We start from the raw sequence: 71,872 nt of genomic DNA, 5'->3' as shown, positions 1-71,872 counted from the left end.
GCCGGCGTCTATAAACGTCCGAGCGGAAAGCCGACGAGGCCCGTCGTTAAAAATCGAGAGCCGCGCCGACCGGCTATAAATAACCGCGCCGTCGAGCACCGACGTTAAAGATCGAGAGACGAGCCGGCGTCTATAAACGTCCAAGCGGAAGACCGACGAGCCCCGTCGTTAAAAATCGAGAGCCGCGCCGACCGGCTATAAATAACCGCGCCGTCGAGCACCGACGTTAAATATCGAAAGACGAGCCGGCGTCTATAAACGTCCGAGCGGAAAGCCGACGAGCCCCGTCGTTAAAAATCGAGAGCCGCGCCGACCGGCTATAAATAACCGCGCCGTCGAGCACCGACGTTAAAGATCGAGAGACGAGCCGGCGTCTATAAACGTCCGAACGGAAGACCGACGAGCCCCGTCGTTAAAAATCGAGAGCCGCGCCGACCGGCTAAAAATAACCGCGCCGTCGAGCACCAACGTTAAAGATCGAGAGACGAGCCGGCGTCTATAAACGTCCGAGCGGAAGACCGACGAGCCCCGTCGTTAAAAATCGAGAACCGCGCCGACCGGCTATAAATAACCGCGCCGTCGAGATCCGACGTTAAAGATCGAGAGTCAAACCCGCGACTGTGAGCTTACTGGACGAAACTAAGGACGCCAAATAACGAGCGTTCGCAAGTACTAAATTGATTAAGTCCGATCGGCCATCAATTTGCCAATACTTCGCATTCACTGAATGCAAACAGCATAGCCAAGCGCTGAACGATTTCGAGGAAAACAAGTCAACTGATTAACCCGATCGGTCGTCTAATGTGGAACACATGGAGCTTAACTGATTCTACGAATAAGCACCAAACAGACAAAAAACGACGATGAAGGGCAAGCAAAAATAGACAAAAGAAGACAATTACGCCGATCGGCAGACAATAAATATTCCTCCGATGGGAATCGAAGGGTAGTCTTGACGGTCGGGTGGCCGGCCGGCACTTCCTCAGCCGCAGTCACCTGGCCCGAGGACTCCCCTATGGTTGATGTTTTGCCCAACCGTCGTAAGCGACGACGAGTCCGAGGAGGAGAGCCAGAGGGCTGTGCGGTGGGCGAGGCCACTGAGGTCCCGATCTGCGACGGCGTGCGATCTGGCGAAGCGACGGTGGAAGGCTGGGGTCTCTTCGACGTTTCCGCCGAACTTCCCGTGGTGAATCCCCGGCCTGGGGGACTCCCAGCTCGGCTGGGGCAGAGGAAACAGGATCCGCCTCAACCTCTGTTGAAGCGGATGGAGTAACTTCTGTTTCGGGGGCGGACTGCGTCCCCCCCTCTCCTGTAGCTGCCGGGCGTGTTAGGACCAAAAGTAGCTAGAGGGGGGGGGGGGGGTGAATAGCTCGTCGCGTTCGCTCGGTGCTCGGCGTTGCTTGTTCCTTCAAAGATGTGCAGCGGAAAATACAGAAACAAACACACAACGCTAACACGGTTAGTTTTACTTGGTATCCACCTCACAAGAGGTGACTAATCCAAGGATCCACACCAACACACACACCCTCCACTAAATAAAACTCTCCTTTATGGTAACTACCAAGGGCGGAGAAGCCCTACAAGACTCAATACAAGAAGAGAGGGAAAGGATACAAGAAATACAAGCTTACAAGCTTACAATGAGTACAAAACCCTAACCCTAGCTTCTCTTCTTGGCTTTGATCCGCCTCTTGACTTGGAGAGCTTCCAAGATCCTTCAAGAAGCGATCCGAGCTTTGTGAGGGAGGAGTTGGCGAGCTCGAGTGAATCGAGAAGTTCTTGCAGCCCATCGAACGCTGCGCAGCTATAAACGACGCTAACGGTCGGATCCCGATCGATTCGAATGTTCCCATCGATCGGGAGGCTTTGGATCGATCCACGGATCGATCCGGGCGCTCCAGGATAAGCGCTGGATCGATCCACGGATCGATCCGGCGCTTATCGCGCGGAGCGTCCCAATCGATCCATCGATCGATTGACCTCAATCGATCCACGGATCGATCCGTGGCTCGTCTTCAGTCCGGATCGATCCACCGATCGATCGGAGCTGGATCGATCCATCGATCGATCCAAGACTTGGTTTTGTCCAAAACCAAGTCCTAAACCTCCAAACCAACATCCGGTCAACCTTGACCTGTTAGTATGTCATGCCTAGCATCTAGTCACCCTTGACCTGCTAGGACTCCCTTACCAAGTGTCCGGTCAATCCCTTGACCCACTTGGACTTTTCTCTTGCCAAGTATCCGGTCAATCCCTTTGACCTACTTGGACTTTTCTTTCATGTCAAGTATCCAACAATCCTTTGACCTACTTGGACTTCCACACCTGATGTCCGATCATCCTTGATCCATCTGGATTTTCCTGCCCGGCTTCACTCACCGTGACTTTCACCTAGCTTCACTTACTAGGGTTTTCCATCCGCCTAGCTTCACTCACTAGGACTTTCACCTAGCTTCACTCACTAGGGTTTTCACCGGCTTCACTCACCAGGATTTCCCAGCTTCACTCACTAGGACTTTCACCGGCTTCACTCACCAGGATTTCCATCCGCCTAGCTTCACTCACTAGACTTCCTTCGCCTGGCTTCACTCACCGGGACTTTTCTTCCGCCGCTTCACTCACCGGACTTTCATTTTGCCTAACATCCCGCTTAGGACTTCCGATCAAGTATCCAATCAACCTTGACCTACTTGACTGTTCTTAAATCAATATCTTATTGTCAAACATCTAAACCCAAACCAAGACTCAGCTTGGTTACCCAGGTCAACCTTGACCTGAGGGATATTGCACCAACAATCTCCCCTTTTTGATGTTTGACAATACCACAATAACACTTACAATCCCATATGTAAGTTAGGCTAATCCCATAGCCTCCTTCTTCATGCCACTAGGTAATGAAAGCATAAATTAAGCTCTTCATTCTCCCCCTAAGAGGGCAAACTCCCTCTAGGTAATGAAAGCCTAACTTACTCCCTTTCATGAGTCCTTTCATTCTCCCCCTATGACCTTCCCATAGGTAATGAAGGACTAAGCTTAACCATACATTCTCCCCCTATTGGCACACATCAACCCATCGTTGGACACACATCAACCTATGCTCCAATTCTGGGCACACTTCAACAAATCCATTTGTTGAAGACTCTCCCCCTGAAGAGTTGCTCATCGTTGTTCACAACATCACTCGTTGTGATCAACACGATAATGAAGGTCTCATACCCTTCATTTATCCTTAACTTCTCCCTCAATGTAGACAACTACCCAACCTTGAGCATTATCTACCACTTGAGTGTCCACTTGAAATAATGAGGATATCCACTCCCCATTTTTCCCATTTCAAGTTTAAATGCTCAACCTTGAGCAAGTCCACAATAGAAGGTTAACCACCTTCCAAGGTTCATGAAAAATAATTTTCATGTCTTTAAAGAGTCCCTCCCCCTAAAGACATGGTGGTAACTTCTGTCATTGCACCAATAATGACTTGGAATCCCTAAAACATTAGGAAACCCAAATTTAGAAGTTTTGAGGTTCAAATATTCCAAATTTGAAACAACCTCAACCTAAACTTCTACTTAGTCGTCGTTAACCAATCCATCCTTGTTTTCAACATGAAAACACCCTTTGTATGTATACAAATGTATTTAAGGGGTTTGGAATGGTTACCTAGACTCAAAGAGGTTCAAAGATGCTGAGATCAGGCCTTCCCAGCCAAAATCAGCAACTTGGATCGAGAGGGGTTCAATCGATTGAACCTTTCTCAATCGATCCAATCGATCATGACTCTGGATCGATCGGCTGATCGATCCAGCGAGCTTCTGCTCGCGGGAATTGCCGCTTGAATCGATCCATGGATCGATTCATGGAACCCAATCGATCCATGGAACGATCGGAGCTCGATAGTTGCTGAAATTCCATTTCAGTCAACTTCAAAACCTAGAAAATTCTACAAAAATCCAAAAATTATGAAATTTCGTGTAGACATTATTTAGGGCATACTTAATCATGGAAAAATAGCTTTCTATAAAAATACATCATATTTTCAAAGATTTACACAAACTTGAAAACTTACAAAAACTTTAATGTTTTTCTTCAAGTTTGTGTCTAACTATTCAATGGTGATTACTATCAAAAGATAGCCTTCACCAAGGTTTTCCAAAAACATTTTAAAAACATTTTCAAAACCAATATCCCATCATGTTCCTTGGGCATAATGCACATGACTTGTACATTAGCTTTCCCAATGATGGGAAAACACATAACTATGTGTTTTGATGAATTTAAAACTCAAAGGAATGCACTAAATCAACATCTTGAGCTTTGTTCATCATCCTAACATCTCACTTGTATATAATATGCACTAAAACACATACAAGTCACCTTAGAGGTCTTTGTGAGATGTAAAATTTGGTTTTGCTCTATTCTAGGGATCATGCATATCTATCTAGGCATTTTAGAGATATTAGACATCCACCCAGGATGTCACTTGTCAATAAGTGTCGTTAGATGCCACTTGTCCTTAATTACAAGGAATTAAACTTAATGCATGATTATGTTATGGCATACATCAAAAGAAAATAATTTTCAAAAGAAAATATTCTATTGCTACATGATGTATGAATGTCATGACATGGTATTTTTTGGATTTTTCATAATAAAACATGAATGTAAAAATAGACATGATGTCATGGCATATGATGGGCAAACAATCATGGCAAGGTTTAGCATAAATAAAATATACCTAGATTAACTATCTAAGTATCCTTAAAGTCTTAGCTAAACTTACACCTTAAACCTAGATTGCCCTAAAGTGCTTCAAGAAAATGCCAAAGCCTAAGTTTGCATTTCTTATTCCCTTGATTAATTTATGCCAATTAAAATAAACATGTCCTCAAATGTTGACATATTCCATTTTTCCTCAAGAGTAGCACTTTTAAATTTAAGGCCCGGATTGCCTTAAATTGCCTAAGAACATACCAAAAACCCAACTTGATAGTTCTTATTAATTTTCCAATATGTGCCATTTAAAATTAAAATCAATTCTTCCACCATTAGGCACATTTTACTCTTTCAAGGAGTAATCAATAATTCCATTTCATTTTCAAAGGTTAACAAAACCTTGAAAATGCTCCTTGAGTGTCAATTTCCTCAAAGTTGGGTTAACTACCCTTCTAATCGGAGTTGACACTCTCTAACCCATCTATGGGGTAGAGAAGATGCTCCTAGGAACCCAACACCTATTGGTGCTCCTTGGATGCTCTAGGTACTCACTAGGGATAACTTCCCTAGATACCTTCCTAGTGACCTTGTTGGGCCTCTTAGAAGCCTTGGTCACATTTTCTAGGTCAACCCTAGGATAACCTCCTTGTGACCTTGTTTGTGACTTTCTTAGACTTCTTAGAAGTCTTAGTCACATTTATTGCAAAAATACTCTTAGGGATGACTTCCCTAGTATTTTTGGCTTGACCACTAGACCTAGGGTTTGTTCCATAACTATATGGAACTCTATGGTAAGAGGGCACATCCTTCTTAGCCTTTGGTTTGTATCCCAAACCTCTATGGCCATTGGATGGCGTTTGTACCCCTAAACCTAGGTTATGCTCATTTTGCCCTAATAGGATATTTTCCATCCTTTTTAGGGTCTTTTCAATTTTATCAAGTCTTGACCTCAAGACTTGATTTTCCATCACTAAGTCCTTAGTTTTTGGTTTTCCATTAAGTTCATGAGCATTTTTGTTTCTAGGCTTGTATCTTACATCCTTAGAGTTATCGCCTAGGTTTTTACCTACATTCCTAGCCTTTGGGATAGTAGTTTTGGCATGTAGGGCCACATGCTTTTCCTTAAAGCCCTCATGCTTCCTATTCTTATGGTAAATCGCATTAAGATGATAAAAATTTAACCTAGCATGCTTTTTACCATTTTGCAAGGGAATAGGCTCAATGAATGTTACCTTCTTCTTTACCTTGGAGGCTCCCCCTTGACTAGTGCCTCCTTGAGCCTTGACCATCTTCTTCCCCTTGGGGCATTGACTTCGGTAATGCCCTTTTTGTTGACACAAGAAGCACACAATGTGCTCCTTGCTCTTCTTTGTCCCGGGGGTGGTCTCCTTGAGCTTCTCCTTGCCCTTTTGTGCCATTTGACCCTTCTTCTTGGCCAAGTTGGGACACTTGCTCTTATAGTGCCCATGTTCCCTACACTCAAAACATATTATATGATTTTTATTATTAATTGAAATATTTATACCTTTGCTTGCAGGGGTGGCATCTTTTTCTTTGGATCCGGAGGTAGAAGCTTCCTCTTGATCGGACCTTGATTCTCCTCCATTTGATTTTTCTTGACTTGTGGAGGTAGAAGCTTCTTCCTCCTCTTCTTCTCTTGACTCGGATGTAGAAGCTTCTTCTTCTTCTTGATCCGGTGTCACCAAGGATTTCTCCCCCTCAATCCTAGAGGTGGAGGCTTCATCATCTTGAATATGAAACAAGGAGTATGCTCCCTCCTTGTTCCCTTCGTTGCATTCCCTTGAGGATGAAGCTTCTTGGATCTCCTCTTCTTCGGAGGTTGAGCATCTCTCAACCTCGGAGTCCTCCTCTTGGTCTTGATCCAATGAGTCGCCCTCTTTGGATTCTCCTTGATTTGATACAGTGGAGGGGATCTCATGAATTCTTGCCAATTTGCTCCAAACCTCCTTGGCATCTTCAAACTCTCCAATTTGTTCCAAGATGTTGCTTGGCAATAAATTGACCAAAAGCTTGGTCACTTTGTCATTGGCCTCACATCTTTGAATTTGGTCTTTGCTCCACTTGCTCCTTTTGAGTACTTTGCCCTTGGAATTTGTGGGAGCTTCAAAACCTTCCATGAGAGCAAACCATTGCTCTATCTCCATCATAAGAAAATTTTCGATTCTTGATTTCCAAGAATCGAAGCTTGTAGATGAATATGGTGGAGCCACCCTTGTGTCAAATCCAAGTCCATCTTGGAATTGCATCTTGAAGTTGAGCTTGATAAAATCTTGAACTTGAAGAATTTGCTCCAACTTCTTCACCCTCTAGCTTTTCTTGTATGCTTGACCCTTCCGGCGATGATTCCGGTGAAGAGCGGCCTTGCTCTGATGCCACTTGTTAGGACCAAAAGTAGCTAGAGGGGGGGGGGGTGAATAGCTCGTCGCGTTCGCTCGGTGCTCGGCGTTGCTTGTTCCTTCAAAGATGTGCAGCGGAAAATACAGAAACAAACACACAACGCTAACACGGTTGGTTTTAATTGGTATCCACCTCACAAGAGGTGACTAATCCAAGGATCCACACCAACACACACACCCTCCACTAAATAAAACTCTCCTTTATGGTAACTACCAAGGGCGGAGAAGCCCTACAAGACTCAATACAAGAAGAGAGGGAAAGGATACAAGAAATACAAGCTTACAAGCTTACAATGAGTATAAAACCCTAACCCTAGCTTCTCTTCTTGGCTTTGATCCGCCTCTTGACTTGGAGAGCTTCCAAGATCCTTCAAGAATGGCGATCCGAGCTTATGTTGTGGAGGAGTTGGCAGAGCTCGAGTGAATCGGAGAAGTTCTTGCGCAGCCATCGAACGCCTGCAGCTATAAACGACGCTAATCGGTCGGATCCCGATCGATTCGAATGTTCCCAATCGATCGGGAGGCTTTGGATCGATCCACGGATCGATCCGGGCGCTCCCGGAAGCCGCTGGATCGATCCACGGATCGATCCAGCGCTTATCGCACGATGCGTCCCAATCGATCCATCGATCGATTGGGACCTGATCGATCCACGGATCGATCCGACCTGTCGATTGGAACAGTCGGATCGATCCACCGATCGATCCGAGCTGGATCGATCCATCGATCGATCCAAAGACTTGGTTTTGTCCAAAACCAAGTCCTAAACCTCCCAAACCAACATCCGGTCAACCTTGACCTGTTGGTATGTCATGCCTAGCATCTAGTCACTCCCTTGACCTGCTAGGACTCCCTTACCAAGTGTCCGGTCAATCCCTTTGACCCACTTGGACTTTTCTCTGTGCCAAGTATCCGGTCAATCCCTTTGACCTACTTGGACTTTTCTTTCATGTCAAGTATCCAATCAATCCTTGACCTACTTGACTTCACCACCGGATGTCCGTCTGCCTAGCTTCACTCACTAGGACTTCCTTCTGCCTGGCTTCACTCACCAGGACTTTCACCTAGCTTCACTCACTAGGGTTTTCCATCTGCCTAGCTTCACTCACTAGGACTTTCACCTAGCTTCACTCACTAGGGTTTTCACCTGGCTTCACTCACCAGGATTTCCCTCTGCCTAGCTTCACTCACTAGGACTTTCACCTGGCTTCACTCACCAGGATTTCCATCTGCCTAGCTTCACTCACTAGGACTTCCTTCTGCCTGGCTTCACTCACCAGGACTTTTCTTCTGCCTGGCTTCACTCACCAGAACTTTCATTTTGCCTAACATCCCAGTTAGGACTTCCCAGTCAAGTATCCAGTCAACCTTGACCTACTTGACTCTTCTTCAATCAATATCTTATTGTCAAACATCTAAACCCAAACCAAGACTCAGCTTGGTTACCCAGGTCAACCTTGACCTGAGGGATATTGCACCAACAGGGCGGCTGGGGATTAGACCCCGCTCGGCGAGTTCTTTTTTGGTAGCCGCCTCAATTTCCACGGCTTTCAACTTCAGATGATCAGTAGCCTTGGAGCGCCACATGACTTCAGCTGCAGTAGAAAAAATTAAAATCAGTTCGACAAAAAAAGGCGAAGCGAGTAAAGAGTCCTTACTCAAGCGGTAGGGAAGATTGGCCCGAACGGGAGACAATCCAAAAATGTACAACACCCCCTTGAGAAGCAACTGGTCGATTTTGTACCGCTGACCGGACAACCAGTTTGCCGCATGAAGGTAGACTGGATTGCTTCTGAATTTGCCGAGCTCCGGCTGGGTCGGCACGGCGGTCTGCCATTTAGTTCGGAATGCTGGGCGCTCGGGAAAAACTCCTTCCAGTGCTTGTTGGAGGTCGGCATATTATCAAAAAATTTGAAGCCTATTCTACTTTGGAAAATAAAGGTGCCCAACTCGGATTGTTTGGGGTAGAAGAAGAAGTGGAATATTTTGGGGTCAAGTGGGATACTATGCAGCCTAAAGAGGACGACCACCCCACTCAGCAGCCTAAAGGAATTCGGCACAAGTTGGCCGAGCGGGATGCGGAAATAATTACAAACTTCCAAAATAAATGGATGGGTAGGAAATCTAAGGCCGCCCTGGAATTGGTCTAGAAAAAAGCAAATGGTACCGATCGGCGGGTTATGGGGCCGATCGGTCGGGTCGGCTATAACTATTTCATGGTCGTCCGGGATCCCGTACGTCCGAACAAGACGCCGAGCGCCCTCCTCGTCAAATTTACTTTCCATACTCATATACCATGGACCGTGAACATAGGTAGCGGGTTCGGAAGAGCTCGCCATCTCGAAGAGACAAAAGGATAGCAACGAAAGAGAGGTGAAACGATTAGGAAAGACCTGGTAAGCGAGGAAAGAAGGCTCACTAAGAAGGAGATGGGCGGAGAAGATCGTTGGTGAGAGGATAGCCGTCGAAAAACGGGAACTGAATCGCCGGAGGCCGCAGCAACAGAGGAGTCAGAAGGACAAAGCACGAGCAAAGATGCGGCAGAGGAGGAGGGCTAAGGCTTTATACGGCCGAAGTCGATTGGCCTCCATCGTCCGATCCAGGTCACGAGAAACAAGGACGTCATCGGGCCGTCCATTTCAAAACAATCAGCGTCCCATCGTACGGATCATCACCGCCACGCGAGAAGAGCCACGTGGCGCTCTGTCACCAGGTGCAATTAATGCGCCCATACCGCGCATGCTTCGACTTAATGAAAAGGATTTGCGTGATTTTCGAGAAGATTTAGACAAGCAAACATCTACGTGAAGTGCCAAGACATTCAAAACGAAGAGCCGAGCGGCTGAATTTGGCATAAGGGCCGAACGGCTCAAGGGATATTATAAGCGACGGTAAGGCGACGACCGCCCGCTCGGACACATAGTCCAGTCAGTCGGACTCACTGCCTCCTTCGACTAGACTTGAAGGGGAGGCAAGTGATCCGGCGGTGAGAATGGGGGACCCACTTCCTGAAGGGTCCCAGCCTGAGGACAGATGGAGGGCTGACTAAGCGGGTAAGGGCCGCGTCGAGCAGTTGAGCAGGTCCAAGCGGAGCCAGGGGCCAAGCGGGTGTCTGCCCGGCTGGAACCGAAGGGCCGAGCGGGTGTCTGCCCGGCTGGAACCGAAGGGCCGAGCGGGTGGTCCGTTCGGCCAGGATAAGGGCGAGGATACAAAGGTTAGCCGAACGGCCTATTCGTTCGGCTCGGGATATGGGATGTCAGCAAAGGCATGCCTAATGATTATGTCGTACACAAGATTTCACGATAGAGGATCTAGCCGTCACATCATGGAGAGGTTGATACAGTAGCGGTATGGCCTTATGGATGCCCTTCTGACAGACCCATACCTGGGCATGGTCGAAAGCAGGTGATTGCTTTGATTGGCGTGCCCAGGCTCCTTCGAGAGGTCTATATAAGGTCTCCATTTCTTCACCGGAGGTACACGAGTCTTCTATTTCTAAGCCACTTTCTTTGTTATTCCCTCGCCGGAGGGCCGTCGCCGGGACACCCCTCCCGGCTCGGTTTTGTTGCAGGTTCGCCGGAGCACTCGAGAATCTAGCAGGGAGCGCCACATCCCCAGTGTTCGTTGACCCCTGGTTCGGACAGGATCATTTACCATGATATAATTTTCATAAAATAATTACTTAAAATTTTTTAGATACTATTTTAGAAAACATAAATCATAGTTTTAATTTCCTTCTTACATTATTTGTTGATGGTGTGGTTTCTTAATTCCTGTTTAAAGCTTGTATTTTAGTTTGAAATATAATTCAACTTGAGTTATTAATTAATTAATTAATTATATATGTATTAAAAAAAATCAAATTTAGAGAGAAAAAATAAAATAATTATAATTTACTATATGACTAGAAAATATTTGCAATATTAAATTGATACAACTTAAGAGAGAAAAATATTTTTAAATTTAATTTAATTTCCATATAGTCGTACGCATAAACTTTTAAGTAAACTATAGATGAATCTATTTTTTTACTTTTAAATTAATATTTTATTGAAACGTTAATAATTTAAAAGTATTTCAGCATCAAATGGGCCTGGAGATAAATCCAGCCCGAAAACTTTTAAGGCCTTGTCGGGACTTTAATAGAGACGTATAAATGCGAACCGGCTTATTTATAGACCAAAAATAACTCTTGTCGACTAGATCGGACAATCGTACCAATTGTATATATATAACAGTTATTACTATGATTATAAATAGCAAGGAAATATTTTATTTTTATTAATAAAATCTTACTAATTTTATCGTAGTATTAAATGTTCAAGATGGGAAGCGACCCAATTTATCAACACTCGAGATCCTCTTGACTTTATTTTACGATTTCGACCACAAAAGATGAGTTCGAATTTTCTGTCCTTAAATTTTTCTGTTTCTGTTTCCGTGTCTCTTTATCGATCAGACGGATCAGATTATATCTCAATGATACTTTGCACATCAGAAGATACTGCACAAATCTTAAGGATGTCATGATATCTTGAGATATAATCTGATCCGTCCGATTAACAAGGGCCACGAGGACATAGGGTCCGAACTGACAAAAGATAATTAATTTCTTTGAATAGATCCTATCTGTTTAATAATGGGATTTATTCAAAACGATCAATGAATGGAATGATCCATCCTCTATATTTATTTCACGATTCAAAAGATCTATCCTCATTTATAGATAAAATAAATAATATTCTAACATATATTTATTCAAATATCTATAAATTGCTCACTTATTGTATGTCCGATACGGACATTCACAGTAGATATGCATTTTAATTTTTTATAAGCATTTAAAGTGTCAAATATTTGATTGATTAACATTAAATTTTAAAAACAGGCAGCGCTTAAATAACATGATAGCAACATTTAAACAACTAAATTAAGTCTTAATCATTGCGATACTGTTATGTTATTATACTAATCAAAGTATGATCTGTAGTCCACCGGATAAGCATTGGAGTTGAACTCTTAATCCAGTTCAATTATCTAAAATTAATTCCAATATAATGGACACCAGTTCTAATTTTACTGGTCCATTTCTGTGGTGCATGTGCAACTCCACTTGCATCAATTTAATTCAAAAGTTAAATTAAATTAAAATAGAAGCTGCCATATTTTCGAATGTCCATCTCATTGGTGGCCCCACCTCATAGGTACCTCACAATTACACGGCATGAGAAATGAGAATAAAGACAAAAGAATCACAATTTTGATTTTATTTTATTTTCATGGCTTTAACATTTACATTAGCTAGAGGGAATATATTTTTTTTAAATAATTCCAATCTCAAATATCATTCATCGGAAGGAGATCAATCCTTTAGTCTTCAATCTCTGATCTCTTTCTAATTCCTTCTCTAATTTATATATCAAATCGTGATCAAAATTTGATCAAAATTAATTATAATTTTATCTGAGTTCATCTTCCCATCTACGTTATAGTTTAGATTAAGTTAGGTGGCCAGAGATTGTTCACAGTGGACAGGCAACCCTTGGCCAGCGTGACTTCACCTTCCCATCTATGTTATAGTTTAGATTAAGTTAGGCGGCCAGAGGCTGTTCGCAGTGGACGGGCAACCCTTGGCCAGCGTTATACAGTCAGTTTAACCGCCGACGGTCTCCGACTGCCTGAATCGATCTAAACTATAACTTAAATAGGAAGATGAGCTCAGACTTAGGAGAGATCACACTCAATTTTGGCTAGATTTCGATCGCGATCCAACGAAAATTATAGAAGAGACTAGGAGAAGATTAAGGATTACAGATTAAAGGATTTGAGAAATCATCGGATATTGTGACAAAAGACGAATGCTGCACTCGACCCAAGTCACAAGGGAGATAAATCGCAGTATCCGAGCGAGCATGTGACCAACAGGATGTAATACGGGGATAGAAAATTTATTCCCCAGCTGTCCCAAGGATCGACCCTGTGATCTCATTTTCACAACTTCCGCCACATACCGACCAGGATGACCCACAGGATCGAGAAATCATTGGATATGAAAATATGTCAGGTGTTTTTTTAATTTTTTTAATAAAAAATATATTTAATGTTTAATTTAGAATATTTGAAAGTGAGATATTTAATAGATGAATTTTATAAATATTTGATTTATTAGAGATTTAATTTTGGGATTTGAGATATTTTAGGAATAAAATATTTGATTGATAAATAGCTATAGGTACTTAAAAAAATTTAATATGATTGTAGATTTTATTATTAGTATTATTGTAGTAACTTTTAAATGTACTATTTTTATTATTTTCCTTATTGTTATTTAGTATGTGGTATGAAAAAATAAAAAAGGAAATTGAAAGGAAAAAAAAAGGAAAAAGATAAAGTAAAAGAGGGGCTCTAGGAACCGTCCATCGCAAGGGCTGACGCACGGATCGTGAAGTTTGACGTGGTGATGGTGGCTGCCGCAAGTCTGGACGTCAACTGCCGTTCCCGACCCGCATATTTAGCTGTACTCCGCGACCGCCCGCACGGCGCACAGCAGGCGCGCGGCCGGGTGCTTCCTTTTTCTCCTCCGCTGCCGTGGTTCTCCTCCACCTCCGTCTCGGATCCAGGAGGGGCCACTCCGTCGAGGCCAGAAGAGAGCCGAAGCGCCTTCCCGGTGTTCCCGTCTCCGCCCTCCGTTGCTGCCATGGCCGAGCTGGCCCAGGCGGAGTTGTGCTCTCCGGGGCCCGCCGCGACGGCGACCTCTACGGGGAAGAGCGTCCAGGTGTGGCGTGCGTTGGTGAGCTGGATGGCCATCCTGTTCCGCCTCCTCCTCCAGATCCTGCGAGGGACGCCCTCGTGGGCTCAGCTCCTCTCCTTCGTTGGCCTCCGCCAACCCCTCCTCTTCTCTCCGTCCGCCGCATCCACGGGTTATAAGCCTCTCGCAGTGGATCGACCTAGCGATGCCCAGCCCCTCCGGGTTGGAAACTCGCTGGAGTCCCTCAATAGGCTCACGGTATGACTTCGTTTTCGATCGGGGTACTAGGTTGTGACTATTTGGTTTGAATATTGGATATTTTGAAGTAGATTTGTCAAGATCTATCTTCTATTTAAGTTTCTTCAGATATTGCTAAGAAATACGGTTGCAATTTCATCGTTTGGCTCGTTATCGCCTTGCCATTCAGTGATTTTTTGGGGATAAAACCAAAGATGAATTTCTGATTTTCTGTTTTTTCTTGAATTCATTTCTAAGTGTCCAAATGATCTCTACTGATGTGCTTGAAATTTTTTACGAAGGCGATCTTGCCAAAAAGACTTGTTGAATTAGGGCTGGAGGAGCAAGGTAAGTAGTAGATCAAGTGAATTGATAGCCTAGGATCTTCAGGTAAAGGTCTTTGCAATTGCTAGACTTCTATGAACCGACAAGTTTATGAAGTCTAAATACATACCAAGTTTTGTATGCTCAATATTCCCTGAACTCGAGGACATAATGTTCACAATACTCATCATCCCTTGATTCTGCATATCAATCAATGATCCATATTGTGGCAACTTGATTTAGTCTCACAAGAGGACTGGGTTTGATGTATTGATTCATAAGTCTAGGCTAGTCCTTTATGATTAAATACGTTGAAGATTTTGTTAATGGTGTTGAACGTTAATTTATTATGTTAGTCAAGAGATTGTGATATCATACCAACATGACTTTTAAGATTCATAAGCGAATCTAATAAAAAATCTTCTTAAGTGGTAGTCACGGTATGGTCTAACATCCTGAGCTAGATTTTGAATGTTAGCAAGTATACAGACATTGAACGATGATGACTGCAACATCTTGGGTGGAATCCCAAGAGGGAAGCGTGGGCTGTTAACTTCATGTGTTTACTTCTGACACTCATATATTGTGTACAATCACTACCAATCATGAGATGTATTATGCTCAGCTTTATGAACATGAATTCTCTGTGCCAATTGTTGTGTTTGTTATAGGTAATTAATTTTTTTCATGGTCAAAATGTGCTTGTTTATGTTTATCTAAGAACTACAAAAATTATATTGGAAGTACATATAAATGCCACCAAACTTGCAAAGTCACTCATTGACTTTATTCAAAAGTTGAAATATGCAAAACTCTCCATACATTGGGAAACATTGATAGGCCATGGAGTATTAGCTGAAGCTATAGCCTCATGAATCCCATGGTGATGTGGGGATATGTTATAGATGATGACTATCACTCTTTTGTTTGGTTGGTCATATCCCAGAATATTTTGCTTAAACTAAAATTGCTGGTTGATGAACTTAGAATGAAATAACTAAGAGGAATGGTAAGTTTGATGAAAAAATCAGATCTGCTGGGATAACTGATGGTTACTAAAATGTTTTCATATACTTCAAGAACTTATAACAGGCTTGATAGAATTTAGGTAAGACATCATGTGTTACTTGGTAATGTTCGACAAACTTGACCCAAAATGCAGATCAATATAGTTAGAAATAGATTTCACCACCTGGTTTCAGTTTTAGCTTCTTGTTTGTTGCTTTGAAATTGCTGTAATTCATAACTTTGCATGTACTTTTATGTATTTCCTTCCCAAAATTGTAAGAACTTTTATGCTCACCTCACTAAAATAGCAGACAACATGCTTTGCTTGTTTAGCCACAATAAGTACTCAGGGTATCCAGTGTTAGTGCAGGTACTCCGTTCCAAGTCCTTGTTTTAACTAATGAACTTTGGCCTTTTAACTTTCTTTGTCATTTTATTTTTAGTCCTATTTGACTAAAAGAAATAAGTAGACGTTCAGTATTTTGTTGTGACTACTACTGAATTGAAGAAAATTGTAAACCTCTTGGTCTGCTACTGGATTCTTATTATCAGAATTTTTCTTTCTTCTACTGCTGCATAAACTCTGAATTTTACCTGTGTAACTGTTCTCATTCTTCAGCTTTATCTCCATCAGTTCCCTTTCCAATTCCATAACTGATTTGTGATAGATGGCCTCTCCTGTCCAACTAATGTAGAAATGACCTTTAAATAATTTGAAAACTTTGTTAGATAACCATAATTCTTATATCCTTCTCTTCTTTATTCTTGTTTTACTTTTACAACAAAAGAAGTAAGGCTGAGAGAAAAAGTGGATGATAAAATCATATTTCATACCCTTTTGTTTAAACTATGAAATTTCTGTGAAAGAATATTTATCCTTTTATGGTTAAAAAGTAAGGATACAGCATTTCCACCCTTGTTTTGCAGATTGAGATTATTATTGGAATGGTTAATTTGCGCTTTGTTTCTTTCTGTCAATGCTAACAATATAATTTCTGGTTGAGAAAATAGATGGATTCATGGAAGTGTTCTGTGAGAAACCTGAGGCTGAGAAAAAATCCTTTGTGTCATTTCAGTGAGATGCCTTTGTTTAGTTTTTATAATTGAGTCTAATGTCACCGTTCAAATTCATGGATTTCATTAAAAAATATATGAGAGGTATTGAGAATATTTGGTTTATTGTTTTTTAATGACTTCCTCATTTATGGTTAGGCTCCTAACATTTGTAGGTTGTACTTGATTTGGATGAGACTTTAGTTTGTGCATATGAGACATCCAGTCTTCCGTCTGCAGTTCGTATGCAGGCCATTGAAGCTGGTCTAAAGTGCTTTGAACTAGAATGTATATCTTCAGAAAAGGTTGGTCTTATGACTTGCCTATTTTAAATTTTCAGCATCATCTTAAGGTCCATTTGTAATTTTGCCGACAATTATTGAAGGATGCCGATGGAAGACCGAAGGTCAACCATGTCACTGTCTTTGAACGTCCTGGTTTGCACGAATTCTTAAAACACTGCAGTGAATTTGCAGATCTTATTCTTTTCACAGCTGGCCTTGAAGGTTGCAGTTTGTGGTGCTAGTTTTCTTCGTTGCGTGTGTTTTAAAATTTTTATGCTTCTGTACGTAATTATCGTATGCTGCCTTTTGCATCAGGTTATGCTAGTCCTGTTATTGACAGAATAGATGCTGACAAAAAATTAAGTCATCGGCTATACAGGCCTTCTACTGTGAGCACGTAAGTGAAAGTTCTGTGCATGAATTCACACTCTGAGTTATAATAATCTCTGTAGCTGCACATTTTGACTGTGATTATATTTCGAGTGTTATTGATCATAGTCAATATCATGGAAATTTTAGCCATTGATATTCAAATGGTACTTAGTAGAGTGCACAAACATTGTCCTATGATTGTTAGCCAACATAAGTGTTTTTCCTAGGTTATACACAAAGTAATGTTCCTGAAAAGAAAATAAGCTTTGTTTTTTTTTTGGTCGAAAGATATTTTGTTGGAGAGTCAAAATCTCATAAAATACAGATTATGTAATAAAAAATATCGATTCTTCATGGTGTGATTTATGCTTCAGATGTTATTTAATGTGAATTACTGAATCATTAGTGACGACTTTTCTTTAATATAAATTATCGTTCATTTATCGAATCCAATGAAGATTCATATAGCCAACCTCAGATAGTTGGGACAAACACATTTATATGTTTACTGAATGCTTAAATGTCATCATAAAATTTGCCTATTGCATGTGGTGTCTACATATATCCATATAATTTTTGTATCCAAAACATTCTACGGTCTATTGCTAAATCCTGCATATACGATACATTTTTGTTCAAGTAAATGTAATCCGTTTCTGTGAAACAGGGAACACCGAGAACATGTCAAAGACCTTACTTGTGTATCGAAAGACCTCTCCCGCACGGTTATTGTAGACAACAATCCATTTAGCTTCTTGCTTCAACCTTCCAATGGAGTACCATGCGTGCCATTCTTTGCAGCACAACCTTGTGATAACCAGGTAACAGACTTGGACTGATATCTGCACACCAATTTTCTTTCTTTCAATCTAATAAGCAATTACTAAACAAATCCCTTATCCATCAAAATATTTTCTTTGCTTCCAGCTCATGGATGTCATTCTTCCCCTTCTGAAGCAACTTTCATTTCAGAAGGATGTCAGACCTGTTCTATACGAAAAGTTTCACATGCCCGAATGGTTTGAACACCAAGGAATCCCCTCCATAAACCCTAGTCTGTGAGACATCATCGAATTCCTGCTTCGAAGCTCCTCTTACTGGAATGTACAGTAAGTATTTTAATATACACAACGCAGGAACCCTAATTCAAGGGGGGTCCCTGCTTGTAGATAATGATTGGAAGAATCTCCTGAGCGTCAAGGAGTGTCGAAGGACCAAGATTTTATGGCTCGAAGGAAGAATTCTGAGATCCTAATGAACAGTATCTATTGTTTTCATGGAAACATTAAATTCTGGTTGATGTTATTGTAGATTCATAGGACATTACATTTGCTTAGGAAGATTACTTCAAACGGGAAGTGGAGTAATGTTTTTGCATTTTATATTATTCTCATTGATCTTTGTATGAAGCAACTTCTTATTCTTCTAAACCCCATGGATCAAAGGATAGATATGGACCATCTGTCCAATTAAAGAAATTTTTACACCTCAAATAAAATAGTTTGAAGAAAAACTTGATTTTTTTTTAATCTAATATTGAACTCTTGAATAGGCAATTGACTAATCATGAAGATGAATGATCTGGTATTATAAAAGATTTTACTTCCATAACTAATTCAAAGCATACACTAGTGATAGAAGCAAAATCAAATAACACCAACAAACAAATTATGTTTAATCTAAAGTCAGTCATCATATTTAAAAAAACATCCACAAAAAAAATGATAATAAAAAGCAAAGTTTTGGGTCTCAGTCATGTTCAAAAAGTTTGCAAAGTCTTTTTTTTTTTTTTTTTTTTTTGCTTGTTCTAATAAAATGATCAACCTTTTCTTACTCCACCCATTTGTTTGCTTCTAATTCACCAGAAATGCTTCGGGCAGCCATTTACACCACCGAAGAACGCCATCTGCTCCTCGTTGTCGGCGTTCGCCGGGAACGTCGTATTAGCCCCCTCCGCCTGGTGGAATTGGCCGCCCCCTTCTTCTTGTAGCCGCAGCAGATTCATTGTGACCCCATCATCGAACACTTCCTCGTTCTGCCTCATCACCGCAGAGCGCGCCATTGGACGCGGAGGTAGAGACACCGTTTCAGCGGGCTTCATCATGCTCTGCCCTCCTATTTCCATCATTCGCCCACTGCTTGGCCCGATGTTGCCGGACAAAGGATACGGATTCACAAGCGATTGAATTGGATTACCTGTAGGAAAATTTCCGGACGCCATGGTCGAGTCGGGGAAGTAATTCACGAAGCCAGCGGGCGCCTTGCCCTTCTGCCAAGAGTAGGAGTCGGTGCTATCCGCGAAATTGCGGAAGTAGGAAGTCACCGGTGAGTTGTTCGACGAAATGTTACCGTATTCCGGGCGGTAGATCGAGAAGGCACTCCTGCTCAGGTTGCTGTGATCGTTCTCCTGCGTGTGATGTGAGAATGAATTTATGTTTCCAGGCACGGGTTTTAGATTCGGAAGTGAGGTGAGGAAGCTTGGCTCGGGGGCTGGCGGCAGCATATGCTCTTGTTGCTGAGTCTGGAAGAGATTCGTCGGTGTCTTCATCACCAGGCCGGAGAAGTACGAGGGCAAGGGAGCGATTGCGGTGGAATTTATCAACCCCGCCTTCTGCAGCAAGGTTGACCCGGATGAGGATCCGGAGAGCACTGGAGCTTGGAATTGCTGGCTTGTGTTGTTGTTCATGAAAGATAAGCTTCCGAGCATTGGGATGGCGGTGCTGGGGTTACTCTTCTGCCCAGTCTCAGTTAGGGAGGCCGATGTGTTATCCAAGAAATCATTTTTAGCTGTGGAATTTGCTTGGACAGATGCCTTTTCCCCTGTTCCATAGAGACACATGTTTGTCAAAGAACGATTTGTCGACCCAAATCCAGCCGATTTCTCTGTCGAATTCATCAAGGAAAAGGAAGAACCCAGACAGAAATCGATGGCCGAGCCATTCTCTACTCTCAATCCGTCGAGCGACGAAGCTGGCGTCGGCAGCACTGAATGGCTGGCCCCAGACAGAGGCGACGGCGCTGTACCACCAACCACGCCGCCAAAGATCTCGTCATACGGACCGTTCAACAGATCGGTAAGGCGCATAGCGAGCAAGTCAGGGTCATCGGGCAGCAAGGACAGGAAGTTGTTCATCTGCTCGCGGGTGTCTGGGACGTCTGGATTGTAGTTAGCCATGGTCGGTAGACTCACACTCGGATGCTGCTCCGCCATTGTTGCCTCACCCAGTGGAGCCACCTCATCATTAGCGACATCGACAGGGTACTCCACCTGCTCGTTCATATCTGGCAGGCCAGAGTTCTCATTAAAGGCATAGCGTGCGTTGCTCGATTCTCCGGCATCCATCAGGTTTGGCACATTGTCACCCTCCTCCGAAGGCTCGCTGCACAACGCGATATGCGCCTCGTAGCTGTTCTTCCTGGAGAATGTGTCGCTGCACTTGCACCGATACTGGTGGAGAGAGTGGTTCTTGATGTGGGCCTTGAGGTCCGCCTCGACTGCGTAGGTCTTGGTGCAATGTGGGCATTTCAGGTTCTTGGGTCCGTGCTTACGGTTGAAGTGTTTCTTGATGCCGGTGATGTCACTGAGTGCGCGGGAGCTGTGGCTGTAGACGCAGGACGGGATGGGGCAGACGTAGGCCTTGCGGCGCACTGGGGTGCGGCCGGACTTCTTGAGCTCGTAGTTGATGTTATGAGTGCGCATGTGGAGCTGCAGATTCTGGTCGCGCTGGAAGCCCTTGCTGCACACTGTGCAAATGTACCGACCGGTGGCCAACAGATCCTCCGGCCGCAGCGCCACCACCTCTGCACTAGGATCTGGTAATCCAAAATTTTTGTTTTGCCATCAATTTTAGATGATCATATAGACACCACATACGTTCACACGAAAATGAGAAAGATATTGTATGGTTCATTACTAAATCTAATATGCAGTTTGAACTTTAAAAATCCTAAATTTTTGCATGTATTACTAAATTTGTATGAAGCACAGTTAAATCTTATTGTTCTACTTGCTATTGTCATATACATACAAATTAGTTACTGAGTGAACATTAAATAGCATTTTGAGTTAGTATAAACATGCCAAAAGTAAGCACAGAGACTCAATAATAAGATCTTCTGATCTTGTGCAATACCACCACAGCCCTTACCAGACTTGGCTGACATCTTCGGACTGGATAGATCTATTTTAAACAAGAAAAATTCATGCATAGAGCTATGGTTTTTGAACATTCAACTTATATTTGCTAAATACCCCAATATAGGCTAAATTCAATAATCAAACTTAGAAAAAACTTGGTTTATTTTCATCATATAAGTTCAACTTTTAGCACATATTAATCAATATAATAGCATTTAATATTGACTCAAAAGCAGATTGCACAGTTGGACAAGATAATAGGTATCAGAATTCCTACCTGGACACCCTGCTGGCCTGGTTGTTCTTTTCTTCTTTTCAGATGGGTTACGATTTGGTTGTTGATGGTTGCCTTGGGCTAAGCTGCCTACGGTAGAAGCCCTTCTTGGCATCTTCCTTGTGCGTAGCTAGGGCTGCAACCAGAACAATCTGATATCTATATCATAAGAGAAGAAAAATATGTGCAGAAGTAAAAGCGTGCATGTTTGATCAGCATTATTGCATTGTATTTATATCTGCATCTATAATGCTGTTATATACGGAAACACTGGCATTAAATAAAAACATGCAAAACACAGTGAGGAAACTGGAACTGTGGGTTAATTATTTCTATGCATTAATGATTTATTTCTTCTCCAAAAGAATGGGGTATTGGAGTTTCCTTTGGATTCAAGAATGATCTGCACACTGAGATTTGCCCATATTTAGGATTATTGTTTTTGTCATTATACTGATGAAATAAAAAATGTTTATGAACAGAGAGATTTCTTTGTTGACTTTGGGTCTCTCTCTATATTTATATGTATAACAATGCATGTCTTAGATTAATTGTTTGTACATTCAATAAAAGCAACATGTTTGAATTACACAGTCAAATTATGTGCCATAATATAAGAATTAACTAAGATTAACATGTTAAATTAGGAATTGTTTGGATTCCTTATGTTGAATGACACTTCAATTACTCATCATCTTGATAAAACTTCTTAACCTGAACACTGCAAGCATGCTCTAAAAGAAACTGAACTGTACATGGCAATACATGTCAAATGTTAACTATAATCAATGCTAATTATGAGTTGTCAAGGGGAAAATCCAAAAATAGAAAATTCTGGCTAACTTGAATCCCTTCATATAAACATATTGTACCAATCATATATCTGAAAGAAATAGCACATGCAATAAAATTTGACTTCATATCCTTGTTAACAACCTCATCATTACTTATGCTTCATGTTTTGTCTTGTTCTTTTTTGTTATACTACAACTGCTATCCATATTGGGCCTCCAATATATCTATCATACCATACAATAAAGATCTGTTTTGATACTAAAATTACTAGCCTTGATTGAATTAATGTTAATCATAAACAGTGCATGCCTCCTACAAAGGAAACTGAATTAAGACATGGTAATACTAGTATACAGTAGGTGTTGTCAAGGAGGAAAAACCAAAGAAGAAACTTAATTTTTGGCTAACTTGAATCCCTTAATAGTTAATACAAACATAAATCTGTATATATCCTAAAAGAAACAACACATGCAACAAAGTCTGTATATATCCTTATGTTAACAAAATTATTATTTCCTATTTTTCATGTTAGATGTTGTTCTTTTTTTGCTATGACAACATCCATATTTAGTCTCCAATATATCTACGATATCACACAACAACGTATTTGCTTTGGCTAAAACAGTAATGCAACTCTAGATAAAATACAACTTGGTGGAAAGGAACTGACACTCTAAGTTTACTAAAGAAATTACCTTAAACAGAGCCTTTAATTTCCCTTGTAGCTAAAAGCACACATAACATTGGATAACTGGCTTTAAATCTTGGTTTGTATAATGATAGTATGATACAAATCTAGGTGTGCATATTAATTCTCATCAATGTCTATTAGTAGATATATTTTTTAAAAAAATTGTTTTTTTGTATGATAAGTTGCGATAGGGGATTAATTTCTCATTGGCAAAGAGGAAATGCTACATATATATGCCTGAAAAGAGATTATATCTCTTAAACCATCTTTCAAGAAAAGGAAAAGCTACCAATGTCTCTCAAAGCATGCTCGACTTGAAGGTCCAGTCACAAGTGTGCAAATATTCTCTTCAAATAATGTGTTTGTGCTAATGCTATGAGCTTTCAATTCCTTATTAGGAACCTTAATGAGCAGATTTTGTCTGCAAATAGTGAAGAGTTTCATTGTCTTACGAAATCTAAAGAGATTTTTGTCAAATTGGAAGAGTGGTTTACACCTTAATAGACTCACGCCCATGTTAATGTGAACAAGGATACCTTCATTCAAGTTGACATCTATATCCACATGGATGATACAAGGATGGTATGTAGAGTGATCACTTTGCATGCAAAGTGAACAAAGGTTAAAATTAATGAATATCATTTAATACAATTTTTAATCAAACTTGATGATCATAGATGTGATCTATCTAGGTAAACAAATAAAAAATGGTAAAGGTACTTGACAACTTCAAATGCATGAATAATACTACTTAGAAGGAAATATAAGACAAGTGTAAATCCATCACAGAACACATGTATATCTTGTAAACACAATTTCTCCTTAGAGTTTTAGTTATGGACATGCAAGATACAATATTAGGCAGATTGTAAGATAACCCTAATTAACTTCGTTCCTAGAGTTTAGAGAAAGAAAAGAGGAAAAACCATGACACAAACAAATCTGTCCCGAAAGAATAAACGTGCTCGCTTCAATCTGATCTAGATTTATTTTATCAATATGAACAACTAAACTAACAAAAATCATCAAATGATAGCCATAATGGGAACTCAAAGGCTTCTAGGCTGCAAATTTTTCTTAGATCGAAAAAAATGATAACAAGAATTTTAGGAAACTGGCAAAAGACCTAGTTTTTCTTAAATATGGATATCTCATCATTTTATCAAGAAAAATAATCCTGAAAACAAATCAAGATTTAAACCACATTTATAGTCAAGAATGGAATTAAACAAATAAAATGATGATTGTGGTGCTTTTCTTTATCTACGAACTTACAGAGTGAACTTTTGGGTATGAGATCGAATGGATCTATTCGGGATGAGTAAAAAAATGGCTACCTACTCTTGCCTCAAGAGAGACTAGAAGAGTAATATGTTTTCTCGCACTTGCCTAATAGACGCTTCTCCCCTTTTTGTATTGTGATGCTTCTCCTTTATTTTTTTTTAATGATTTCAGAAAATGTTACTTTTGGGGCTTAGAAACGGCAACCTTACTTAACGAGAGGGTCAAAAGAAGACAAGAGAAAGGTACCTTTTTTTTTTTAGAGTTGTATAATCTTAACCATCATATGGAATGTGATTAGCATGTATGGAAAATAGCATATTCACATTAGGCAGGTTCATTTCATCAATTTAATGAAAGGAAAAAAATCTCAATAATCATCATGTGCAATAGGGAAAGCTAATTTATCTAGTCAAACTTAGTCAAATATTAGGGTTTATCTATCAAAGAATTGCCCTAATGTAGGCATGGTTGTGGTCATCATCATTACAAGCCATGTTTGTCCTAGCTATTTTGAGTCGGCTATATGAATTTTTTCCCTGAAGGGGACCCTTGGCGGTAAAGTTGTTGCTTTGTGACCAAAAGGTCACGGGTTCAAATCCTGGAAACAACCTCTTGCAAAAAGCAGGATAAGGTTGCGTATAATAGATTCTTTCCCGGGATCCCGCATGGCGGGAGCTTCATGCACCGGGCTGCCCTTTTTTACATGAATTTTTTCCCTCTATTGAAATCTATGAAAGACTATATTACTTGTAATATTCAAATTAACTAAATCTTTTTTATTTACTACACTGACTAATACTTTTTTTGACCTCTTCTCTCTAACCTTATAACTTGAACATGTCTGAACCATGTCAATCTATTTTATTTTATTATTTTTTGGAGCTACACTAATTTCTTTTAAATACTAATGCCTTTTATTTCATCCTTTATACTAACATCACACATCAAGGGGTCTCACACATCAAGGGGTGCATGGACGGCTATAATTTTGGGCAAACTAGTTTACCTGAGTGAATGACCATCATAAAAATATTGGACCAGTAGTATAGTCTTTTGATGACCATAAAAAAAAAATTTACAACTAAAGTAGTTTAATTTTATACTCAGTTGCTAGTGCAGAAAGTAAAGGAGTATTAAAAAAACGTGCCTTTTTTACTCTACTTTTGTGCATAGTCAGTATGCTAAAGCCATTTCATCTGTTGTAGATAACCAAAAGTGTTTTAAAACATAGAAATGCTTCACAGAAGTAGTTTAGTTTTTGTGAACAATATAGTCTTCTAGATGTAGGTAGAAGCACAACAAATCAAGTTGAGTAGGCTTAAAGAGTTATAAGGTCCGTGCTTGCGATTGAAGTGTTTCTTGATGCTGGTGATGTCACTGAGTGCGTGGGAGCTGTGGCTGTAGACGCAGGACGGGATGGGGCAGACGTAGGCCTTGCGGCGCGCTGGAGTGCGGCCGGACTTCTTGAGCTCGTAGTTGATGTTATGAGTGCGCATGTGGAGCTGCAGATTCTGGTCGCGCTGGAAGCCCTTGCCGCACACTGTGCAAATGTACCGACCGGTGGCCAACAGATCCTCCGGCCGCAGCGCCACCACCTCTGCACTAGGATCTGGTAATCCAAAATTTTTGTTTTGCCATCAATTTTAGATGATCATATAGACACCACATACGTTCACACGAAAATGAGAAAGATATTATATGGTTCATTACTAAATCTAATATGCAGTTTGAACTTTAAAAATCCTAAATTTTTGCATGTATTACTAAATTTGTATGAAGCACAGTTAAATCTTATTGTTCTACTTGCTATTGTCATATACATACAAATTAGTTACTGAGTGAACATTAAATAGCATTCTGAGTTAGTATAGACATGCCAAAAGTAAACACAGAGACTCAATAATAAGATCTTCTGATCTTGTGCAATACCACCACAGCCCTTACCAGAGTTGGCTGACATCTTCAGACTGGATAGATTTATTTTATACAAGAAAAATTCATGCATAGAGCTATGGTTTTTGAACATTCAACTTATATTTGCTAAATACCCCAATATAGGCTAAATTCAATAATCAAACTTAGAAAAAACTTGGTTTATTTTCATCATATAAGTTCAACTTTTAGCACATATTAATCAATATAATAGCATTTAATGTTGACTCAAAATCAGATTGCACAGTTGGACAAGATAATAGGTATCAGAATTCCTACCTGGACACCCTGCTGGCCTGGTTGTTCTTTTCTTCTTTTCAGATGGGTTATGATTTGGTTGTTCATGGTTGCCTTGGGCTAAGCTGCCTACGGTAGAAACCCTTCTTGGCATCTTCCTTGTGTGTAGCTAGGGCTGCAACCAGAACAATCTGATATCCATATCATAAGAGAAGAAAAATATGTGCAGAAGTAAAAGCGTGCATGTTTGATCAGCATTATTGCATTGTATTTATATCTGCATCTATAATGCTGTTATATACGGAAACATTGGCATTAAATAAAAACATGAAAAACACAGTGAGGAAACTGGAACTGTGGGTTAATTATTTCTATGCATTAATGATTTATTTCTTCTCCAAAAGAATGGGGTACTGGAGTTTCCTTTGGATTCAAGAATGATCTGCACACTGAGATTTGCCCATATTTAGGATTATTGTTTTTGTCATTATACTGATGAAATAAAAAATGTTTATGAACAGAGAGATTTCTTTGTTGACTTTGGGTCTCTCTCTATATTTGTATGTATAACCATGCGTGTCTTAGATTAATTGTTTGTATATTCAATAAAAGCAACATGTTTGAATTACACAGTCAAATTATGTGCAATAATATAAGAATTAACTAAGATTAACATGTTAAATTAGGAATTGTTTGGATTCATTATGTTGAATGGCACTTCAATTACTCATCATCTTGATAAAACTTCTTAACCTGAACACTGCAAGCATGCTCTAAAAGAAACTGAACTGTACATGGCAATACATGTCAAATGTTAACTATAATCAATGCTAATTATGAGTTGTCAAGGGGAAAATCCAAAAATAGAAAATTCTGGCTAACTTGAATCCCTTCATATAAACATATTGTACCAATCATATATCTGAAAGAAATAGCACATGCAATAAAATTTGACTTCATATCCTTGTTATCAACCTCATCATTACTTATGCTTCATGTTTTGTCTTGTTCTTTTTTGTTATACTACAACTGCTATCCATATTGGGCCTCCAATATATCTATCATACCATACAATAAAGATCTGTTTTGATACTAAAATTACTCGCCTTGATTGAATTAATGTTAATCATAAACAGTGCATGCCTCCTACAAAGGAAACTGAATTAAGACATGGTAATACTAGTATACAGTAGGTGTTGTTAATACTAAATATGAGTTGTCAAGGAGGAAAAACCAAAGAAGAAACTTAATTTTTGGCTAACTTGAATCCCTTAATAGTTAATACAAACATAAATCTGTATATATCCTAAAAGAAACAACACATGCAACAACGTCTGCATATATCCTTATGTTAACAAAATTATTATTTCCTATTTTTCATGTTAGATGTTGTTCTTTTTTTGCTATGACAACATCCATATTTAGTCTCCAATATATCTACGATATCACACAATAACGTATTTGCTTTGGCTAAAACAGTAATGCAACTCTAGATAAAATACAACTTGGTGGAAAGGAACTGACACTATAAGTTTACAAAAGAAATTACCTTAAACAGTGCCTTTAATTTCCCTTGTAGCTAAAAGCACACATAACATTGGATAACTGGCTTTAAATCTTGGTTTGTATAATGATAGTATGATACAAATCTAGGTGTGTATATTAATTCTCATCAATGTCTATTAGTAGATATATTTTTTAAAAAAATTGTTTTGTTGTATGATAAGTTGCGATAGGGGATTAATTTCTCATTGGCAAAGAGGAAATGCTACATATATATGCCTGAAAAGAGATTATATCTCTTAAACCATCTTTCAAGAAAAGGAAAAGCTACCAATGTCTCTCAAAGCATACTCGACCTGAAGGTCCAGTCACAAGTGTGCAAATATTCTCTTCAAATAATGTGTTTGTGCTAATGCTATGAGCTTTCAATTCCTTATTAGGAACCTTAATGAACAGATTTTGTCTGCAAATAGTGAAGAGTTTCATTGTCTTACGAAATCTAAAGAGATTTCTGTCAAATTGGAAGAGTGGTTTACACCTTAATAGACTCACACCCACGTTAATGTGAACAAGGATACCCTCATTCAAGTTGACATCTATATCCACATGGTCGATACAAAGATGGTATGTAGAGTGATCACTTTGCATGCAAAGTGAACGAAGGTTAAAATTAATGAATATCATTTAATACAATTTTTAATCAAACTTGATGATCATAGATGTGATCTATCTAGGTAAACAAATAAAAAATGGTAAAGGTACTTGACAACTTCAAATGCATGAATAATACTACTTAGAAGGAAATATAAGACAAGTGTAAATCCATCACAGAACACATGTATATCTTGTAAACACAATTTCTCCTTAAGAGTTTTAGTTATGGACATGCAAGATACAATATTAGACAGATTGTAAGATAACCCTAATTAACTTCGTTCCTAGAGTTTAGAGAAAGAAAAGAGGAAAAACCATGACACAAACAAATCTATCCCGAAAGAATAAACGTGCTCGCTTCAATCTGATCTAGATTTATTTTATCAATATGAACAACTAAACTAACAAAAATCATCAAATGATAGCCATAATGGGAACTCAAAGGCTTCTAGGCTGCAAATTTTTCTTAGATCGAAAAAAATGATAACAAGAATTTTAGGAAACTGGCAAAAGACCTAGTTTTTCTTAAATATGGATATCTCATCATTTTATCAAGAAAAATAATCCTGAAAACAAATCAAGATTTAAACCACATTTATAGTCAAAAATGGAATTAAACAAATAAAATGATGATTGTGGCGCTTTTTTTTATCTACGAACTTACAGAGCGAACTTTTGGGTATGAGATCGAATGGATCTATTCAGGATGAGTAAAAAAATGGCTACCTACTCTTGCCTCAAGAGAGACTAGAAGAGTAATATGTTTGCTCGCACTTGCCTAATAGACGCTTCTCCTCTTTTTGTATTGTGATGCTTCTCCTTTATTTTTTTTAATGATTTCAGAAAATGTTACTTTTGGGGCTTAGAAACGGCAACCTTACTTAACGAGAGGGTCAAAAGAAGACAAGAGAAAGATACCTTTTTTTTTTTTTAGAGTTGTATAATCTTAACCATCATATGGAATGTGATTAGCATGTATGGAAAATCGCATATTCACATTAGGCAGGTTCATTTCATCAATTTAATAAAAGGAAAAAAATCTCAATAATCATCATGTGCAATAGGGAAAGCTAATTTATCTAGTCAAACTTAGTCAAATATTAGGGTTTATCTATCAAAGAATTGACCTAATGTAGGCATGGTTGTGGTCATCATCATTACAAGCCATGTTTGTCCTAGCTATTTTGAGTCGGCTATATGAATTTTTTCCCTGAAGGGGACCCTTGGCGGTAAAGTTGTTGCTTTGTGACCAAAAGGTCACAGGTTCAAATCCTGGAAACAACCTCTTGCAAAAAGCAGGGTAAGGTTGCGTATACTAGATCCTTTCCCAGGATCCCGCATGGCGGGAGCTTCATGCATCGGACTGCCCTTTTTTACAGGAATTTTTTTCCTCTATTGAAATCTATGAAAGACTATATTACTTGTAATATTCAAATTAACTAAATCTTTTTTATTTACTACACTGACTAATACTTTTTTTGACCTCATCTCTCTAACCTTATAACTTGAACATGTCTGAACCATGCCAATCTATTTTATTTTATTATTTGTTGGAGCTACACCTAATTGCTTTAAAATACTAATGCCTTTTATTTCATCCTTTATAGTAACATCACACATCAAGGGGTCTCACACATCAAGGGGTGCAAGGATGGCTATAATTTTGGGCAAACTAGTTTACTTGAGTGAATGATCATCTTAAAAATATTGGACCAGTAGTATAGTCTTTTGATGACCATAAACTCATAGGAAATTACAACTAAAGTTGTTTAATTTTATACTCAATTGCTAGTGCAGAAAGTAAAGGAGTATTAAAAAAATATGCCTTTTTTACTCTACTTTTGTGCTTAGTCAGTATGCTAAAGCCATTTCATCTGTTGTAGATAACCAAAAGTGCTTTAAAACATAGAAATGCTTCACAGAAGTAGTTTAGTTTTTGTGAACAATATAGTCTTCTAGATGTAGGTAGAAGCACAACAAAACAAGTTGAGTAGGCTTAAAGAGTTATAGGATATAAAGGATATGTTAAAAGACATTCTTCATTATTTAGAATAAATGTCACATGAGCGTGGAATCAGAAAAAGATGCTCAAACCTTGATTGTCTTTGAGATTCAGAGTTAATGATTCACAAACAATACCTTAAAAACTTGATCATGATGCTTCATACTAATAGGTTAAATGAATGTAAGGATCATCAAATCCAAATAGGCACAAACTTTTATCATTACTTACTCCTTGTTACAACATAAATATATAAATTGGTTCATTTCTTAATAGCTTGAGCTTTTGACATAAGTGATTAGCCAAACAAAATTAACATGGCATCAAACACTAGATCAGAGGCTCGAATCTAACTTGTATATATAAAAAATAATCAATTCATGTGTTAGGAGGAGATCAGGGTAAATTAAGTCAAGTATCTCACCCACACATGAATAGGTAAGCTTTTGGAAATAGCGAGTCAATCAACATTAACCCACTTGATATACTTAGGGGATTTGGGCTTAAGGCATATTAACATAAGATATGCATGAAATGGTTACGCTAAGGGTTTATAGAAGATCTTACTACAATAAGGGATACATTAGCTTTTTTATATCTCGTCTCAAGAAGTGTCTATAGTATACTTAACTAGACAAGTCAAAGGGATTCAACAATGTCATCCTTGGCAAGACCTTTGGTTGTTTTAATTTGGTATTGTTATATGTATATATTAGTTACCATATTATCTGTATATATTAGTTAATATATCTGTCAATTAGCTAATTGTCAATTAGTCTAATTATAGTTTTCTAAGATAGATCTTAGTTTATATATAAATATGTCTCACTTTTCAAAAAAAGATTATCAATTTTTTTACGTACTTTCATCTCCGCGGCACGTCACTTCCTCACAGTCGCCCATGCGCACGCCCTCCATCAGCCGACCACGACCTCCGACACTTTTTCCTTCCCTCTTCTATACTCACACGAAGTCGGTTGTTGTTCGTCGCAGCACCAGTCACTGCTGCACCTCTCCTTTCACGATGCCGTCGTCTCATATTCTGACTGCTGAGTAGCCACCGTGCCAGCCCTATCCCTAGCGACTGTCGCTGCTGCTCTCCCAATATGCGTCATTAGAAGCATTGGTGGTGTCACCTAATCTCGACCGCTAGCCTAAACATGTCACCCTACTTTCCTCAACGCGAGCAACACCTAAATGCGTGTGGGTTTGTTTGTACTTGTTGGTTTGGATCTTTCTTTAGATTCTTCTCTTATTTGACTTTCTTTGGGATAAAGTCTTATGGCTGAAAATAAACTTTCTATTGTGACGGATGTGGTGCCTATGATGTCTAAAATCACAGACTATAAGCTAAATTGTTTGAACTATTTGGATTGGAGTATGACTGTTCGTCTTTATCTACGAAGTATAGATGAAGATGGTCATTTGACTGATGACCCTCCTTAAGATGATTCGAAGCAAGCATGGCTTAGAGAGAATGCTCGCTTGTTCATTCAGATTTGGAATCATATTAATAGTGAGGTAATTAGGTTGAACAATCATTGTGAATTTGTTAAAGAACTAATGAATTACTTGGAATTTCTATACTCTGGAAAGGAAATCTCTCTTGTATGTACGAGGTTTGCAAAACATTTTTTCGTGTGGAAATCTCTCCCGTCTCTAATCAATTATTTTATGGCATTCAAGAAGACATATGAGGAGCTTAATATGCTGTCGCCCTTTATCTTTGATGTGAAGGTTCAACAACACCAACGAGAGTAGATGACTATCATGAGCTTCCTCGTTAGCCTATCTCCTGACTTTGAGTCCGTTAAGTCACAAGTTTTCTCTAGTTCTGAGGGCTCCTCTTTACAAGATGTATTTAGTCGTGTTCTCCATATAAAATGTACTGCACCCATTCCGCTTAGTGGTGCTTTGGTGAGTTACAATATTAATTTTGTCCCTGGAAGATCAACTAGTCATAGTGGAAACAAAGGAGGTGACTCACAAGGTTTTGAAACTTGAATGCTGAATTCGGGTGTTATTAAGTACAACTACTATCGTAAGCCAGGTCATACGAAGTTTGAGTGTAGAAAGCTTTAATATAAAAATCAGCAAAACACTTGACCCATATTGCATTCGCTAATGAATTTGCCAAGTTATTAAAATATCATGAATCACTCAAGTCTTCATCTTCCTTTGTCACTGCTATTGTTGATTTAGGTAAACAAAACACATGTCTTTTTTCCTCATCTTATAAATAGGTTATTGATTTTGTACCACAGATCATATGATAGGTAATTCTAGTATCTTTTCTACTTTTCAGTTCAAAGCTATAGTTATATTATAGATGTTTGTGATTTTGGGATTTGTTGAATAATTATAGGATTTGAGGCTTCATTGGATTAAGAGGATCTATAGGAAATTTAGAGATTTGACTTAACTGGCGATTCAAGCTTAAGATTCCATTAACAACCAAAAAGGATCCTAATGGAATTTGATAATTAGTTTCAAGTATCTTAAAATGAGTTAGACATAGTCGATTTACTAACTAGGTTCTCAAGAGGGTTAAGCAGATAAATATACTTTACTAATGACTTAAAGTGATGTACTATTAGGTTTTATAAAATGAATTAGATGAAACCAATGGCGTTTGGTCTAAATGGCTTAGAGGGACCTAACCAGATGATTCCAAAGGGATCTTATGTTGGATTTTCAACGTGATTGCATGGCTCAAGGGGTTTAAGGTCAAAATTTAGTGTGGATTCAAGAAACTCAATTTCAAGAGGGTTAAGTTGATATACTACTTATTCATATTGATCAAGGGATTCCTTATTGGTTTAAATTTGATAATTCAAAGGGGGCCATGCCGAGTTTTGGTTAAGTTGCTTAAAAGGACTTAGACAAATCTTGGGTCATTGAGTATGTTTTCAGTGAGTTATAATTGGCAAAACATTTATGTTTACCTAGAGACCATATGAAGTTTTAGGTTTTTACTTGAACTGAGAGAGTTAAAGAGACTCCGAAATATTTGATAAAGAGACTCCAGAGTAGTATTTGGATAAAGCCTGAGTGGGAACTTAGGATTTTTGGTTCCAACCTGTTTCCAAGTGATGCTAGTCAAATGGGGTGGTGAGAATTTCACTAGACAGGTATGGACTGAGACAATTTCAAACCTGTGATTTTAGCTTAAACATAGGCCAATGCCCTTAGATGATGGGTCATACGAGTTCCAAAGGTATTTAGGTTTGACCATGTTGACATTGAAATCTGTTGGTGCTGGGTTTTATCAGTTTTGCAGAATGTTTTCTACTCAAATAAAGATCAAAAAGTGCCCCTATGTTTCTTGGATTCCCTGACATGGCCTCCATCGAAAGGCTGATTCATGAATGATTGAATTCTTGACCTACAATCAGCTTCAAATTGAAACAATGATAAACGTAGGCATGTTGTGTCCATTAAGTAGTGATGCTGTGTTCGGAAGTTAGAACTTGTTTTGTAGCCGCACATCTTCACAGAAATCGGGCTCTTACTCATATTACAGTAATCTACAACCTTCATTGCCACAGAGTTCTTCCAAAAACTATGACTTGTTCCAATAACTTCAGGGATGCTTGTCAAGTAGTTTCTATATAATTCTGGTACAGGCCAAATGAACCTTCGACTTCTGGTTTCTAGATGTCAAAAGAGTTCAGATTGAATTTTCATCATACCCGAAGACTACTTCGATTTTGTTGAAGTACAGAGGAGCACCACCGTTATATTGCATTATCTCGCTAAAGATTGCAGCCACTATCATCCAATCTGAAGCGGATAGGCAACTTTCCTGGGCTGCAGAAGAGATCTCAGCTCAAATTCTCTGTTCCATGGTTTCAACAGCAAGCGAGCTAGGGTCACCCTGCTGGGTACAAATACGAAGGTTTGAGAGGGGTAGAACAGTTGATTATTTTTGGCTGGACATTTTGGTGCGTCCTCCTCATCTGCTTGTACTATATTTACCTTTTATAGATTACATCACATTAGCAAATCTCAAATAGTTGAGACAAAGACAACTTTCCGATGATGTAGCTTGATAGCTTCTGGTTTTGTCTAAGCTTGTGGTATACAAGTTGGTCAACATTTTTTAATGGATTCTTTGCTGGCTATATTGTTGTTGATATAATGCTTCACCTTTGCCATATAGAGAGTTTTGCATAAGAATGATGAAATCCTTTGAATGTGTAGATAGTTTCATGACCATGGAATTTGCCTTGTGGAGTTCTGTCAATCTATTGATTAACTTGCCTATCATCTTATGGTTCACCTGTTCCTTCCCTTTTGTCTTTCTGCATCACCAAGTTTCCTTAGTGACGGTGCTTTAAATGAAATTAATTAAACATTTTCTTTTGGCTGCGTTTCGTAGCCTGTAATCTACCTTGTAATCTAATCCAGATTACATTACAAAGTTGATTATTTTGTTTGGTTTGATTTAAAAGTTGTAATGTAATGTAATCTGGATTACAAAAGGTAGTGAAGATTTGTAATCTGGATTACAAAGCAAATGCTATGTAATCCGATTACATTACGAGGTCATTGTTTCACCAAAGTTTAAATGCCGAATATACCCCTAGTCTGTTGTCGACCGCCGCCCACCACCGGTAGCCGACCTTCGTCGTCGGCCGACCGCGGCCGCCCATCGCCGGCCGTTGGTTGCCGATGGCTACCGCAAACTCTGGCAGAGGTGTGGCGACCGCCGATAGAGGTCACAGGATATTTTTGTCATTTTTTAATAATATAAATTACATTCCTTATAAAAAATAATGAACACCAAACAAAAGAATGTAATCACCTTTGTAATCAAAGATTACATACATTACATTACCAAACGTAGTAATGTAATCAAGATTACATTACATTACATTACAAATTTAATTACATTACAAGCTAGATTACATTACATCCAACCAAACGTAGTCTTTATGTCATCCTTTGGCTTTTAATACGGTGTATTTATCTTCGATTCTTGTTTGTTTTTAACATCATTTGTCGACTAATCGGCTTTAGATGCGCATCCTTTTTGGTTGTGTACACTGTTTGTGCAATAATGCCGGAAGGAAACAAAAATTTAAAAAATTATGTGCCAAATTCATTGAATGTTGCATAATCTTTGGTTCTAATTTTAAAATGGATACATTTATTTTAGTTATACATACATCTGTGGCAAAAGATGACAATGCTTTTATGAGGTGGTCTAATATTTTCAGCCTTTTAGTTGGATACAAATTGGTAAATTATAGGAGTTTTGACCAACAACGATAACGCATGTAGGAGGGGTGAGATAACTCGTGAGACTTTCGCACCCATTAGGAATTTATTTATGGCAACATGATTGCATGAACCATTTGCGTTAGCCCATGGGGCTTTGGTTGTCTATATATTAGAGCAAAAAGATGATATGACTTGTCTCAAGCGGTCTAATATCGTTGGACCCACATTAAGATATAGATAGATAAATTATGAGGGTATTTTATCCTAGTACATCGATCCTTACTATCATTGTATGAGAGAGGTTGGACATCTAACAATGCATTTTACCTTGGTGAGAATTGACCCTAATTTTAATTATACATATATGTGGTAAAAGATGATTCGCCTGAGTGCAGGTGACTAATATGGATGAGACAAATCACGGATGACTACTAGCCATTAGTGCAGGTGGCCAAGACATATGAGAAGATTGTTGGAACCCCAAGGTGTTTTGATGTGATCAAACAAACTAAGTTAGGTCTTGCGTTTGTTTAACCCTTGTGTCTCAGTGTGCAGGAGCTTAGGAACACAGGAAGTCGAGCGGAAGACGCGGCTAGCGAGAAGGACGGCACGGGGAGAGAGCCGACGGGCTCGGTGCGTCCGAGGGACGAGGTGACCGCGGAAGAGTACACCGGTGGACGAGAAGAACGTGCGCGGCGTTCGAGGGACGAGAAACCGGGAAGGAAGGCAAATCACCCAAGCTAGCGGAGCCGGAGCGAACAAGACCCGGACCGAGATGAGCTGAACCGGAGGCGAAAAAGTCAACGTTGTTGACTTTGGGCTCCGGGGCGCCCGGAGCAGTCCGGGGCGTCCGGAGCCCTCCGGGGCGTCCTGAGCAGTAAAGTTGACCAGATCGAGTTTTTACTCGATCTGAACGTTGGGGGATAAGTTTTATCCCCCTAGGGCGCTCGGAATCCTTCCAGGCGCCCCGACCAAGGCTATAAATATAGCCTTGATCCAGAAGCTTTTCAATGAACTCACTGATTGTAAATCCAGTGCTTGCACGCTCTCTTTTAGTCTAAGCTTCTGTTTTCTGCGCTACATTGCTGTACGAGGCTTCTCCGTCTGAAGGAGATTTTTATTGAGCTTAATCTTCCTTGGATTAATAACTACATCGGTTGTAACCAAGTAAATACTTTTGCCTCGCTTTTTCTTTATGCTTTTAATTTACCGCTTAGTTTATTTATGCAAGTGTTAGCTTAAAGAGTTCGAGGAGGGTTTGTTTTTCTTTTGTGTTAGCAGGATATCCAACAACCCATTCCTAGTCGGCCCAACGGTCCTACAAAGACATGCTCGGACAAGCTGAGTTTCGACCCCAAAACCTCATGTGATAATATCCTATGTTTCAATCACCGTACCGTTCCGAGGGAAAATATGATAAACCTAGTTAGTCTTATTGACTATCCTAGGGGTGACTAGCCCAACCCTATAGAATTATTCTATTAGCCATCAAGATAAATCAGGAAACGCATGGTGCTGAGAGAACATGAATCTAAACTAAGTCATTACAATTTAAAGAATCAAATCTATCAATGATCAATTTGACTTCAATTTGCATACTGAATACAACTATCACCCTTAATTTCGTACTTATGACTTGCACTGTAGAAACTATTTTTAAAATTGAATTGGCCCTCGAGATTATGATGTAGTAATAAGGACGCTCAGTTATCTTTCGATAGCCATGGCTTGATTCTATGTTACGTTGTATTGTGAGAATTTTTCCTTGGACGACCCTTTAATCATTTTTTTTAATTTTTATATATTTTTTAAATTGAATATCTTACTATTTATTAAAAATCTACCCCTTCATTAACTAAGATGAAGTTTAAAATAAAATTATGTTAATATTTTTTTTACATCAAAAATAATTTTAAGATTTATTAATAATTTTCATAGACATATCAATTTAGGATCTAGAGTTTAAGGTTTATTTATGGTGTATTATTAAAAAATTTTCTCTCTAATTAATTAATTAATTAATTAATTAATTAATGATTTCGAATTTATTGTGATGTATTGTTGATTTTTTTTTTATTAAAATTATAAAAATATTAGAGTCTGGTTAAAAAAAATAAAAAATAGAAATAGAGATGATACTTAAAAAATTAAAATTATTTACTATAAATTATTTTTTTTCCTCGTATCTTTTCTTATGTTGTCCCACAGTATAGATATATTAAAATATATTTTTTTAAAAAAAGTTATTTTTTTTAAAAAAATAACCATCAGATTTGTTTTTTTTATATTAAAATAGTTTTTCTTTTAAAATTTTTTTTATCGAAAATACTTATATAAAATAACATTATTCAGTTTTATTCGAAGTTGTCATCTTCTCGTCCCATCCTTTCTCTTTTCACGTTCTAGGGTTTTAACCTTCTGTTTTTGAAACTAAGAAGACCAGCGTGGTTGTCTTTGTTCGTCGGCGTGTTCTCTCTCAACATCGCGATGGCTGTGGCGGTGGCTACTCCAACAGGGATTTCGCTGGATCTGTACCCCGGAGAGGAAGATCTGCCCTATGAGGAGGAGATACTCCGCAACCCCTTCGGTCTCAAGCTGTGGTGGCGCTACCTCATCGCTCGCGCCTCCTCGCCCTTCCGGCGCCGTGCCGTCATCTACGAACGCGCGCTCAAGGCCTTACCTGGAAGCTACAAACTGTGGCATGCGTACCTCCGCGAGCGCCTCGAAGCCGTCCGCGGCCGCCCCATCAACGACCCGGCCTTCGATTCTCTCAACAACACCTTTGAGCGCGCCCTCGTGACGATGCACAAGATGCCTCGCATCTGGCTCATGTACCTCACCTCCCTCTCCGAGCAGCGACTCCTCACCCGCGCTCGTCGGACCTTCGATCGCGCCCTCCGCTCCCTCCCTGTAACCCAGCACGATCGCATCTGGGAGCCCTACCTCACCCTTGTCTCCCTCCCCGGTGTTCCCGTGGAGACCTCCCTACGCGTCTTCCGCCGGTACCTCTTGTTCGATCCTTCCCACATCGAAGATTTCATCTATTTTCTTATTGCCTCGAAGCGCTGGCAGGAAGCCGCAGAGCGGCTTGCTGGTGTACTTAATGACAACAGCTTCCATTCCATCAAGGGTAAGACACGGCATCAGCTCTGGCTCGAGCTTTGCGACATCCTCACTCACCATGCCACTGAGGTGTCTGGCCTTAATGTCGACGCCATAATACGCGGTGGCATCCGTCGGTACACGGATGAGGTTGGGCGACTATGGACGTCCCTTGCGGATTACTATGTCCGCAGGGGATTATATGAGAAGGCGAGGGACATCTTTGAGGAGGGCATTCAAACTGTGACAACAGTTAGGGATTTCAGTGTGGTCTTTGAAAGTTATGCACAGTTTGAACAGAGCGCCCTTGAAGCAAAGATGGAGACAGCTGAGGAGGAGGAGGAGGATGGGGAAGGGGAGGAAGATGAAAGGAAGGATGATTTATCAAAGCTCAGCAAGAAGTTCCTCCATGGCTTTTGGTTAAATGATGACAATGATACAGATTTAAGGATGGAGAGGTTTGAGAATCTTCTCTCTCGTCGGCCAGAGCTCCTTAACAGTGTGCTCTTACGACAAAATCCTCACAATGTGGAACAGTGGCATAGGCATGTTAGCTATATACTTCTTTTGATTATTATTTTAGTCCAAATAATGCAATTTAGGTTACTGAGTCTTTTTATTCTTTTTTTGTTGTGCAGGCGAGTTAAAATTTTTGAGAATGATCCAGCAAAACAGGTTTTCACTTACATAGAGGCAGTGAGAACAATTGATCCGATGAAGGCAGTGGGGAAGCCTCACACACTTTGGGTTGCCTTTGCCCGATTATATGAGAGCCACAATGATCTCAAGAACGCCAGGGATATTTTTGAGAAGGCTGTCAATGTCAATTACAAGGCGGTGGACCATCTAGCAACTGTCTGGTGTGAATATGCTGAAATGGAGCTGAGACACAAGGAGTTCAGAACAGCCATTGAGCTAATGCGGAAGGCCACTGCAGAGCCCTCAGTTGAAGTCAAGCGCAGAGGTACTAAATTTGTTTAGTTTTTGTTGTTTTGTGCCCCATAATAGTCCTGTTAAGATGAAGAATTATCTTTATTTACATTACCTACTAGACCGGCACTTGTGCTTGGATTTATGTTGGAAACAGTATAATGTTTTTTATGCTTATCAAAAATTTGCAATTACATGAGACAATCAGCCTAGTAATGACAGATTCCTAATGGAGACAGGTCACCAGTGGACCAACATCAACAGATGAATTTATTATTGGATCATTATCTAGTAATCCCATGTAAGCTAGAAAATTATTAAAAATGTGTAGTTTTATCATTACCCAAACTGTTGTGATAAGGTATTAAGTTTTTCTTCTCCTTTTTTTTATTGCTTAATACTTATCTCAAATCCAGATAATTTTAGAATCTGGATGAAACTTGGGAAACAAAATTTTATCCGTCTTGGACTAAGATACCTTAAGAAATCAAGCTAAAACACGATCCATCAGCATTGTGCTCATTTTTGAAGTTGTTTTCTACCTGTATCATGATTGTATTTTAACATGATTGTATTGCTAGCCCACAAATGAACAAAAAGGATGCTAATTGGTTTTCAACACATTGTCTTTTTGCAGTTGCTGCCGATGGTAATGAGCCTGTACAGATGAAGCTACACAAATCCTTGAGGCTGTGGAGCTTTTATGTGGATTTGGAGGAGAGCCTTGGGACGTTGGAGTCGACACGAGTAGTTTATGAGCGTATACTTGATCTGCGAATAGCAACTCCGCAAATTATCTTAAATTATGCATTCTTTCTTGAGGTAAGAAACAAGTGATATTCTCAGTGTGATGTTTTGCTTCTCCTTGATGAAAATTCTTTCATTCTCAAATTTGTTTTACTTTGACCTTTCAGGAGAACAAATACTTTGAAGATGCATTCAAGGTTTATGAGAGGGGTGTGAAGATATTTAAATACCCACATGTTAAAGATATATGGGTCACCTACCTCTCCAAGTTTGTTAAGAGATATGGAAAGACAAAGTTGGAGCGTGTAAGAGAGTTGTTTGAACATGCTATTGAGCAGGTATTGATCAAGTTTTAACTATATGCTTTTGATGGATTCACTTCAAGTGTGCATGTTTAGTTATATGTCAATATGAGATCAATAAGTTTTATGTTAGTTTGGCTAATTAACTCGCGTTGTTTATGATGAATTAAATCAGGATGTTTTCTATCAATTGCTCTAAAAGGATGATAATGGATGAATAGTATGTTGGCTTCTCAATCAATGATTGTTTGATGCACATAAGTTTGTGTCTTGGTTTTGAAATTGTCTTTTGGCTCCAGTTCTCTGATTTTACATGTTTTATGAGTTGTTTTTGTAAAGCTTCAATTAGTGGGTCTTTGCTAGTTTGTTTTCAGTTACTTATAACAACTAATGTAGTATGTATTCTTTGTTTGGGTGTGGGCTGGGAGTTGTTGAATGGTTGAGCCATTGAGGTTCCAAAACATCAGTTCTCCAGTTTTGTCTCCGGCGAATAGAAAAAGTACAATCCTGATATGTGCTCAATGATGCATCAAAATCATTAGCTTTATTGTTTTACTATTCTACATCAGCTTTATTTGCCTTCATTGCAGTACTCAGTTTAGGAAACTTTGCCCAGTCCAACATTTTACATTTACTGTCTATAAGAACATATTTCACAATTGGATACTGATTATGTTTGATTAATATTTAGTCATGTGAAATCAGTCTACTCCAATATTAGCCCTTTACAAACTTTATTTTCTTTTTCACTAGAATAGACTTTCAGATTAAGCTATTGGCATGACTGTATTGATTCTTTAGGGGAAAAGAGAATGAATATAGTTGTATTTTCTTAACAGTAGATGCTAATTAATGAGTTTCTATGTCATTGTCAGGCACCTGAAAATGAGGTGAAGCCAATATTCCTTCAATATGCAAAACTGGAGGAAGAATATGGCCTTGCGAAGCGTGCAATGAAGGTCTATGATCAAGCGGTGAAGACTGTCCCTGACAGTGAGAAATTGAGCATGTATGAGATTTATATAGCTAGAGCAGCTTCAATATTTGGCGTTCCAAAAACTAGGGAGATATACGAGGTTGGTTTTTCTTTTTGGTCGCTTTCTGTTGAATCTGAACAAGATTTATCTGCAGATGTTTATTGAGGCATCCAATCTGAGATATTGGTCAATTCTCTGCTTTGTTATCATTGTTGCTTACTAGGAGTGTAAATAATTCATGGCTCATAAATTAAGGACTTGCTAAATGCAGAATAATTCTTGAATCCCAAGGTAGTATCCTTGATTGAGAAATGACACATTAGCGAGCACGGATACTTCTAACAGTACAATATAGGACCTGGTGGATAACCCACCTATTACAGCGCAAATTTTTTGGTATCCCTACACTTTAGCTTGGATATGCTTAACTAACCTAATTAACATAGGCTATATTAGAATGTTAATATTATAGTGTCATAATGATAATTGAGAATATTTTTTGTTATGTCACCTTGCTTTTGTGTTTAAAATAGATCTTTTAATTTGTGTTGTCTTTTTATTCAATATTGCATCTTTACTTGACTTCATATTGCTTCTTCAGCAAGCCATTGAATCTGGCCTGCGTGATAATGATGCCAAGAAAATGTGCTTGAAGTATGCTGAATTGGAAAAGAACCTTGGAGAAATAGATCGTGCACGGGCCATCTATGTTTTTGCATCACAGTTTGCAGATCCACGTTCTGATCCAGATTTCTGGAAAAAATGGAAAGATTTTGAGATTCAGCACGGTAACGAGGACACTTTCAGGGAAATGCTTCGTATAGGCCGTAGTGTTTCTGCGAGCTACAGCCAGGTAACTTCTAATTTCTGTTGTCGAGGCTTAGCTGTTAGATATTTAACTTATACTGTTTCTGACTTAACACTGTCTCTGACAGACACATGTCATCCTGCCTGAGTACTTGATGCAAAAAGATCAAAAAATGAACTTGGAGGAAGCTGTGGACACACTGAAGCGTGCAGGGGTCCCAGAGGATGAAATGGCTGCTCTAGAAAGGCAGTTGGCTCCTGCAACCAACAATTTACCTTCTAAGGATGGTGTCCGGACAGTGAGCTTTGTCAGTGCTGGATCTGAATCACAGTCAGATGGTGTTAGGCAAGTGACTGCAAACAGCGAAGATATTGAGTTGCCTGAGGAGAGTGATTCAGATGACGAGAAAATTGAAATTTCTCAGAAGGATGTTCCTGCTTCTGTGTTTGGAGATTTGGCAAACAAGCGTGCCTTGGATGCTGACCACAAAGCCGATGCGAAAGATAACACAAACAGTACCCATCTTGGAGCACTCGAGCGAATCAAGAGGCAACGGCAACAATGATGCCACATCACGAATGTTACTGGCTTCAGATTGTATTTCCTGAAATTCCTGAATCTCGTGAGTTACTGCAATTGTTGTCATTACCTGAATCAAAGTTGTCTGTTTCATTATCTTGCCTGGTGGTTAACAGTCCACTAGATATCATATTTCATGCAAAGACTTTGTTCTTCAATGACAACTGAGTGCTGCTACTATCTGTTTGCTCTGTCTGCCCATGTATATGATTTTGACCTTAACCTGAAATTTCTGGTCATGATCTCTTAGGCGTTTAATACATATCCTTTTAACTTTGTTTCAATGCACGTGTAAAAATTGATATTGTACTGCATAATCTCTCTCGTTTAACGGTCGGAGTCATTCATATTCAGATTGATGAGTCCTGCTCCTTGTGGTGATCATATTGTGTGCCTGATTCTCTTAGTCGAACAATGGGAGAGGAGCTTTCACCTTCAGCATAAATTTGCAAGTATATGGTGAGGTACGTTTTTTCTTTTTCCTTTTTTTTTTTCTTTTTCTTTTGCAGTGTATGACGTAGATGCTTATGAGATCATGGTACTTTGACATATTTCGGTTATTGTCATTTAGTTTTACTTGTTACTGAGCTTAATTTAAGTTTTAAGTCATAGTCATTCAATTCATTCATCTATCATAATCCATATCAAGCAAAATTGCTTAGAGGCTATTCTATTAAATACATGTCACTGAACACTTAATATATGTTTCCAGAATCTTTTTACTCCATCATTACTATCTGTCTATCCAAAAATCAAAGGGAATAATTATAAAGTAGTTCTCTCAAATGATGATGTGCTTGCAGGACTCTGCTGTTCGCTCGATCTGCTTTTCTTCCTTGGCTTGATCCCGGAATCCCTTCCAAGAGCTTACACATCCATTGAATAATATCAGGGAAATCTGCCTGTCGGCAAGTTGTAAACGTTATTTAGTTTCGATATTTTTTAAAATAATTTTAAGTGACAGTCGAATAGCATCCAGCAACTGGCACTGATGGTTTTTTTGGTAGTTTTACTACTGTATTTGGTAATTGGTGGCGATTGTTACTATTTTTTTTTTTAGTTTTGAATATTAGGTAAATGCTGTTGCTAATTATTAGGTGCACAAACTACAGAGCGGGACCTTGTTTTGTCAACTACAAAAACTACTACTATCAGTCGTGTCATTGTTTTGCTTGTAGTTCAATTGATGATAAAACAATACAGATCATAAAAGAACAAAACATGGCTCCTCGTTGTAATGACTGCAAATTATGAGTTGCTGGTAGAATATTTTAGAGTTTAATTTGCAGTGGTAATTAGGCTATTCGTTAATTATGGAGATGAAAATGAAATTAATGTACAATACCTTTAGGCTTATCAACGTCAAATGGATAAGCTCAAACATTGTAATTATTTTTCTTTTGTCCATGAGAAAAACATTTTAGTACCATTTTACATGGATTAGGGAGGAAAAAAAACATTTTGCAAGCTGAAAGGATTATTTTTTTTGTCCGTTTTATGCTGTCTTTAGAATCCTTTACTATAGGAATAAGAATTTACTCATTGCGTCATAGATTTTTAAAATTTTCACTAATATTTGTGTGAACTTTTAAAATTTGGATTATGGCACATTAACTTATCATTTTGACATTTAAATCTGTAATTATTATTATCGAATAAGTGCCTTTTATATTAAAATTTGGAACTTTTAAAATAATTATATTGAACTTTCCTCTCAATCGCATATAATGTTATCTAATTAATTTATCGTATTTCCACACTTATCAGACTTATAATGTTGATTTAAATTTATTCCATAATATGCAAATGATATAATCTTTTTTTTAACAAATATCTATGGTTTAAAGTGTTAATGAAAATAAGTATCCCCTTAAATCTAGTATGTTATTTTAAATTAATATAACATCTTAAAAATACGCCCTTTTATTTTCATTATCATCAAAATGCTTGATTTTGAAAAAAAATGTTACACAAATTAAATATTTATCTTTGTAATCATATAAAGTAAATATTTTTAGTCAATGTTTATTGAATGGTCTAAAAACCTACTGCACAAATTAAAGATATATTTATTTAACTCTTATTTAGTCCGCTTCTAAAAATAAATAAGTTGAAAAAAATAAGAAACGAGATAAAAAAATGAATAAATTTAACGGTCCAGATAAACTCGTGTTTATAAAAGTGAGACGGTAAAAAAGAATGAAAGAGAGATTAATGAATTTAATGGTCCAAATAAATCTATTTATCTATGTAATTATAAATTAAATACTTTTAATTTATGTTTGATTAGCAAGCTTAAAAAAAAAAATTTGAAGGGGAAAGAGTTTAGTTGAATTGAATTAAGCGTTCCATTCAGATAGAGTCATTTTTGTAATTATATTATATATTAAATATTTTTAATTAATCCTGGCTGAGTCAGCTTCCACTGAACTGAAAACACGGAAGTCTACAGCTTGACTTGGATCTCCGACTTCCTTTTAACAATATTTCCTTCTGGAAAGTATTCGGTAGTTGCAGGAGCATCGCCCAACTGTGCTTTGATCTGCAACTTCCTTTTAGCAATATTTGCTTCCTGAGACTATTCTGTAGTTTGCAGCAGTTGAGCAACGATCACCTCTAGATCCACTTTATTTGGAGGTAATCAAATCTCTTGTACATATATATTGCTTTGCTATATATATTAATCCTTATAATTTGCCATCAATCAAATCAATAGTTCGATCTACTACATGGCGTTTGCCCTTTGATTACTACTGTCTTTGTTTTGTTTTTGCAGCTCTTTCGGCTTGCAGATCTGAGAGTAGAAAACAGGGATCTGCCGCTGCTCTCTTCTGCAATCAAATGGCGGTGGCACTAACAGTCGGGGGATGGTTCGCGCAGGCCTTCATCCAGACCTTGCTCGATAAGGCCAGCGATAAATCCATCCAACTGTTTGCCGAACGCCGGGGTTTCGCGGAGGACATGGAGAATCTGCGTGCATCGCTGCTGGAGATTCAAATCATCCTTGACGAGGTACAGAGTAGGGGGTGCAACGACACCAAATGGAAGACATTGATACAGGAACTCAAGGATGCTGCTTATGATGCTGAGGACTTGATAGATGAGTTCCAATATCATGTCCTCAGGCAGAAGATCAAAGGTGAAGAAGAGGGCAAGGCAGCAACTGGCTCCAGTGGCCTTTCAAACATGTTCTATGCTGCTAAAAAAAGGTTGTTGGGTTCTTCTCATTCCTTGGAGGAAGATGATACGAGAGCTAGAGTGAGGAAGATGCAAGGAAGGCTGGAGAAAATTGCTAATCGTATGAAGAGCATCATGAATGTGTTACCACCAAATGATAGAAGGAAGCAACCTGAGGTGAAGTTTCAGGCCAGAGAATCATGCTCTTCCCCGGCGACGGACAAAATGTTTGGCAGAGACAAAGAACTGAATCAAGTGGTAGACTGGTTGTTGGGGTCAGCTAATCAGGTGGAACTTGCATCGGGATTTGTCAACAATACCTTCTCCGTCTTGCCCATTGTCGGTATAGGAGGGGTTGGAAAGACTACTCTTGCTCAGTATGCCCACAAAGACAACAGAGTTCAGGATCATTTTCACCTCAAGATTTGGGTCTGTGTGTCTGACAATTTCACTGTGCAGGGACTCGCTAAATCTATAATAGAGTCAGTAACTCTACAAAAACAAGATGATAACATGGGGTTAGAACCTCTTCAAAAAATACTCCATCAGCATATTGCAAAAAAGAAGTTTCTGCTTGTTCTGGAGGACGCGTGGAGCGATAATAAGAATATCTGGGAGAAATTTTATGCACTACTCAAAGTTGGAGCTCATGGTAGCAAAATCATTGTTACAACTCGAGATATGAAAGTTTCTAAAATGGTTAGCCTGGTGGAACCAATTTTGCTCGATGGTTTAGACGAAGATGCCTTTTGGCAATTGTTCAAGAAATGCTCATTTGTCACACTCAACCCTGAAGACTATCCAGAGCTGGAAGACATTGGTAGAAAGATTGCTCGCAAGTTGAAGGGCTTACCATTAGCCGCAAAGACACTCGGCAGTGTTCTGCAATCAGATTTGAGCCAACAACACTGGGCCACCATAATGAAAAGCGACAATTGGAAAGTAAAACAAGATGAAGATGATATTATGCCAGCCCTGCATTTAAGTTATCAATATCTTAATGAAAATATGAAGCAGTGTTTTGCTTTTTGCTCGGTGTTCCCTAAAGACTATGTGTTCGAAGAAGCTAAGTTGGTTCGAATGTGGATGGCCGAAGGTTTCATCCAAAATAAAAATACAAAGAGGATGGAAGATGTTGGAAGCGACCATTTTCTTGAATTTGTTAACAGGTCTTTCTTTCAAAAATTCAAATTTGGTGGATTCGTGATGCATGATCTTATACATGATTTAGCTGAGATGATTTCTGCGGAAGACACATGTAGTATTGAAAAAAAAAGACAAACAAAGATGCTTTCCACTATTCGGCATCTACGAGTAAAAGAAGGAAAATTGCCGTTGGAATTCTCTGGATACGACAAGTTGCGCACCTTGATGTTGAGAAAAAATTCACCTCCCAATAGCCTCTTTGAAAAACTAAGAAGCATTCGCGTTTTGGATGTAAGTCGGTGTGACTTGCAAGAGTTATCTGAACATATTGGTAAATTGATCCACCTCCGTTACCTTGATTTATCTTCCAATTATGAAATTAAAATTTTGCCTGACTCATTTTGCCACCTTCATAATTTGCAAACACTGGAGATACTAGGGTGTCATAAACTAGAGTCTATACCACAAGAATTGGGTAAGAAGATGGTCAATTTGAGACACATTAATGCAGATAACAAGTTTTGGGTGATGATAAAGGATGTACGGAGACTAACTAATCTTCAAGAATTGCCAACATTTAGTGTCCAAGAGGACGATGGACTCAAGCTTGTACAACTAAAGGATTTGACACAGCTTCATGGAACACTTCATATTCAAAATCTTGAGAATGTGGTCGATAGCAAAGAAGCACAGGATGCTGAGTTAAAGAACAAAGTCCATCTAAAAGGATTGGGGTTAGAATGGAATGATGAGAAGGATGCCAAGTTGGAAGAGGAAGTAATTGAAGCTCTGCTGCCACACGAATCACTTAAAAGATTGAAAATTGAAGGGTACAATGGAGGTAGGTCGCCTAGTTGGTTGATGCCAAAAGTTCTATCCAATTTGGAAAAACTTTACTTAGCAAATTGCAAGGGATGGGATGACGTTCTGCCATTTATTGGTCAACGTTTGCATCTGATTGAACTTTGCATGGAGCGCATGCCTTCTTTGAAACAACTGAGTCATGAATTTGAAGGCAAGTGTTTTCCAAAGTTGAAAGTGCTTAATTTATGGAGTTTGCCGGCATTGGAGGAGTGGTCTTGGACTGAGGGCAAAGATCTATTTCCCTGCTTGCGTATACTTTGTGTCAGTGGTTGTCCCAAACTAAAGAGATTACCTCCCTTCCCTCCTTCCCTAGAGAAATTGATAATAAGAGACTGCCCCAGGCTCATATTAAATACCAAAACGGAAGATGACGAGGAAGGTGGCTGCTATCTACCACCCTCACTCAAGGTATTAGAATTGGACAACTGTGGCGAATATTCAAAACTTTTGCCTGATTGCTTGCACAACCTTCGTTTAGTTACTCGATTGGTAATAAATGATTGTCCACACATAACGTCTATTCCTCTGGTTCAATTGGTAGAACTGCAATACTTGTACATCTGTAACTGTGATGAGTTGAGATGGATGGAGTGCTTAGGAGTCCTTAAATCCCTCGAGGAATTGAAGATCGTAGGATGTCCTAAGCTGGTTCAGTTGGATGTAGAAAATGAACAAGCAGCGAGCTTGTTGTCATCTCTGCGTTATTTATGTGTGGACAACACCGCTCTGCTTAAAATGTTTCCTCTGAGAAACTCACTGTCATTCATCACAGAATTTGAAATTGAATCATGTTCTGAGGAGCTGATATTTGAGGAGACAATATTTAGGCGGAGCCTCACTGCTGTTACATCTCTAAGCTTCATTTATTGCGATAAACTACAATCTCTGCCGACTGAACTGTTGCATTGCCTTCCCTTCCTAAAAACGTTAATGGTGTCTAACTGTCCACAGCTCCAATCACTGCCAGAGATGGGACTTTCTCCCTTTCTCGAAAGACTAGAAATATGTAACTGTCCACAGATTCAAGCGATGCCAGAGGATGGGCTTCCCATGTCACTAGATGTTTTCGATTGCTCTGGCAGTATTCATCCAACGCTGAAGGAGCAGTCAGAAAAGTTCAATGCGGATAGAGTGATGAGAAGAGTAAGTACCCTTGGCGCCCATTATTTTCATGCATAGAGAGGTTTTATACTTTTATTTTGCATTCCTTGTATCGTAATTTTAGTTAATCTTCGCAATAGAAGAATCATTGTCTCTCTTTTCACGTGTGTATATATATACGATTCATCAACTTTTTCTTTGCCATACAATTTCTTTTTCTTTAGTCCAAGCTCCCAAATGTCTTTACTTTTTTAGATCTTTGATAATTAGCATTATTTACCTTACTCATTTTTTTTGTCTCTTGTATTGCGTGTAATTTACAGGTACGGTTGGAATTGGAATGAGAACTTGGACGATTCAATTAATTATAACAACAAGGATCTGTTTTTTTAAGGGCATATTATGCATATGACAAACGGTAAAAGCATCTGTTGGAGTTTGCTGATAATAATATTCAAGTGATACGTTCTTATGGCGATATATGATGTCTTTAGAATCGCTTACTATGGGAACAAAATTTACTTATTGTGTGCATTTCTTTAATTTTCACTATATCTCTATGAACTTGTTAAATAAGTATTAGGACATATTAATTTGTCATTTTGAGATTTGACTATTCTGTAACTATTATTATCGAATTTGTGACTTTTATATTTAAATGTGGAACTTATTTAATAATTATGTTGTGTCTACTCTTAATTCTTAACTCCTAGACTTTGTGATAAATATTCACTTACAGTTTGTTAAAAAAAATAAAGATACTTAGAATAATAGCTTCTTTGTATTATTCATCGTTTCAATATATTGATTATTTTTTGAAATAAGAAAAATTAATCTTTGTATGAGATTTCTTTTCGTGTGTAAGATAGTTTTTTTTTTTTTTTCCTTTTATCCGTGTAAGTTAGTTTGGGATTCAATTTTGGTTGCATTATAAATTTATATAACATGTAGATATATATCTTAGTGTGAACCATGGAATTATTTTCTCTGGGATTCAATTTTGATGGCATATAGCTCAAAAGTTTATAACTATATATACATATATATATAGAGAGAGAGTATGAGTTAGTTATAAACTTTTGAGCTATCAAATATAATCCATCTATGTTGCCTATGTTAAGTCTATCAAACTTTGACCACTGCGAGTTCCAAGCTCGGCAAGTTTCAAAAACACTGGTAAATCCTTTCACGTTTGGTAGCATATTGGTGTCATAAGCAAGCTTAACTCTTTGTATAAACTTGTCAAAATAAATTAATTGATTATCGTTTCATCGACACTTTCTTTATCAGTACAGGTCCAGTAGCTCTTAACCTATTGCAACCTCTAATGTTGGTGATAAAAATATATTATTGTTGTTATATTCTTATAAATATTATTTAGAGCATATTGATAACTTTGTAAGATCTCATTATCATTAATATGTTGCTCAGATTGTTACTTGAAATTTGCATCACCCTCCCTATTCATGATCGTGTCAATAGAGGTGATCCAATTCATATCCTTGGGAATTGAAATTATATTCTACTAAATTAATATATATAGAGATAAAAACACTCTGAGGATGGGTCGGAGGCAAAAGAGCATCTGACTCAAATTCATTTTCTTGAAGCTCATAATTTTGAAAAAAAAAAAAATCTAATATATAGTACTGTAAAGTAGTTCAACATAATTCCTCACATTTTAATCATTCTCACAAATCGATTGAAGAACTTGTTTTTTCTTCTTTCCTCTTTTCAGTTCTTAAAAAGCGACTAAAGATATGCTAATAGATTTTTTTTTAGTAGTGGGAAGATTTGATTTCTTGTTTCTTTTGTTTTTTTATTATTAATTTAGAGTATTTTTCTTTCAAAATTATGAACAGATTCCTCGGCTTGCTTAATAGATGAGATTTGTATATGTTTATTGAAATCTTGAATCAAAGGAAGAAAAAAAAAATGTTTGACTCTATTAGTTTTGTAGAACCCAATCGTGGAAGATAAGTAAGCTTTTAGTCTGAGCCTTTATTATTTTCACTATTTTATGATGATACTAGAAATTATATTAATCTATTGTAATGGTAAGATTTGTTGACTGATTCTATCTGAGAGCTAAGAAGATGACGTGATGACTCCTGTAGTTGATTTATTGACTGAGAAAATACTTCCTGCACTAGGGAGATGCTTTCTTCCGCTTTTCTGCACACAATCAGACGTTCCAACAAAGTGTTAGTGATCAAAGACTAGGGAGGAGTTGGCAAAGTCCTCTTACGCTCAAGTCAATCTAATCTCGATAGGGTGGATGAAGAACAGTGAAGAATAGTAGTAAATACGCTCGCACGCAAGTCTTAGATGCAAATATTCTGTACATTGCAAACAGAGAGGATCCTCCTTTATATATCACTTTTCATAACCTCCGTGATCGTGAGGTGGTCCTCCAGTATGTTAGAGTTTGTTAGGTAATAGAAAAAGTATAGCTTGAGTAATGTGCAATAATTGTCTGAGAAATCTTCCACCTATCCATTTGCATACCTCTTTTGTCGTTTACATCTTATGCCATTGATATGACGATTAAAGGAATAATGCCGCTACAAGTAATCTACTGTCGAGAGTCATAATAACCTCCGAAGGAAGCTTCAAAGGAATATTCTTTGACATATTCTGACAGGTTGTTAGAGAGTTGTCGAGTGCTTATCTGTTAAGTGTGTCTCGATCGGACAATAGAACCGACCATTCTTATATCTGTCTTCGTATTAACTTGCTTGGTTATGTACTGAATGTCATATCTGATGAATGTATTGCGGTTGGCCTATAAGGCCGGCTATCTTCATGCCTGTCCTTGCAGTAATCTACTTTATGTATTAAATGTTGTATGAATCCTTCTGAGAATGATATGATGTGTTGAGTATATTAGAATTCCGTTCAAGAAACCGTATAATAAATTGTGTGCATTGAAGATCTATTTAGGAGTGAATACAGACTATGTATCATAATCCCGATCAATTCTGAAAGAGCTGTGTAGGGCTAAAGGTATTAAGCCTGATCGACTTTTATCTGACCGGATGTTATAAGGTTAAGTACCTTTAAGCCCGACCGACCTTTCTATGATTGGGCATATGTAAAGAGTTTTATGAGGTTAACGACATTAAGCCTGGCCGACCTTTATCCGGTTGGGTGTACGTAAAGAGCTGTGTAGAGCTAAAGGCATTAAGCCCAGTCGGCCTTTATCTGGCCAGACATTGTAAGGCTAAGTACCATCAAACCCGACCGACCTTTCTATGGCCGTGCATATGTATTGTTGGTCCTTTTGGAGGCCGGTAAGAGGGGAGAGGTGAATTGCCCTGAAAAAATAAATCAACCCTTTCTCGACTTATAACTAGATTAAGAACACTTGTAATTTAAAAATAAAGAGACTAATTAAAAAAAATAAAGAGACTAATTAAAAAAGGAATAGACACAAAGGAATTACTTGGTTTGCAATCAGAAGATTGCTAATACAAGGAGAATGAAGCGCACTATCTGAAGATCTCCTTTGGGCAGAGTAATCTCTTATAGTGTTAACAGCACACAAAGAAAAGTAGAACAAACAGAAATGGATTATAAGTTGTTGTTCAGCTTCTTGGACCAAGGCTATATTTATAGCCTCGGTCGGGGCGCCTGGAAGGGTTCCAGGTACTTGGGAGGGGATAAAATTTTATCTTTTTTCGCATAGATCACGTTTGACCACGATCTGGATAAAATCCTGGTCCGGGCGCCCGGACCCAGAAAGTCAACAGAGTTGACTTTTTTTCAGCCCGACCCTCTGCTCCGGTTTAGCTTGCCTCGGTCCGGGTCTTTCGCTCCGGCTCTATTTGCTTGGGTGATCTCGATCATCCGGAATAGGGCTCACCCGAACCCAAGTTCCGACCTTCTCCTCGAGCAGTCTTCCTTCCCAATTTCTCGTCCCTCGAACGTCACATACGTTCTTCTCGTCTACTGGTGTACTCTTCCGCGGCACCTCGTCCCTCGGATGCACTGAGTCCGTCGGCTCTCTCCCCGTGCCGTCCTTCTCGCTAGTCGCGTCTTCCGCTCAACTTCCTGTGCTCCTAAGCTCCTGCACACTTAGACACAAGGGTTAAACTAAACAGAACCTAACTTAACTTGTTTGATCACATCAAAATAACCTTGGGGTTCCAACAATCTCCCCATTTTTGATGTGAGCAACCCATGTTAAGCTAGGGTAAACAAATGCAAGATAAAATGCAATGTAAAGACAATTAATTTTGAAAATAAGTGCAAACAGATTTTTCAGTTAAAATTAGATTATACCTCCCCCTAGACTTAATATATCTTTCTCCCCCTTTGATCGCATAAAAAATGAGGTTCCTTATTAAGTTTAAGGTTATTTTAAAAAAATGTAATAAATTAGAAAATTTTAAGTGCTAAAAAAATTCTTAGCGAGAAATATTTTTAGGCAGAAAATTTTCTAAGTAACACAATTTCTAAGTAAGAATTTTTAATTTTCTAAGTTAAAAATAAAAATTTTTGAGCAACGAAATAAATAACTTAAAAAATATTTTAACAAAAATAATTTTAAATATTAAAATTTTCTAATTGAAATTTTTGGAAGAAATTTTAATAAGTGTTAAACCATTGATAAATATTGAAAGCAATTAACTATTTTATGCTTATCAGTTTTTCAATTAAATATTTAATTCAGAATTTGACTTCCAGTCTATGGCGAAGCACTAGACCTTCTTGGTTATTAGATCATCAACCACTTCTAGACAAAGCCTTTTAATGAATTCAAATATTCAATTTTCTTCCTGAAAACCCTAAGTCTAATTTCTTTTTCAATTTAAACAAGTTTTTGGAATCCAATATAGGTTCCTTTCTACGGGGTTAATCAGGTATTTTCTAGGTACATAAGCTTTTGATATTTTTCTGATCTGATTTTTTTGAAATCTATAGTACCAGTTTAATCCTTTATAGTTTCTAAAAGCAGAAATATTTGAACGAGCAGAATTTCTAAAGTTTTCTATTTCTTCTCTTAATTTATCATTTTCAAGTCTTACTTTATCAAAATGTTTTATCAAACATGATTTTGCTAAAATTCTTTTTATTTCTAAGTTTTCATTTTTAATTTATTATTTTTACTTTTTAATTTGTACATACATTTTGCCATAGAATTAATTTCAAAATAAAGTTGATTAGGAGGTAAGAGGCATACTTCACCTACCATATCAGACTTAAAGTCTAACTCTCCCCCTGCTTTGGTGCATTCATATGAAGTTGCTCCCCCTTCATAGCTTGCCATCGGTGTTAGTTTGACATATTCTTGTATTTCGGACTCAGATGATGAACTGTCGTCCCAAGTAACTTTTAGATTCTTGTGCTTTTTGGGTATCTTGACTTTATCCTTCTTGAGTTCTGGGCAATCATCTTTTAAGTGTCTTTTCTTTTGACACTGGTAGCAATGAACCCTTCTTCTATTTCTTGGATTCTTCTTATTCTGCAATTCTTTAAATTTATTAGAACTAAAGATTTTTTTTGAAATTCCTTACCATATAAGCATCTTGATCTTCTTCTGAGTCTGACTCGGGTTCATCCTTCTGTTGGATCGAAAGCGCTAGAGGGGGGGGGGGTGAATAGCGCTCGTGGCTTTCACTTATCATTTCGGAAATCTTATGAGTAACGCAGCGAAAATAAATAAAACAATCAACACACAGAAGACTCCAAGATTTACTTAGTTCGGAGCCTAGGGTGACTCCTACTCCAAGGCCCGCGATCGTTGATCGCTTACTGTGGGCAACAACTATATAGCGCAAAAGTTTGTACAACTGAGAATTACAATAAGTGCAATAATTGAAGTAAACTTATACCGACGACAAAATCTTAAGATCGTGGAGCTCTGGGTCGTCAGAAACTTGTAGCAGCACTTCAGGGTGTTTTTGAGGCAGCGCGTTGTAGCTTGATTGCTTGGAAGAAGTTGTCTTGAGCCTCTGCCTCGAACCCTCTTTTAAACAGTGCTGGAGGCGCCTCCAAGCCTGTCTAAGGCGCCTCCAGGCGTGGATCAGCTCTGATCTGGTCGCACCTTATCCCACTGAAGGCGCCTCCAAACTGCTCGAAGGCGCCTCCAACGCTTGGTCCAAGGTGCCTCCAGTGACCTCCGAGGCGCCTTCAGCGTCTCTGGACAGCTGGCTTCGGCTAAAACCCGAGGCGCCTCCAAGCCCCATGGAGGCACCTCGGACACTGTTCATCCGAGGTCTAAGTTGCTCATTTGTTCCTGTAAATTGTGTTAGTCCCAAACATAAACCCTGCAAAACAAAATTAGCACAGAAACAATATGATAGATATACTTGACAGTCATCGGACTGTCCGGATCTGACTTCGGATTTCCAACCGGAAATCCTAGGTCGACCCGACGCCTACTGTTCCCTCTACGGGGAACGCATCCTCACCTACTCCACTCAGGAGATTTACCTGATGCCAGTGCGATCCTCCAAATTGACTGGACTTTTGCTTAGCGTTCGAAGCTTCCGGACTTTCTGCTGGGCTTCCGCTTCCCGGCTGGTCCAGTTTTTCACCTGGTTCGTGACACCAGGACTTTCCACCTAGGGTTACCCCCCTAGGACTTTTTCCTGAAGCTCTCGACCCGTCAAGACTTTCTGCATAGGGTTACCACCCCCTATGACCTAGGGTTACCACCCCCTAGGATTTTCTACCTGCCTAACCGCCACTAGGACTTTCCCGAAACACTCAATTAAGTACGTTAGATCACAAAACAACTTAACTTTGAATTCCTTTGCCATTATCAAAACAACGGTCGATTGTCTGATGCTTCCCGCACCAACAATCTCCCCCTTTTTGATTATGACAACTGAAATTCAAAGCTAAGTAAAATCGATGCATAAAGTTTAAGTAAGCAAGCTTAATAAATTTTGAATGTCGACATGGTTAAGCTAAAACTTAAACTTTGTCAGGCTCCCCCTTAATGAAGGCTTTATTGTCAGACTCCCCCTTAATAAAGGCTTTATTAAACTTTCTTTCTTTATAAAATTATACTTTCTTTTGAATTTCCCTACTCTCCCATTTTGCCATTGATCAAAAAAATAGGCACGTTTGAAAAAAATCTTAACTTTTTATGAAAAAGGTAAGAGAAAAAATCTTAACTTTCCTGAAAATCAAATTCTCTAAAATATCTTAACTTACCTGTAAAAAAAAAATCTAAGTAAAACTTTATCAATTAATTTTGCTAGAAAAATATTTTTATTTTCTAGCATAGCAAAAGCAGTTTTAGTTTTAAACATCTTAGTTAAAATTTTGTAACCTTAGGCTTTTAAGGAGGAAAAGATATTTTGGTAACACTAATTAGCTTTTTATGATTAATATCTTTAGCAAAGTGAAATCAAGGTCTAAAGAGCAGGTTTTTCTTTTCAACTGAGTTTAAAAGGCTAGTAAAAGTTTATGCATCTCACGTCGTTCTATGTTTTTCAATCACAAGAAAGGTAAGCCTAGGTGTTTGTGAGATGCTCTGGCTGAATTCTAGGGGAACATGATATCTAGGGTTTAAGCCTAGGCTAAGTCCGAATTTTGAAAAATCTAGTAAAATTAGAATTTTGAAAACAACAATTTTGCCTAAAATTTAGAAATATAATTAAGCAAATTTTGAAAAACAAGTAACACATTTAAAAGTGAAGGTAGGAAACTGATTTGAAAATAAAAAACTATTCTACCCAACTATTACTATTTGTCTTCTAAGAGTAGGATTTAACTAAAAACTAATGAGCATAAATAAGTAGAGTTTAACTAAGCATCAGTACAGTCAAACTAGATAATATAGGTCTCTATCCAAGATACATCAAATAGTGTCAGAAAGCAGGATCATCGAAGGCAGGATCATCAGCTGGAGGGGCGTCAGCTGGAGGTGGTGCAAGGGGCTGCTCAGGTGTTGGCTGAGGATGCCCCAGGTGACGTATCTCGCATCGGAGAGACGCGAATCCCGCAACCATCTCGGATCGGAGAGATCGGAGGAAGCGATGGCTATCTCGGACAGCGCGTCGAGTCTCAATGGACTGAACCTCAAGACGGGCGAGTCTGCCCTCGACGGAGAGTGATGGCGAAGTCGAAGGATCTGCTGATGTAGAGGGTCCAGCAGAGGTGGAAGGATCTGTAAAAAAAACTCCTCTGCTAGGAAGTCAGGCCACTCCTCTCCCTCGCTTGGTGCATCCTCGGCCTCTGGAGCGGTAGGAGCAGCGATTGGCGGCGGCCGACCCTTTCAGGCCAGAATCCCCTCGGTGGTGACCTCTATACCGGCTAATCGAAGACTCCGCTGCCCTAACTCATCATATATGGTAAGTGGGATGAGTGTCCCTATGATCGTGTCTATCCTAGAGGTGGAGAAAATCTGGGTCAGGATATAACAGTAGGGCATATGGATCACTCCAGACGTGACTGTACTAGATTCATGAATGATGTTATAGAACATATGCAGGGCAATGTCTATATCTAGGCGTTGACTAAGAGCGTACAAAAAGAATGAGTGGGACGATCGCATCTTCGAGACGCCTCGAGATGTGATCGGTAAGATGCATGCGGTCAGGACTCTATACATGATGTAGTCCTGAACTCGAAGAAGAGTCGACCTGAACTCAGTCAGGCCAAGGGGTCTCTCCTCCCCAAAAAAGTGCATATAGATGTCATCTAAGGTAATATGGGAATAGGGATCCCCGAATGGTAGATCCCTACTCGGGTAACATAAGAATGTACACGAAGACTCCCCAAGCTCTAAGCTAGTACGAAGCAGGGAAGGAGTAAACTGAATGTTAGTTCCACCAACTCTGGTGGAATAGGTGCTATCATCAACCATTTCAAGGTTGTGATAGAACTGGGCACATAAGTCTTGATTTACTGTGGTGTTGCAGTCAACCAGTTTTCTTAGGTGATAGTAATCTATCATCTGGACTGCGGGGAGACAAAATTGGGCAAAAAATGCCCTACCCATATATCTAGGTTTGATGGACTCAAAGGTAAACCTAGCAAAATCTATCCTATGCTGTTCCGAGGGGAATCTAGGGTCCGTAGAAGGGGCCATAGCCGGTGTAGGATCAACAATGCGATGTTTCCTATTTTTGACAATATATCTAAAAAGATGCAGAATAACTACAAGTAAGGACAATAGGGAGGTTTTAGATATACCTAGGAGGCATTGCTAGGAGTAGAGGAGAAAAAAGGTGGGTCGAAGGCTCCTTTGAGGATGAAATCGCACGTTGAAGAGAGGGATTTCGCGGAGAGAAAGAACCAACAGAAAGGCTTCTGTTCGTTTCTGAAATCTCGGGTTGGAGGCGCCTTATACGATTCTTAAGGCGCCTCCAGGGGGAAGTTAGAGGCGTCTCGGAGACCATTCGAGGCGCCTTTGACTAAGGCGACGGGAAATTTCCCGCCGTGATTAAGGGCGCCTCCCTCGTGTGAGAGGCGCCTCCGCTGGGCGCCTACGTGTCCCTCCTTAGGTTAATTTGTTTTAACAGTTATGTTTAATTAAAAAAACAAGTTAATTAATTTTAAGGAAAAAAAATTTAAAACACTAATTTTAGGTTAAATTTTCGAAAAATAATTTTAAGTTAATTTTGAAAAATAATTTGAATTAAATTTTGAAAAATAATTTTAAGTTAATTAAATTTGAAAAATAATTTTAAGTTAAATTTGAAAAATAATTTTAAGTTAATTAATTTCTGAAAAATAATTTTAAGTTAATTAATTTTTGAAAGATAATTTAAGTTAATTAATTTTTGAAAGATAATTTAAGTTAATTAATTTTAGAAAAATAATTTAAATTAATTAATTTTTGAAAAATAATTTAAGTTAATTAATTTCTGAAAAATAATTTTAAGTTAATTAATTTTAGAAAAATAATTTAAGTTAATTAATTTTAGAAAAATAATTTAAGTTAATTAATTTTGAAAAATCATTTTAAGTTAATTGATTTTTTGAAAAATATTAGTTAAAAAATAATTTTTAGTTAATTAAGTTTTGAAGAATAATTTAGTTAAAAAATAATATTACTTACGAATTTAATTTTTGAATTTGAATTAATTTTAAGTACGAATTTAATTTTTAATTTGAATTAATTTTTGATCCGGCAGTAAGAATGGGGGACCCCATTTAGCAAAGTCAACGCCCCGTGGAGGTCACCGGAGCAGCCGCCCATCCGGTGAGAGTGTGGTCCGACCGGACTGCCGGCCGGCCGATGGAATCGAATACTCGGATAGGTCCGGCCGGCTCGCACTTATGGTTGGAAGGCACCCTATCAAATCGGGGTTCCGACGCTCAGTTGAAAAGGTCATGGACCGAGCTGACCTTTCGACGACCAAAGTCATAAAGCACCCCTGTTTATTAGTCTCCACAAAGCACAAGTAAACTACTGCGGATGTCCGGCCGGATGTTGAGGGAGCTGTCCGCCCGGACGACAAGTTTGGAGCAAGGGAAAAGGACAAGGGACTTCTTTCTCTGACAACCGGTAGGTTTCATGTGTGTGCCATGCTCCAAATCTTGTGACAGGGGATTCTGCTGTCCCATCAAGGACATGCTTTGACTGTATCGATATGGGTCAGGTAAGCTCTCTGACAAGTACATACCGAGGTATGGGTTGCTGACACGTCTGCGCTTCGGTAAACGTGCATTAATTCTCTTCTCGCTCTATATATAGAGCCTCTTACTTCGCCGCAGGTACGTAAAAAAATCACTTTTGGAGCTACCTTGTTTATCGTAGTTTACCTGACTTGAGCGTTGGAGGGTCGCCGCCGGGAACCCCCTTCCCGGCCCGACTTCTGTGTAGGTTAGCCGGAGCATCGCGCCACCAGTTGGAGATCTACATCAGCGAGTCGGAAAGCGCCACGTGCAGCCGCCCATCCGGTGAGAGTGTGGTCCGACCGGACTGCCGGCCGGCCGATGGAATCGAATACTCGGATAGGTCCGGCCGGCTCACACTTATGGTTGGAAGGCACCCAGTCAAATCGGGGTTCCGACGCTCAGTTGAAAAGGTCATGGACCGAGCTGACCTTTCGACCGACCAAAGTCATAAAGCACCCCTGTTTATTAGTCTCCACAAAGCACAAGTAAACTACTGCGGATGTCCGGCCGGATGTTGAGGGAGCTGTCCGCCCGGACGACAAGTTTGGAGCAAGGGAAAAGGACAAGGGACTTCTTTCTCTGACAACCGGTAGGTTTCATGTGTGTGCCATGCTCCAAATCTTATGACAGGGGATTCTGCTGTCCCATCAAGGGCATGCTTTGACTGTATCGATATGGGTCAGGTAAGCTCTCTGACAAGTACATACCGAGGTATGGGTTGCTGACACGTCTGCGCTTCGGTAAACATGCATTAATTCTCTCCTCGCTCTATATATAGAGCCTCTTACTTCGCCGCAGGTACGCAAAAAAATCACTTTTGGAGCCACCTTGTTTATCGTAGTTTACCTGACTTGAGCGTCGGAGGGTCGCCGCCGGGAACCCCCTTCCCGGCTCGACTTCTGTGTAGGTTAGCCGGAGCATCGCGCCACCAGTTGGAGATCTACATCAGCGAGTCGGAAAGCGCCACGTGCCCAGCGTCTGTTGGCTTCTGGTTCGAACAGGATCAATTTTAATTTACGAATTTGAATTTTTAATTTGGATTAATTTTAATTATGAATTTAATTTTTAATTTTAATTAATTTTAATTACGAATTTAATTTTTAATTTGAATTAATTTTAATTTACGAATTTCAATTTTGAATTTGGATTTATTTTAATTACGAATTTAATTTTTAATTTGAATTAATTTTATTTATGAATTTAATTTTTAATTTGAATTAATTTTATTTATGAATTTAATTTTTAATTTGAATTAATTTTATTTACGAATTTAATTTTTAATTTGAATTAATTTTGATTGAATTTCTATTCCTTAGTCATCTCACCCGATCTAAATTTTCAATCAGGTAATCCTACAATTTTTGTGAGATGAATTAGGTTCAATTTTTGGGTTATGTTTAACTTTGTGTTAGATTCAGGTTTAGCTTTGGGTTCAACAAGTAGGCGTTCTTTGGATAAACTTCTGAGATATAGTGAGTTACAAGGACCTCATTAAAGTAACCATGCCTTCGAGGTTTTGCAAATAGTCCTACCCATTGAACTTAGTACAAAACCTTGGTCTAACTAGTTAGGATCCATAAAGGATAGCTTCGGTCAGTTCCACTTAGCCAAATGCACCAGGTCGAAGCCATATCTTCCTAGACATGCGATGACTAAGTTTCCCCAACGTACTATCATCCAATACTTCACCAGTACCATGGGCCAAGTTAAACCTAGCCCATTTTAATCTATCCTTAATTACCCTGCCGGGTGGTCTACTCTTGGTTACCCTTATCGAGTGGATTAAGTTCGGAGGTGTCAGCTATTTTGGAGTCTTCCTTTGGATTTTAATTTGATTTAATTTGATTTTGACTTAATTTAATTCGAATTTAACTTGATTTTAATTTATTTTGAATTTTAAGTTTACTTAATTTTAATTTAATTAATTTAGTTTTATTTTTATCATTTTTCTTCTAGCTCCCCCTGGATCATAGTCTCGATATGGTTTATCGAGGTAGTGTATTTGATCCTTAGGGACCCAATATTGACCAAGTCCAACTTGATTAACCAAGTTGGACTTGGGTACCCATGCTTGGACTGTTTTATTACTTTGTCTATTTACTAAGGACAGGTATGATTTATATTTCTTTTTCGATTTGAATCCTAGTCCAGTTCTATTGTAGATTGCCCTTTGTGTTCCAAGAATTAGGTCAAGGTTATTGGAACCCAAAGAGAATCGTTCTAATGTTTTCTCCAGATCCTTGACCTGAGTTTTCAGGCTGGAATTCTCTTCCTCAAGTTTTTAGGCTTGAGTCGAGTATCCAGTCTGAACTGGTTCAGTCAAAGATTCGGGGTTAGTCAATTCTTTAAGGACAGCTACTTCCTTTAGAAGTGGCTTAATTTTAAGATTAGACTTAGCTAATTTTCGTAACAAGTAATTGACTAGATTGTTTAGTCGAGGGATACTTACAGAGGGATTGGGCCCTTCGGAAACGGATACGGATCCATGGCTTCTTTCCAATTCTGCTTCCGACTCGCTCTCGCTCTCGGACACATCGATCTGGTCTCGGGCCATCAGGGCAAGAAGGCTCGTCTGTTCTAGCTCGTCGTTGGTATCCTCTTCTGAAGATTCTTCAAAGGTTGCTTTTAGCACCTTCTTCTTCCTCTGCTTCTTTGCATCCTTCTGATTGGGGCAGTTGGCATTGATGTGCCCCTTCTGGTTGCACCCATAACAGATCACCTCAAACTTGACCTTTGAGCTGGGTTGAACCTCCTTTGATTGTACGGCTTTCTTTAGGTCTCTCTTGTTGAATCTCTTTTTCTTCTTGTAGAGATTCTTCACAAGATTCACGAGTTCAGAGGTCAATTCGTCATCTTCATCGTCTGAGTCGAGTTCGACTTCTGATTCAGGTTCAGTTCTTCGCCGTGATCTTGGTTCGCGTGTTCAACTGGTACCTGCAACCAAAGCAATACCTTTCTCGATTGGCTGTGTATTAGTTTGTTCATGCAATTCAAATTCTGAAAACAATCCATCTAGTCTAATGGAAGTTAAGTCCTTGGAGACTTTGTAGGCATCTACCATCGATGCCCACAATGTGCTCCTCGGAAAAGCATTAAGTGTGTACCTTATAATGTCCTTATTCTCGACCTTTTGCCCGATAGCGTGGAGTGAGTTGAGGATGTCTTGAATCCGTGCATGGAGTTGACTTGCTGTCTCTTCTTCCTGCATTTTTAGATTGTATAATTTATTGAACAAAAGATCTCTCTTGCTTACCTTGGTGTCGGAGGTGCCCTCGTGGAGTTCGATCAGCTTCTCCCAAAGCTCTTTTGCGCTGGAGAACGGTCCAACTCTGTTGAGTTCCTCCTTGGTCAGTCTGCACTGGAGGGTGCAGGTCGCTCTAGCATCAACTTCCACCTTCTTGATTAGGGTCGGTTCCCATTTTTCGCAGGGTGTCGGCTTGCCGTCTTCGTCCTTTGGCAGTTGTATTCCAGTCTTGATAATCATCCACGTGTCGAACTGTGTCTTGAGAAAGGTTTCCCTTCGCCCCTTCCAATATCCGAAGTCTTCTCCGGAGAAAAGTGGGGGGGCGAACGATGCTGAAACCTTCTTGTTGGGCCATTAGCGATATGCAAAATAACGCCAAAATAGAAATGTCCCAAGACTAGGTCTTGGATTAGTAGTGCGGGAAATAAAGTTAAGAAATAGCGAACTCGAGTGGTGTTGCACCAGTCTCGATCAAAAATCGATTCGAAAAAAATAATTAGAATATAGCTATTAAGCTAATTCTAATTGACTCCGTAAAACCGAAAATACCATGAAAAATTACGTGATTGGTGGTTGCACCAGATCAACGCGACCCTGCTCTGATACCAATTGTTGGATCGAAAGCGCTAGAGGGGGGGGTGAATAGCGCTCGTGGCTTTCACTTATAGTTTCGAAAATCTTACGAGTAACGCAGCGGAAATAAATAAAACAATCAACACACAGAAGACTCCAAGATTTACTTGGATCGGAGCCTAGGGCGACTTCTACTCCAAGGCCCGTGATCGTTGATCGCTTACTGTGAGCAACAACTATATAGCGCAAAAGTTTGTACAACTGAGAATTACAATAAGTGCAATAATTGAAGTAAACTTATACCGACGACAGAATCTTAAGATCGTGGAGCTTCGGGTCGTCAGAAACTTGTAGCAGCACTTTAGGGTGTTTTTGAGGTAACGCGTTGTAGCTTGATCGCTTGGAAGAAGTTGTCTTGAGCCTCTGCCTCGAACCCTCTTTTAAACAGTGCTGAAGGTGCCTCCAAGCTTGTCCGAGGCGCCTCCAGGCCGCCGAGTCGCACGCGTGGATCAGCTCTGATCTGGTCGCACCTTATCCCACTCAAGGCGCCTCCAAGCGCCTCCAAGGCGCCTCCAAGGCTTGGTCCAAGGCGCCTCCAGTGACCTCCGAGGCGCCTCCAGCGTCTTTGGACAGCTGGCTTCGGCTAGCACCCGAGGCGCCTCCAAGCCCCATGGAGGCTTGGAGGCACCTCGGACACTGTTCATCCGAGGTCTAAGTTGCTCCTTTGTTCCTGCAAATTGTGTTAGTCCCAAACACAAACCCTGCAAAACAAAGTTAGCACAGAAACAATATGATAGATATACTTGACAGTCGTCGGATTGTCCGGGTCTGACTTCGGATTTCCAACCGGAAATCCTAGGTCGACCCCACGCCTACTGTTCCCTCTACGGGGAACGCATCCTCACCTACTCCACTCAGGAGATTTACCTGATGCCAGTGCGATCCTCCAGATCGACTGGACTTTTGCTCAGCGTTCGAAGCTTCCGGACTTTCTACTGGACTTCCGCTTCCCGGCTGGTCCAGTCTTTCACCTGGTTCGCGACACCAAGACTTTCCACCTAGGGTTACCCCCCTAGGACTTTTGCCTGAAGCTCTTGACCCGCCAAGACTTTCCATATAGGGTTACCACCCCCTATGACCTAGGATTTTCCACCTGCCTAACCGCAGCTAGGACTTTCCTGAAACACTCAATTAAGTACGTTAGATCACAAAATAACTTAACTTTGAATTCCTTTGCCATTATCAAAACAACGGTAGATCGTCGGATGCTTTCCACACCAACACCTTCTTGATTGCATTTAGCACCATAACCTGGCTTGAGTCTTTTGATGTCCCTGCACATCTGGTTTTATGTAATTCAAGAGTAGAAAAGAGTTCCTCTAGGGTACTTACCTCCAGGTCTTTTGAGATGTAGCAGGCGCCAATTATTGAGGTCCATTTTGGAGTCCTGGGAAAGACATTGAGTGCGTAGCGTATCGTGCCCGATTGGTTACCGTTTCTCCGAGGTTTTTGAGTCCGGTGATTAGTTCTTTTACCTTTGTGTATAGATTAGCTACCTTCTCACCTTTTTCCAGACAGATATTTGTCAGTTTGTTTCAAAATATATCTCTTCTTGCAAGTTTGGCTTCAGATGTGCCTTCGTGGAGTTCCAGGAATTTTTCCCAGAGTTCTTTGGCCGACGAGTAGCTTCCGATGCGGTTGACTTCTTGAGGCAGCAGCACGCTCAACAAGTGATATTCTGCCCGGTTATTTGCTATCGAATCGTTTTGTTCTTTCTTCGTCCAAAGACTTTCTTCTTTTTCTTCTCCATTTTGATTCGTAGGAGCTACAAAATCATATTTTATTATTAAATGGATTTCAAAATCTATTTTCAGAAATACCTTCATATGATGTTTCCAGTGTGCGAAGTCTCTCTCGAATTTTGGTGGAATGATGCTTGGTCCGGCCATTGGTTGCTTTGCTTCAGTCGGCAGTTAGTTCTTCTGAAGCGTCCTCACTCTAATACCACTTGTTGGTCTCTTTGGAGGCCGGCAAGAGGGGAGGGGTGAATTTCCCTGAAAAAATAAACTAACCCTTTCTCGACTTATAACTAGATTAAGAACACTTGTAATTTAAAAATAAAGAGACTAATTAGAAAGGGAATAGACACAAAAGAATTACTTGGTTTGCAATCAGAAGATTGCTAATCCAAGGAGAATGAAGCATACTATCTGAAGATCTCCTTTGGACGGAGTAGCCTCTTACAGCGTTAACAGCACACAAAGAAAAGTAGAACAAACAAATTAGATTATAAGTTGTTGTTCAGCTTCTTGGACCAAGGCTATATTTATAGCCTTGGTCGGGGCGTCTGGAAGGGTTCCAGGTGCCTGGGAGGGGATAAAACTTTATCCCTTTTCACATAGATCGCGTTTGACCACGATCTAGATGAAATCTCGGTCCGGGCGTCCGGACCAAGAAAGTCAATAGAGTTGACTTTTTTCGGTCTGGGCCCTCTTCTCCGGTTTAGCTCGCTTCGGTCTGGGTCTTCCGCTCCTGCTCCGTTTGCTTGGGTGATCTCGGCCATCCGAAATAGGGCTCACCCGAACCCAAGTTTCGGCCTTCTCCTCTAGCAGTCTTCCTTCCCGGTTTCTCGCCCCTCGAACGTCGCGTACGTTCTTCTCGTCCACCAGTGTACTCTTCTGCGGCACCTCATCCCTCGGACGCACCGAGCCCGTCAACTCTCTCCTCGTGCCGTCCTTCTCGCTAGCCGCGTCTTCCGCTTGACTTCCTGTGCTCCTAAGCTCCTGCACACTTAGACATAAGAGTTAAACTAAATAGGACCTAACTTAACTTGCTTGATCACATCAAAACAACCTCGGGGTTCCAACAATCTCCCCCTTTTTGATGTGAGCAACTCAAGTTAAGCTAGGGTAAACAAATGCAAGATAAAATGCAATGTAAAAATAATTAATTTTGAAAATAAGTGTAAACATATTTTTCAGTTAAAATTAGATTATACCTTCCCCTAGACTTAATATATCCTTCTCCCCCTCTACTCCGGTTTAGCTCGCCTCGGTTCGGCTCTTTCGCTCTGGCTCCGTTTTCTTGGGTGATCTCGACCATCCGGAATAGGGCTCACCCGAACCCAAGTTCCGACCTTCTCCTCTAGCAGCATTCCTTCATGGTTTCTCATCCCTTGAACGTCGCGTGTATTCTTCTCGTCCATCGATGTACTCTTCCACGGCACCTCATCCCTCGGACGCACCGAGCCCGTCAGCTCTCTCCCCGTTTCGTCCTTCTCGCTAGCCGTGTCTTCTGCTCAACTTCCTGTGCTCCTGCACACTTAGACACAAGGGTTAAACCAAACAGGACCTAACTTAACTTGTTTGAGCACATCAAAATAACCTTGGGGTTCTAACATGTATAAGGTTGTGGTAGGGCTAAAGGCATTAAGCCTGGCTGACCTTTATCTGGCCAAACGTTATAATATTAAGTATCTTTAAGTTCGACCGACCTTTCTATGGCCGGACGTATGTAAAGAGTTTAATGAGGTTAACGGCATTAAACCTGACCAACTTTTATCCGATTAGGTGTACGTAAAGAGCTGTGTAGGGCTAAAGGCATTGAGCCCAGTCGGCCTTTATCTGGCCGGATGTTATAAGGCTATGTACCTTTAAGCTCAGTCGGTCTTTTCGTGGTCGCGCGTATGTATAGGTTGGTGTAGGTCAAAAGGCATTAAGCCTAGCGGACCTTTACCTGACCAGATATTATAAGGCTAAGTACCTTTAAGTCCAACCGACCTTTCTATGGCCGGGCGTTTATGAGGTTAACGACATTAAACCCGGTCAGCGTTTATCCGACCGGGTGTACGTAAAGAGCTATATAGGCCTAAAGGCATTGAGCTCGGCCAACCTTTTATCTGGCCGGACATTATAAGGCTAAGTACCTTCAACCCATTTGACCTTCATCCGGTCGGGCGTAAGCAAAGAGCTTTATGTGGTTGAGCGTCCTTTGAGCCCTGTCGGGTGTACTATCCTATTACTTCTCGAATAAAGGACTAAATTTCTTACATTCGACCAGTTTAAGAACCTGTCAGTCTTATTCTGTACGGCTTACCCTTTGGGCGTGCTTAGAGCTTTATAGATTTTGGTGCTGGGCAAGTAATGTCACAAAGCGAGGGATGCTCCCTTCCCTTAACTTTGACTGTTACGTTCTCTTTTGGATCTATTCGTTACAATCGGTATCACTAATCTTCTTTTTAAATCTAATTAAAAGAGATGTAACCGATTAACTGAACCCAAGTTCTATTTTCACTCGCTCGCCCTCCTTATTCAGGCCGCTTTGAATTTTATATTCTTACTTGTGCGTGATTTTTTTTCAAAATCTGCATGCTGGTAACTGGTCTGCCCGTAAAGAGAGAGTATCAAGGATCTACAGAGAGATGGTTGTGGAAATGATTTTATTTATCACGTTCATCGTAAATATCCATTTGTCCATCATAAATATCCATTTATGATGAATATCACGTGGCACTCCTCGTTCTTTGAAACGTCCTCTGGCTCAACAGCACATCTCCTTCAGTGATTTGCAGTAGCATCGCCCAACTTTGCTTTGATCTGCAACTTCCTTTTTGCAATATTTGCTTCCTCAGAGTTTATACATATATGTTACTTTGCAATATATATTAATCCTTATAATTTGCCATCAATCAATAGTTCGATCTACTACATGGCTTTTGCCCTTGATTACTACTGTCTTTGTTTTGTTTTTGCAGTTCTTTTGGGTTGACGATCTAGGAGAAGGAAAAAGGTCTCCGCCGCTGCTCTCTTATACCATCAAATGGCGGTCGCACTAACAGTGGGGGGATGGTTTGCGCAGGCCTTCATCCAGACCTTGCTCGATAAGGCCAGCGATAAATCCATCCAACTGTTTGCCGAGCGCCGGGGTTTCGCGGAGGACATGGAGAATCTGCGCGCATCGCTGCTGGAGATTCAAATCATCCTTGACGAGGTACAGAGTAGCGGGTGCAACGACACCAAATGGAAGACATTGATACAGGAACTCAAGGATGCTGCTTATGATGCTGAGGACTTGATAGATGAGTTCCAATAAGATCAAAGGTGAAGAAGAGGACAAGGCAGCAAGTGGCTCCAGTGGCCTTCGAAACATTTTTTCTGCTGCAAAAGAAAGTTGTTTGGTTCTTCTCATTCCTTGGAGGAAGATGCCATGAGAGCTAGCGTGGTGGAGATTCAAGGAAGGCTGGAGAGAATCGCTAACAGTATGAAGAGCATCATGAATGTGTTACCACCAAATGATAGAGGGAAGCAACCTGAGGTGAAGTTTCAGGCCAGAGAATCATGCTCTTCCCCACTGACGGACATATTGTTTGGCAGAGATAAAGAACTAAATCAAGTGGTAGACTGGTTGTTGGGGTCAGCTAATCAGGTGGAACCTGCATCGGCATTTGTCAACGATACCTTCTCCGTCTTGCCTGACTCATTATGCGACCTTTATAATTTGCAAACGCTGAAGGTAGAAGGTTGTTCTAAACTAGACTCTCTACCACAAGAATTGGATAAGTTGGTCAATTTGAGACATATTTATGCAGACGACAAGTTTTGGGTGATGATAAAGGATGAACGGAGACTAACTAATCTTCAAGAATTGCCAACATTTAGTGTTCAAGAGGACGATGGACTCAAGCTTGTACAACTAACGGATTTGACACAGCTTCATGGAACACTTCATATTCAAAATCTTGAGAATGTGGTCGATAGCAAAGAAGCACAGCATGCTGAGTTAAAGAACAAAGTCCATCTAAAAGAATTGGTGTTAAAATGGAATCATCAGAAGGATGCCAAGTTGGAAGAGGAAGTAATTGAAGGTCTGCAGCCACACGAATCACTCAAAATATTGACAATTAGTGGGTACAAGGGAGCTAAGTCACCTAGTTGGTTGAGGCCAAAAGTTCTATCCAATTTGGAAAAACTTAACTTAGTAAATTGCAAGGGATGGGATGGTGTTCTGCCATTTATTGGCCAACGTTTACATCTGATTAAACTTTGCATGGACGACATGCTTGCTTTGAAACAACTGAGCCATGAATTTGAAGGCAAGTGTTTTCCAAAGTTGAAAGTGCTTAAGTTATATAATTTGCCGGCATCGGAGGAGTGGTCTTGGACTGAGGGCAAAGATCTATTTCCCTGCATGCGCAAACTTCTTGTCAGCAATTGTCCCAAACTAAAGAGATTACCTCCTTTCCCGCCTTCCCTAGAAATATTGACAATACAACACTGTCCTGAGTTCAAATTAAATAGCAAATCGGAAGATGACGAGGAAGGTGGTTGTCATCTACCGCCCTCACTCAAGGAATTGGTTTTGGCAAACTGTGGCAAATATGCAAAACTTTTGCCCGATTGCTTGCATAACCTTCATTTAATTACTCGATTGGTAATAAAGGATTGTCCACATATAATGTCTATTCCTCTGATTCAATTGGTAGAACTTCAATGTTTGTACATCTCTAACTGTAATGAGTTGAGACAGATGGAGTGCTTAGGACTCCTTAAATCCCTCAAGAAATTGAGGATTGTAGGATGTCCTAAGCTGGTTCAGTTGGATGTAGAAGATGAGCAAGAAGGGAGCTTGTCATCTCTGCATATATTATGGGTGGACAACACTGCTCTCCTTAAAATGTTTCCTCTGAGAAACTCATTGTCATTCATCACAGAACTTAAAATTGAGTCATGTTCTGAGGAGGTGATATTTGAGGAGGCAATATTGATGCAAAGCTTCACTGCTGTTACATCTCTAAGCTTCTGTTATTGCTGGAAACTACAATCTCTACCGACGGAGCTGCTGCATAGCTTTCCCTTCCTAGACGAATTACAAATACGCAACTGTCCACAGCTCCAATCACTGCCAGAGATGGGACTTTCTCCCCTTCTCAAAAAACTATATATATATATATATGGCTGTCCACAGATTCAATCGATGCGGAGGATGGGCTTCCCATGTCACTAGATATTTTCCAGTGCTCAGAATTGGAATGAAGACCTGGACGGTTCAATTGATTATCACCACAAGGATCTGGTTCTTCAAGGGCATACTATGCATAAGACAAGCGGTAAAAAGCATATGTTGATTCCACTAATCCTAAGATGGACAGCCCTCCCCTTGTTTCGCTCATCGGATACATTCAGAAACGCTTGCAATAGGTGCCGATAGCCAACCTCCGTGGTCTCCACCGTCCCGGTGAGATCGTTCCGACGTCGGAGCACTCCCAGTCTATACTATGCCTGCGAAAACAAACTCCCAGTCTTTTTTTCGTATGTAGTACTTTGGACCAAGGCCGCCCAACACATGTTTTCCATCAAATTCAATGTCAGCGTAGGTCCATCAGAGAATCAAACTGCAATGCTCTCATGGTTCCTCGTAACTGAAGACATCTAGATAATAGAATGAGATTCAATGAATTGTTCTCGAGCTTTGTCTCCCCTTCAAACCTATATGTGACGCTATTAGACTTGTTTTGGATTGTTCCATCTCCTCACTCGACAAAGTCAAATTTTCTTTGGTCAATTGGCATGCAGTGTCTAATTAATGACGACAAATATAGTAATTCCGGAGAATTTGAGATTGATTTTAATTAGTGATGATTTATTATATTTAGATTGTAATACAAATCATATTTTTCATTATTTCTATATTTATTATTATCATATTTATAATAATATATTTTCATATTTATTATTATATTTTTCATATATTATCTTGATAATATGTATAAATAGATGAGTTAGCCTATGACAATTATCAATCAATAATAAAGAAACAATTGTCTTTTCTTTCCTTGTCTTTCTAGTTC

The 71,872-nt window shown here is 39.4% G+C and overlaps 4 protein-coding genes across 6 annotated transcripts; all 4 read left to right on the top strand.

Moving 5' to 3' along the window:
- Window positions 1-13,562: 13,562 nt before the first annotated feature.
- Window positions 13,563-18,565, top strand: LOC122016000 (nuclear envelope morphology protein 1-like). The gene is made up of 6 exons (XM_042573134.1): window positions 13,563-14,136; window positions 16,677-16,805; window positions 16,886-17,006; window positions 17,100-17,181; window positions 17,824-17,977; window positions 18,084-18,565. The coding sequence occupies exons 1-6, from the start codon at window positions 13,591-13,593 to the stop codon at window positions 18,216-18,218; spliced, it is 1,167 nt and encodes a 388-aa protein (XP_042429068.1). The 5' UTR covers window positions 13,563-13,590; the 3' UTR covers window positions 18,219-18,565.
- A 145-nt stretch (window positions 18,566-18,710) lies between these two features.
- Window positions 18,711-26,086, top strand: LOC122016011. 2 transcript variants are annotated; one of them, XR_006121034.1, is made up of 3 exons: window positions 18,711-20,972; window positions 24,510-24,580; window positions 25,620-26,086. XR_006121034.1 is itself a non-coding variant. In XM_042573147.1 (2 exons), coding segments are annotated over exons 1-2 (621 nt in total). In that variant the 5' UTR covers window positions 18,711-20,352; the 3' UTR covers window positions 25,621-26,086. The 2 variants fall into 2 exon arrangements, 1 of the variants encoding a protein (XP_042429081.1); XM_042573147.1 differs by lacking the exon at window positions 24,510-24,580.
- A 12,178-nt stretch (window positions 26,087-38,264) lies between these two features.
- LOC122015989 (pre-mRNA-splicing factor SYF1-like) lies at window positions 38,265-44,311 on the top strand. 2 transcript variants are annotated; one of them, XM_042573121.1, is made up of 9 exons: window positions 38,265-39,539; window positions 39,633-39,958; window positions 40,562-40,746; window positions 40,839-41,009; window positions 41,849-42,049; window positions 42,552-42,803; window positions 42,886-43,380; window positions 43,692-43,796; window positions 44,141-44,311. In XM_042573121.1, the coding sequence occupies exons 1-7, from the start codon at window positions 38,380-38,382 to the stop codon at window positions 43,321-43,323; spliced, it is 2,733 nt and encodes a 910-aa protein (XP_042429055.1). In that variant the 5' UTR covers window positions 38,265-38,379; the 3' UTR covers window positions 43,324-43,380; window positions 43,692-43,796; window positions 44,141-44,311. The 2 variants fall into 2 exon arrangements, with proteins under 2 accessions (XP_042429055.1, XP_042429048.1); XM_042573114.1 differs by having other exon boundaries at window positions 43,692-43,801.
- Window positions 44,312-45,813: 1,502 nt separating this feature from the next.
- On the top strand, window positions 45,814-50,303 carry LOC122015981 (disease resistance protein RGA2-like). The gene is made up of 3 exons (XM_042573102.1): window positions 45,814-45,974; window positions 46,114-49,667; window positions 49,949-50,303. The coding sequence occupies exons 2-3, from the start codon at window positions 46,179-46,181 to the stop codon at window positions 49,967-49,969; spliced, it is 3,510 nt and encodes a 1,169-aa protein (XP_042429036.1). The 5' UTR covers window positions 45,814-45,974; window positions 46,114-46,178; the 3' UTR covers window positions 49,970-50,303.
- Window positions 50,304-71,872: the final 21,569 nt, after the last annotated feature.

This window comes from Zingiber officinale, chromosome 1A (genome assembly GCF_018446385.1).
Source record: "Zingiber officinale cultivar Zhangliang chromosome 1A, Zo_v1.1, whole genome shotgun sequence".
Lineage (NCBI taxonomy): Eukaryota > Viridiplantae > Streptophyta > Magnoliopsida > Zingiberales > Zingiberaceae > Zingiber > Zingiber officinale.
The sequence above is the reverse complement of the archived record's forward strand: the minus strand, read 5'-3'. Positions and strand labels throughout refer to the sequence as shown.

Bases quoted from the DNA above. Each gene is read 5' to 3' on its own strand.
- LOC122015989 (XM_042573121.1), top strand. From the start codon at position 38,380: ATGGCTGTGGCGGTGGCTACTCCAACAGGGATTTCGCTGGATCTGTAC. The intron at 39,959-40,561 runs GTACTAAATTTG...GTCTTTTTGCAG, and splicing joins AGTTGAAGTCAAGCGCAGAG to TTGCTGCCGATGGTAATGAG. The intron at 42,050-42,551 runs GTTGGTTTTTCT...TTGCTTCTTCAG, and splicing joins AAACTAGGGAGATATACGAG to CAAGCCATTGAATCTGGCCT.
- LOC122016000 (XM_042573134.1), top strand. From the start codon at position 13,591: ATGGTGGCTGCCGCAAGTCTGGACGTCAACTGCCGTTCCCGACCCGCA. The intron at 16,806-16,885 runs GTTGGTCTTATG...CAATTATTGAAG, and splicing joins AATGTATATCTTCAGAAAAG to GATGCCGATGGAAGACCGAA. The intron at 17,978-18,083 runs GTAACAGACTTG...CTTTGCTTCCAG, and splicing joins CACAACCTTGTGATAACCAG to CTCATGGATGTCATTCTTCC.
- LOC122016011 (XM_042573147.1), top strand. From the start codon at position 20,353: ATGCTGCTCCGCCATTGTTGCCTCACCCAGTGGAGCCACCTCATCATT.
- LOC122015981 (XM_042573102.1), top strand. From the start codon at position 46,179: ATGGCGGTGGCACTAACAGTCGGGGGATGGTTCGCGCAGGCCTTCATC. The intron at 49,668-49,948 runs GTAAGTACCCTT...TGTAATTTACAG, and splicing joins CGGATAGAGTGATGAGAAGA to GTACGGTTGGAATTGGAATG.